Source organism: Wolffia australiana, chromosome 1 (genome assembly GCF_029677425.1).
Source record: "Wolffia australiana isolate 7733 chromosome 1, ASM2967742v1".
In the NCBI taxonomy this organism is placed as follows: domain Eukaryota; kingdom Viridiplantae; phylum Streptophyta; class Magnoliopsida; order Alismatales; family Araceae; genus Wolffia; species Wolffia australiana.
Genome location: NC_135835.1, coordinates 24,701,942 through 24,774,030, shown reverse-complemented (window position 1 = coordinate 24,774,030; position 72,089 = coordinate 24,701,942). Strand labels below are relative to the sequence as shown.

At 39.1% G+C, this 72,089-nt stretch overlaps 2 protein-coding genes and 1 pseudogene across 2 annotated transcripts; all 3 read left to right on the top strand.

Annotated features, from left to right (window-relative positions):
- The first annotated feature begins 30,870 nt into the window (after nt 1–30,870).
- Nucleotides 30,871–38,852, top strand: LOC144712153 (type II inositol polyphosphate 5-phosphatase 15-like). The gene is made up of 11 exons (XM_078586345.1): nt 30,871–31,888; nt 32,950–33,202; nt 33,445–34,246; nt 34,951–35,075; nt 35,143–35,227; nt 35,848–36,013; nt 36,097–36,137; nt 36,229–36,481; nt 36,556–36,679; nt 37,377–37,728; nt 38,173–38,852. The coding sequence occupies exons 1-11, from the start codon at nt 30,934–30,936 to the stop codon at nt 38,488–38,490; spliced, it is 3,474 nt and encodes a 1,157-aa protein (XP_078442471.1). The 5' UTR covers nt 30,871–30,933; the 3' UTR covers nt 38,491–38,852.
- LOC144714027 (5S ribosomal RNA) lies at nt 33,244–33,366 on the top strand (annotated as a pseudogene).
- Nucleotides 38,853–52,210: 13,358 nt separating the features above from the next.
- On the top strand, nt 52,211–55,158 carry LOC144712142 (wall-associated receptor kinase 2-like). Its single transcript, XM_078586334.1, has 3 exons — nt 52,211–53,077; nt 53,196–53,363; nt 53,444–55,158. Exons 1-3 carry the CDS (start codon nt 52,228–52,230, stop codon nt 54,661–54,663), a joined length of 2,238 nt encoding a protein of 745 aa, XP_078442460.1. The 5' UTR covers nt 52,211–52,227; the 3' UTR covers nt 54,664–55,158.
- Nucleotides 55,159–72,089: the final 16,931 nt, after the last annotated feature.

The following is a 72,089-nucleotide window of genomic DNA, read 5'->3' as shown; positions in this document are numbered from 1 at the left end:
GTGAAAATTTATTAACAACTTGTATTTTGTTTAATAACTTGAATTTTAAACACAAAACCTTTATGATTTAATACTATTCTTCATCTTCATCTTCCTCTTCATCTTAACCTTAATGGAAATCCCTGCTATTCCCATGCGTTAACCTATAGATAAATTAATTTTTTTTCAGATAACTTTGTATTGAATATAACGTATGCCTCCTTAAGTTGACCCTAATGCATGTATGGGAGTTTGGATGTGCATGGACTCTAGGAAGATGAATAAGTAAAAGGATGAATTTACACTACTCTTTGTATTTCATTATTTTAAAATAAAATAGCCTTGTTTGTTGACAACACCACATGTTGGGAAAGAAAGATTCTCATTACTGGATGGATTTGGTAGGTACGATCAAATGTGGTTGTAAAGTTTCTTAAAGAGAAAAAAACACCATTTATTAGAACAAAAATAAAGTTTCTTAGGCTATTTTTCAAAAGAATGTTTAAGGTAAATAAATGATTTATAAAAATAGGAATAAATGCTAATACTACTTTCATACACCAAATGTTTTTTTTGACAAGGGTTCTGAGATTATCCAAAGTTCGAGAGGAGCAGGAGTAAAATATGTGACATTGAGAAATAAATAAAGAAATCAATAAATAATTTAATAAGTAGGCAGAAAAAAAGATAGTAAAAACGAAGTCACAAAAGGCTAAAGCCACTACTAAAATGGGCATGGAGTTATGACTTTGATCATTCATTGTATGAAGCATATGAGATCTGGTTTGGTGGGAAAGTGGGAAGGAAGTGAATTCTGACTTAGGTCATTTTTCTTTCTTCGTCTGCTTTAATTCACAGCCTCCTCTGCTTGTGAGTTTGCAGTTTTCTATGGCACAATGCCCCACTTTAGGCACACATCTATGAATAATTAAATTATTTATTTGATAACATTCGATGTTATTTTACCTCTGATGTGTTATTATTCTTCATCTTCATTGACTTGGTAACATGAAGATGCATCTGAATTGGCTTTACTCTAGGTAAGGCTATGTAAAGTACTAGCACTATAGTTCCGGATCATCCAGGACGTGGACGAAAGATGGGACGGGATGAATTTGTCCCGTCCTACGTCTGATGTTAGCTCAGGGACGAAGGACGGGACGGTTTTTCATCCACTGACAAAAAACCGTCCCGTCCAATAACCTCAGGATGATTTTTTGTCCCGTCCAGTCCTCTTGGGATGAATTTTCTTCCCACAATTCGTCCCGGACGAAAAAACACATTATATCTTTTTAATATATTATAATAGATTATAATATATTATAATATATTATTGAAGATTATGCTTTAAGGGTATTTTTAACACAATGCTTTGATGTGTGTTTTGATGAATGTTCAAAATGATACATGTCTCAATATGGGTTGTGATCAAAGCATAATAGGAGCCTTAGTCAAGTAGTTGACTGATTGTATGTGAAACTAAAATAAGACCCTTAGATATATTAAAAGGTTACTTAGTTTGGCCATACACTGAACAAGTCAAACCGTGTATTTAGGACTTGTAATTTTATTAAATGAAGATAAACATAGTCTTTACCACTGTTCAGGTATTTGTGTGAATTTATCCTCGTTTGATTTGTTGAATAATATGTTCAAATTGTGTATTTAAAGCTGAATTTATTGATAATTTAATGAAGATAATATTATCCAATGGTGATATTTTTATTTAAATGTTGTGTTAAACATATCTAAAAGTTTAATATTATTTTAGATCTCAAGTCCTTGGCATAACGGCTAGTTTTTGCTCTTAACTCTTGAAAGGTATTTTGAATTGATGGCAAAATTTTAAATATAAAAAATCAAAATTAAAATGATTATTATTACTTAATCATAATCAATGAATATGACTTTTGGACTTATGACAGATTACATTATGCCCCTGTCGGATTTCCAAGTCCATATATGCAGTTTTGAGCCCTAATTTCAAACCCCCTTCTCCTTGCCCTTTGAAAATCGCAGTCCAAAAGCTTGAGAGATCTTTCAAGTCCTGGAGATAAGTTTACAATTTTTAACATATTTTTTATACTGATTTTGAGCTTTTGTTCAACATATGAATTGTTTCTGACATCCATGAAAAACCAAAGCAATTCGAATCACATCATTGGGTTGAGTTTGGAAAGAGTTACAGGGGTTTGAAGTTGGACACAGAGGAATCGAGCGGTAAACAAAGGACGTTGAAAGATTGATCTCTAGAGATTTCTCTGATTCATTTTTGAATACTTTGTATGAGATAATATTTGTGCAAAATTGTGTTACAAAACTGTTCCAGGTAGAATCATTGCATTTGGTGTAGGATTGAAATTTAAAGCATCAAAGGTTAAGCGTAAATTGAGAATTTTATCCAAAGAAAAAATGTGGAGGAGAAAAGGACTGAAGAAAGGATGACCACAAACAAGGAGGTATTATTGGAGGGAAGTCATAGTTAGATTTATGAATCTTTAACTATGAATTAATAAAATTTTGACATGAATGTTTTCTTGTTGAAATACTTCAAATTGATCATTGTCTTGAATACTATTTTGAGTAGCCATCAATACTAAGTGCTGTTGAAGATAACACATTATCCAGAAATATACTGTTATTGCTAGACCTTTGTTATCACTCAGGTTAAGACTTTGGGGGCCATAAGAAGAAGGCTTTGGGGGCTAAGTTGAAGTAGATTAAGCAAGGTCATTCCGCGGAAGCCTTTGAGGGTTGAGGACGACAAAGCTTCATTGACCTTTTCTTTTTCTTAGTATCCTTGTTCAGCCCTATTTCCAAGAGATTTGCTTTGGGGGCATTCACCCAAACTTGGTTAGGGCACATCATCACCTCGGGACGGATACCCCCGAACAACATTAAGGATTAGCCTAAGCTGTCTAAAAAAAATAATTGTGTCTTCCATTTCCTCTACCTCATTTCTTAAGTAGAAACATCCTAGGCTAATAAAAATAAAAATAAAATATAAATAGAGAACCTAATTCACCCCCCCTCTTAGGTTGTTCCTTGGCCACCTAAACAAACAATTATAATATAATATAAATTGTCCTAGCGAGACCACATGGCAACATCTCAACCGTCAGATGTGAATCCGAAAGTTTTCCATCCAGATTCTTCCGTCCATCGTCCGAAGACCTATGGACGGACATTTTTTTGTCCCACGGGACAAAAACTGTCCCGTCTGGTGGTCCCTGGATGAATTTTCATCCTGGAATTTGTCTTTTCCCCTGGACGGGACAATTTTTTTGTCCAGGGACGAAAAAACCATCCCGTCCGCGTGTCAGACTTCACTAAACTATGACTAGCACTAAACTAAAGAATTAGGTCATTGGCACAGTTACGATAAGTTGGTAATTAAAGTAGCTAGCTTGAATGTTTGGGTCTAGAAGCAAATAGAAGTTATTGGCATCACCTTGAGCGATGAAAATAAAGCAAAAGATAGCACAGTTCCATAAAGTCTTCTCTACAACATGAGTATCACATATGAAATGGGTTCAACATCTAATAATTCAAACAATTAGCAGATAAATGGAAAGTTTTAGGTTCTGAAACCTATTTTTTTCTTTGAAATGCTCAACCTCCCGGGCATGTTTACATCACTGGCATACCCACCTGCTTAACATTCTTTTGAATAATCGAATCAAGAAGAATGGTCATTCACCTTGTGAACTAATCCAGACTGAAATTAGAGAGGAATAGCTAATCAATGAAAGACCATGAAAAATTTTAATTTCAATAGAAGTAAAAATGGTTAGACGCTAAAGTAGGTGAAGTGGCTGGATGTTTTGAGATGCTACAATTAGGTATGATTCCAAGAGTCAAAGGAGAATAAATATTTTGCAGAGGAGTAAAAACCAAATTTCCTAATGGAATGTTTACTGATCCTTTTTGGATCAATCAATTTGGTAGGGAAGTTGTAACATGGGAAAGCCATACAACACTACTTATTTAAATAGCCTGATGACCTACCACTTGTAGGAATAGGATATTTAGCATGCATTCACTTACATTTGGATTTTAGGATGAAACAATATCATTTGATTTGGTAGACTTAGAGACAAATCCGCCACTACGTAATTTATTCCTTTAGCAACATAAGTTTATTTTTTATTCATGATTTTCATTGATCAAATGCCAACTGCAGATCTAAATAGTTATTCACTACTACAAGGGCGGCTTTTCAGCACTCAAAGGCTGGAGTAATAATCCTATCAATTCAGGTCCCTAATAATTCTGATCAATAACTTGGAGATATGGCTTAATAAATGGGTTTCCTTAATCCCCATAAAATAAGATTGTGTCATGGGCTAGGTTTGTTTATTGAAGAGCCTATTATTTATTATAGAAATTTAATATTTTCCAACTACGAAATGACTTTATGTTGTAATTTGTTGATTGAAGTTTGATAAATCAGAACCTTTGGAACCTGGCCTGGCCATCTCTCCATTAGAGCTCCTCCACAATAGATAGGGAGCTATTTTATGTATGAGGAAATTATACTTTAGTAAAGTTGTTCAGGTAGCTTAGTTGTTTAGAGCGAATGACTGGAAATCCTTGTGTTATTGGTTCAAATATACTTTTAATAATGAACCATAAACCAGAGCGAGTTGTGTTGGTTGTTTTTAAATGAAAATCAAATGAAGGTAATCATTATGCATATTACTTGAAAGGTCTACTCCAAAAATCCCTAACCTATCTATTCAGTGAAATTCAATAGAGCCAAACCCACTTTTCTTGCAGTTATACTTTGCATGATCAAGAATGGCCCATCACATTGACAAAAACCTATGATATTGTGTCCTCCACATATGTGATGAAATAGAGACAAATATCTTCCCTAGATTATGCAAATAAGTTTGTAAACATTTAAAAGTATTTAAATCACTAAAGTCTGCCAATTCCAAGGTCATTAGACATGAAGTTAAGCTTGAGAGGTGTATTTTATTTTATTTAAGTTAAAATCTATAATCTGAATACTTTTATGGAATGCTTTTTAGTGGAATGTTAACAAAACCACAGAAATGCTATTACTTATGCCATCTGATGGAAATATACGTGGCCAGCAAACCAATCACACATTCCACATCTCATTCCATATTTGTTAATAGAAAATATACATTATACTACATGTGTGATGCTTATAATGAAGTCCATGAATACATGATCAAACTTAGTGAATTATGGCGAGATCGTAATGTGGAGACCACTGGTCTTAAAGCATGTGTTCTAAATATTCCTATTCAAAGTATACACGATAAGGATCGTAAAGTGTCCACTTAGAATAACACTATCTACCCTCACTCATATGATGAGTATGACCATTCCCGTTGCCATTAGTGTGGAGACACTCAGGATAGATAGTGGGTGCTCTTTACTGGAAAGAGTTCACAGAATTAATCTTTATGAATCCTTTAATGGTATTGTACCGAAATGTCAATCAGGTTAATTCATGTCACAATTGTGCAAGTGGTCCTTAAGCCTGAGACACCGAAGACGTCTTCTAGTCAGACAATTTTACTTTGACTATGACCAATGTGTCCCTACTCATGGGATTCTAAATAGTCTTAGTTCAGGGTGCATCAAGAAATTCATGAAGATAATTGAGTGGTCAAGATGGAATCGTCCACCCTCGGTATAAGAGGTGACAGCTCAAGGAAGACGAATCGATGAAGTCCTTGGCCAAAGCATTGAAATATCGGGAGAAAAGTTCTTCGATGATTTCCAAATGCATCAATTCTAACTTGAATGATCGATTAGGGTTTGACAGTTGACCATACCTTAAGTTATCATCGGAGCATTAAGTGGATGAGAGACTATGCTTACACAATAACCAATGATGAAAATGTTCCATGAGTGAGTCAATACATATTCATTTCTATCTTCTAGAATGTGAGGTGTAGCTTGGCAGCCCACGTGTTAGAGACTCGACCTATCAATAGGGTTAAATTGATCCGACATTAATTAATTTATATGATGATATAGCCAATTAATTTAGAAAGCCAATAAAGGTTACAAGGTCGCTGGAGTCATTAACTAGACTGATACACGGGCATAGAGGATCGCACACAAATGTCTTTCGGATGTCAAAAGATATACTTAAGTTTTTTAGGTTTTGTGAAAATAACTCACTTAGTATAAATAGGAGAAGGCCCTAAAAGAAATTCACCTAAGCCAGAATTGTTCTGGGGCATTCCCCCACTCCTCCTTTCTCCTTATACTTCCTCTCCACTCCTAATGGGATTTTGACAGCATAACAAGGGTGATAGAGATTAAACGAGGCTTACCAACGAGAAGGATGAGATCTGATGTGTGAGGACTGCGTGGATACATCTAGAGGCTTCACACATGAGGAGCTCCACGCCACTCACTTCAAGATCCAAGAAATCACGGATGTAATCCATATACAGGTTCTTTGATCGATGATTTTAATAATGTTGTTCAATTCTGTTAAAGTCTTCCGCTGGGGAATTTTTTGATTTCTTCATCCAGATCTAGGCCTACAAAACCCAACACCATCCATAAAGATATTTGATTAAAAATTCTAGGAAAGAATACTTACTCCCTCAACAGATTTCAAATCAGCTTGCATTACTCAATCTACTTAGTGTGAGCCAGGAACCAATAAATGGGAGATCAAAAATGAATTGTTAAGGTAGAGATCTATATCTGAAGGAATCAATGTGGTGTTAGACATAGTACTATAGGAATGTATTAGAAGCTTGTCGAGAAACCTTACACTTTGGGAAGGAATTATGAAACTGAATTTTAACGTAATCCTCATCCCATGGATATAAGAAAACTAAATGAAAGACTGAATTGGAGCCTTCTAGAGTTGAGATGACCCAAAAGTAAATCACCCACTTGAATCCAAAAATCACTTACGTTACTAGATAGATGCCAATTTTTATCACTAGTGTGCTTCTTCATTCCTTTAGCTATTTTTTTCATTTATTAGTGTTTTAAAATTAATCTTAATGATGGGAAGTATTTAACTTATATGCTAGAGAAAACATATTTTGTCAGATGAGAGATAAATGGTTATACTAACTAATCTGGTCCATTTACATAGGCATTAGATGGATGGTGCATTCAAGATGAGGAATCAAACCTTGTTGGACATGGTCTGATGCATGAATAATACATCAATATGTCTTCTGCTCATTTAGGATATGAGCTTGAAAAAAGTTCCATTCATCTTGTTAACACCCCATAGAAGATTGCTAGGCCCCTACAATTGCTTGGAACGAATCTTAACTATTTTCTTAAAGATAAAATTTATCCACAAATATTCATTTCTCAAATTGGTTACTTTATAGAGTAGTGAGGGTTATTTTGAGGGTTTCCTCACTACCTTGGAAGTCAATCAGGTACTTAAGGATACAGGAAAGTCAAGTCCTCGATGAACTTCTCCATAAGATGTAGTGAATTTGTTCTTTCTCCCACTCCCTCCCTTTACTACCCAACACCAACATGTTCCCCAATTGATTTGAGGTCATGAGATACATGCACAAATTATATCTTCCCTCTCTTGCCATGTGCCGGGTTGTTTCTTTCATGCCATGGCATAAAGTGTGAGTCATCATTGTATATTATATAGCATTCTCTGGTTAATGCTGAAGTTTGTTTAATTGAAATAGCTTTATGCTTTTAGCTTCATCATCTTGTTGATTTATGAGTATTTTTTCCTGGATTGATTGAAGTTTCATGGGTTAACCTGTCTGGACCATTGGGATAGGGCAATGTTAAGCTTCTTTTGTGAAAAAACATAATAAAGCTCCTAATTTCACTTCTTTACACTAATTAGAATAGAATATGTATAAAGATAAGCAAGTGTCAGCATACCATTTTTTAGTCGGGGTAGATCAATTTGTTCATTTTTTCATGAATGTTTTCTAATATAATAGTGATAAAATAATATTTTCCATGCACCTTCTGTGATTGCATCTGCCCACTCCCACTTAGATCATGTCAAAATGCATATGCACTAAGCTACCTAATAGAGATAAGAGGAATCTTAAAACTACATCCAGTCACCATTTTTTGTCATATGCACAATTAAGTATGGCCAGGAGAGTTTTGACAACTAAATATTCATGTTTGTTAGAAATAAATCCGAATTAAGGAAATGATAGATGATAACTAGGGAAACTAAATTCTCAAGATAAACTGGGTTTTCTCATGGTAGTGTTGCTATTATTATCTTCCCCCTTACTGCATAAAATTTCATAGGTGAAACTTTACACCCATATGAATAAACTTATATTTCAAGGTTGACATGCAAAATATTTTATACCACAATCAAGATGTAGTAGACCCTTAAAGATATTTGATGTTCACCCTGATTTAACATTTCATAATGATGCAAATACAATCAACATGGTTATACCCATCTCTATCACCTTTCATTGAGAATAGCAAAAAATTACGTAAACATCATGAAAATGGTAAGAAAGATGAGGTAGAAGAAAAAAAGATCATGAAAATAATCATCCAGATAATCAACCATTAAATAATAATAATGAAAGTGATGTTATAAATCAAAAGGAATGGGAAATATAATAAATTTAATGAATATTCTGGTCCCCAAAGGTATGAACCTCTCACTAAAATTAGTTCATCCATAGGGCAGGACATGAACATTAAAACCAATCAACATATGATGAAATTTCTGACTAGCTTTTATTGTCTTTTTCAAGAAAATACATATAAATTAGATCCATGTTTGCCATACATTTCATTTCCATAATGTTACTTATGAAGTAAAGAAAATTAGATACTCACATTTAATACAGCTAAATTTGGTTCATATCTTTATTAAGAAATCTCAGCTCTTCGACATAAATTCAAATTCAAATTCAAAAGATGTTAGGTTGAAAAATTGAATGCTTGTTGAAGAGCTTCAAAATAAATTTTTTCCAAAGCTTTGATGAGTCTCAAAGTGAATAATTAGAAAAATTCAATGATATAACCAGAAAAGGTCCACAACAAGGGGTAGAAGATGGCGTCACTGTTAGAAAAAAATATGTAGTTCTGAGAGATGAAAATGATTGAAGTTTCCAATTGATGTGCCTTAAGGTGTAAATAGTTTGAAAATTATTTAATTTTTATAAACTCCTCAAAATGATTCTTATTATTTTAAATTTTGATGCAAGGGTAGATGTGATGCCGAACGTCGTCGAAGACATTGTCCGACAGGTAATTCCCTAAGGGAAAGGAACAATGTGATGCGATGAATCCTAGGCGGATCTATTGGCGGGCCCTGACTCGAGGGTATTTGCCGAACTCCAAGCCCAGGGACGGACGCTCCGCGAGGATGACGCTGACCTTTTGACCCTTGTCAGAGAGACAACGACTACGACATCGAGCAGAATAATTCTGTCGGCGCTCACAAATAACAGACGGGCTCAACCCATACCTAAGAACTCGCTCATGTTGTAGTTTTCAAGAGATAGAGTCTCACCTAATCCAACTCGAGATCGGGAGAGTGCAACCGAAGATATATTGTAAAGGTAATGTAACTGACAAGCAAATGGGAAAGACGTACCTTGTTGGCGGTGTTACCCATCATCAATTCTCCAATTGGTGCAATGGGCGATGGGGGCAGGTGCGACAGAGACGTGCCGTAGAAGGCTAGATGTTGCTTGACTGGCGGGGGGCGGCGCAGGAGTCGACGTCATGAGGTAGACGAGGACGAGGAGGAGAGACGTGCAGCAGCGTGGTGGCTCGAGCGATCGACCGAGCTTGGGGGGCGCGACATTAAGATGGATTGGCGTGGTGGAGTCTGACGGTGGATGCCAGCAGTGGCAGGCATCAAAAGGTGAAGCGCAAGTCAGTGTAGTGGCAAACAACTGGATCGTGATGGACGGCGGCTCGAGCATCTAGTGTCTGGCACGGGGCACGGCACGGGTGCAGGTGCAAGCAACGACGGCGATGGAGGATCCGCCGGTGTGGCGTGGATCGGGGGTGCAACATGGGCACGGGCGCAAGCAGTTGCGGCACACACGGTGCGAATGGTGCTGGCATAGTGGTGTCGACGCATGGGCGCAGAGTCAACTGGCGGCGTGATGCAGGGGCTCGAGCAGCTGATAAGGAGTTTTACTCGCCGAGTCAGCACGACACTTGGACGCCATGACAGCGAAACGGGACCTAGAGGACCGGAGTCACCACAACGTGGACCAATAGGAATCTTAATAAAAGAGTAGCTAGTAAAAACGAGACACGTACCCCATATACTCGTTAGAGATTTAGATTTAGGATTCAATATAAGTTCAAACTTAGAATAGGATTACATATAGATAGGATACACATAGATAGGATATCACATAGACAGGATGCACAACGATCCAACGGCTCAGGTTTGTTATAAACTAGCCGTTATAACAAGTTATAACGGCTACGATTATAACAAACTAACTATATACGTATAACTATATTCCATATAAATACGAACCAACGCTTAAGTGTAAACTTGCGGATCATAACAACGATTATCCATTATCTCTTGTCTGGTTCTCATCTTCTTCCTTCTTTCTTTCTTCTTTCTTTTCTTCCTTCTCTATTCCTCTTCACGGTCAAGATCCATGGACCGTTTCAACATGGTATCAGAGCAAGAAACGATCAGGGCTAGAGAAGCACAAGTGGGAGCGCTCGCCACTGCCTCGCCCTCTGTTATCACCGTAGGACAAGTCCCGGTGAACATACCTCCTAGAGCCACCGTTTTGATCAGGCTCAACGACAGCAATTACCAGATTTGGAAAAGCTCGGTCGTTCCCATCATGAACGGGTATGAATTAACGTCCTTTGTTCAAGAAGATCCGCCGGCATTATCAGTGTTTGACTCAGATGGAAGAATTATTGAAAACCCCGAGTACAAGCTATGGTGGAAAAACGACCAAAAGGCACTAGGATTTTTACATTCCACATTATCTGAATCTGTCATCCCATGCATTAGCAAGGCAAAAACTGCTAAAGAGGCATGGAATCTCCTTGAGAGTATATTCTCTAGCAGAATCAAGGCAAGAATCATGGATTTACATTGTCAATTCCATACGATTTCCAAAGGTACCATGTCCATTGATGAATATGTGAAGCACTTTACATTTGTCACCGAAATCTTTAGATTCTGTTGGAGCCACAATCGATGAGGATACAAAAAATTATACTTTCTTGAGGGGATTGGGAACAGAGTATAGTCAATTAGTGATGTGTTTCAATGCTAATCTTAATCATTTAAGCTTTGAAGATGTTGTTACCAATCTCAAAGGCCACGAGGTGTATCTGGCGTATCAGGAAAAAGCAAATGCAACTGTCTTCCATCCTATGGCCAATGCTGCTCAGAGCCAACAAGGATCAGCCTCGACTCAAGCTCCTAGAAAAGATAAATACAGCTCAATAAATTTTGGACAAAATCGAGGACGGGGAAGAGGCAGGAACAATAAGTTCCAACCCAGATGCCACATTTGCACTCTACTTGGTCATAGAGCACGTGATTGTCAAGAATTTACCAGACTACAAAATCTTGATCCAACAAGACACAACCCACTAAGAGCATATACATTGAACGCAGCCGAAAGCAATGTGTGGTACCCAGACAGTGGCGCTACGCATCATGTAACAGCAGATCCAAGCCTCGTCCCAGCTGCAAAAAACTATCAAGGGAACGAGCAACTCCAAATGGGTAATGGTACAGGTTTGAAAATCCTATCCATTGGCTCCTCAAAAATTTCAACGTATAATAAAAGTCTTCATCTTAAAGATATACTGCATGTTCCTGAAATTAAGAAGAATCTTCTATCAGTACAGAAACTAACCTTGGACAATGATGTATGTGTCGAATTTCATCCTTCTTATTGTCTTGTGAAGGACGTGAAAACCAGATGCATCTTGCTCAAGGGAACAATTAAAGACGGCCTGTACTGTTTGATGCCATCAGCAATCCAACAAGCAGCACTGGTTGGAGAGAAAGCATCTTCCAACACGTGGCATACTGGTCTAGGACACCCCTAGCTCAAAATCGTGCAGTCTGTAATTGAAAATTTTGGACTTCCATCTTTTCATAATTCGAAAAATCATGTCTGTGATTCCTGTAGAGTTTCTAAATCTCATCGATTACCTTTTAAAGTCTCCGAGAATTCTTCTATCCATCCACTTGAAATAGAACATTCTGATTTATGGGGGCCAGCACCCTTGGTTTCAAATTTGGGTTTTTCATACTATGTGGTGTTCATCGATGATTTCAGTAGATATACTTGGTTATACCTCTTAAAAAGGAAAAATGAAGTTCTTGAGAAATTTATTGATTTCAAAAAAAGGGTTGAGAATCTGTTTTCGACTAAAATTAAAATTCTACAGTCAGATTGGGGGGGAGAATTTCAATCTCTCAACTCATATCTAATAGAACAAGGAATTGTTCATCGTGTATCTTGTCCACATACCCCTGAACAAAATGGGACTGCTGAAAGGAAGCATAGGCATATTATTGAAACAGCACTGGCCATGCTACGTCATGCCTCTATTCCAAAAATTTTTTGGGATGAAGCAGTGGCCACTGCTGCTTATCTGATTAATAGGCTTCCTGCACCAGTTTTAAACAATAAATCTCCATTTGAAAAATTATACAATCAAATACCTGATTACATGTTTTTAAAGAATTTTGGCTGCCAATGTTTTCCATTCTTACGTCCATATGCTAGTCATAAACTAGATGACAAATATGAGAAATGCGTGCTACTTGGGTACAGTGCAATGCATCTCGGCTACAGGTGTTTGTCACTCAAAACAGGTAAAATTTACATTTCCAGGCATGTTGTGTTTGATGAAAATATCTTTCCTTATGCAACTAACATGAATAATGAGTTAGGAATACTAGGAAAAGCTCCATCCAATTTGCTAAATATTCCTCGTATTGAACCTACACATATATCTTCATCAGCTTCTGATAAAGATTCTGATCAGGATACTGAAATAACTATTGAATCATTATGCAATCATAATTATACCAATAGACAGCCTACTCCCATTCCTGTGACTCCTCTAGTGGATCTAGATAAAATATCTAGTACATTGGATCACACTCCTATACCTGGGGAGCAAGTAAGAGTACGGTTGTTGAGTGATGTGTATCAACAAAGTGATACAAATTGTGATCAACCAAATCTGAATTTAGCTGCCATCAGACATCCGATTCCAACATGCCTCTCTGTGTGTTTAAATAATATTGAACCTTCCAATTTCAGTACAGCATCCAAAGATAAAAATTGGATGCAAGCTATGAAAAGGGAATATGATGCACTCTTACAAAACAATACTTGGGATCTAGTACCAAGGAATAATAATCAACATATAATCGGATGCAGATGGATTAATAAATTAAAGTACAAACCTGATGGCAGTATAGATAGATACAAGGCACGGTTAGTAGCTAAAGGATTCAGTCAACAAGAAGGTTTTGATTTTACAGAAATCTTTAGCCCAGTTATTAAACATACAACAATTAGATTGTTGCTATCAATAGCTATTTGCAAAAGATGGCAGATACATCAACTTGATGTATCTAACGCATTTTTGCATGGTGATTTAAAGGAAACCATTTTTATGGAACAACCTCAAGGATTTAGGAATCCTTCCCATCCTGATGCTATTTGTCTGTTAAAGAAATCAATTTATGGGTTAAAACAATCTCCACGGGCATGGTTTCATAAACTGTCATCTGCACTTCAAGAACTTGGATTCATCGGATCCAAAACTGATTTGTCTCTATTTTTTAAAACAGAATTAAATCCTATTTTTGTCTTGATTTATGTTGATGATATTCTAATCATGTCACCAGAAAGTTTTGAAATCAAATATGTAGTTGATAAAATCAACGATCAATTTGCAATTCGTGATTTAGGTACTTCAAGTTATTTTCTTGGAATTGAGCTTTTACCTCATCAACATGGCTTTATCTTATCACAGTCTAGATATCTGTTATCTATTCTACAAAAATCACAGATGGAAAATTCTAAACCGGTATCAACTCCTGTTGCCTTATCATCAAGTAAGAAAATTGAAGATATCAAAATTGACGGGTTAAGTGATACTAACTACAGACAAATAGTTGGGGGTCTTCAATATTTAACATTAACCAGACCTGATATATCTTATGCCGTGAACCGAGCATGTCAAAAAATGCATTCTCCCAATCCTAGTGGTTGGAATGCCCTTAAACACATTTTACGCTATCTGAAAGGTAGTATTTTACATGGTTTACTGATCTATAGAGATTCTAACACAAATATTAGAGCATTCAGTGATTCGGACTGGGCAGGAGACCAAGAAGACAGAAGATCTATGGGAGCATATCTCGTATATGTTGGAAAAAATCTGGTATCTTGGAGTTCAAAAATACAGCCGACGGTAGCAAGGTCGAGCACCGAAGCTGAATACAAGGCAGTCGCAAATGCAACTGCAGAGATTATGTGGATACAGTCACTTCTAAATGAAATTCGAGTTTCCACAGAATCTATTCTGACATTTTGTTGTGATAATGTCGGAGCAACATATCTGGCAGCCAATCCAGTGTTTCATGCTCGAATGAAACACATAGAAATTGACTACCACTTTGTAAGAGAACAAGTTGCTGCAAAAGCACTCAAAATCCAGTTTGTCGATAGTCATAATCAATTGGCTGATTCGCTAACAAAGCCACTGGCAAAAAGTCGTTTTTGTTTTCTCAGGGACAAGCTCAACGTCGTCCGTAACACCGATAATCTTGATGACGATTTTAGATTATGGATTTTTATGAATTTAAAAATTAGTAAAAAGTCAAGAGAAATTACTGTTATGATAAGAGTTACAAGGGCATTTTTGTAAAATAACAAAATGCCCTTGAACGAGAGCAAAGAAAAGAGGTAAAATAAAAGGAAGACAGAAGAACGAAAGAGGTGTGGTGTACGAAGGAAAAACAGGCAGAAGGTTGAACGAGAGCAAGAAAAGTCAAGAAATTGATAAAGCTTTGGTGAAGAAATTGTGGTTCAAGGCAACGGAGAGCTGGAAAAGTCTGGCTGCAGTGCGACTCAAAAGATCACGACAACCGAGCTTAAAATCAGGCTTGTGATCTAATTCTGTTTTTCATTGTTTTTGAAATCGTTCTATCACAGATCGAATTCAAGAAACGTAATATTCTTATTGACGTTTTTGAAATCATTCTACCAGAGGTTGATTTCAAGAAACATAACATTCTGAGTCACATTTTTGAAATCTTTCTATCACAGATAGATTTCAAGAAACGTGACATTCTTATTGACGTTTTTGAAATCGTTCTATCACAGATCGAATTCAAGAAACTTAATATTCTTATTGACGTTTTTGAAATAGTTCTATTACCAATCATTTTTAAAATCCCTGAATCTCAAACTGAAATAGAAAATCGTGACCGTTGCTTTCACGTTTAAAAATCACTGTATTGTCAAATTGAACTTTAAGATCATTACTGCTGAATCTGTGGTTTTAAAATCCCTGAATCTCACACTGAAATAGAAATTCGTGAATGTTGCTTTCACGTTTAAAAATCACTGTATTGTCAAATTGAACTTTAAGATCATTACTGCTGAATCTGTGGTTTTAAAATCCCTGAATATCAAACCGAAATAGAAAATCGTGACTGTTGATTTATGGTCTAAAATTTCTATATTTTCAAATTGAATTGTAATTTTATAACTGTTGAATTTACATTTTTTTTAAAAGCTCCTGATTCTCAAATCGAAATTTAAAATCATAACTATTAAATTCACGTTCTAAAATCTCTGAATTTCGAAGTGAATTTTAAATTTGTAACTGTTGAATCTACGTTCTTAACAATCTCTGTATCACAAATTGAAAATTTTTAAAAGGGGGTCTGGAACATTAAAGGATTCGAAATTTTCTCTAAAGCTGAAAGTCTTGAAAATTTTCCATTCTGAAACCTTCTCATTGTGAAGCTGAAATCATTGAAATTTCGGTGTGCTGAAACAAAATTTTAGAAAACTATATTTCTGGAAAATTGATCAGTTAAATATTTCAATTACTGTGATTCATATAATACTGAAATTGAAATTTTGATAGTCTTAGACTAAATCCAACTTGGGGTTACCATAATCCGAATTCTGTGATTACTTTTTGGTACATGATTTAAATTCGAAAGAATAAAATTTTTTTTGGTACTTGTGATTGTGGAGTGTTGAATTTCATGAAAATATTGACATTCAAATAAATTTCTGAGACCATCAGATTGAATTCTGCATTCTTAAATCTGCAAGTGAAAAGCATCGATTTTGATTAAAAACTGCATAATAAGGAGTAACATATGTTCATACTCAAGTGGAAATTGTTATGTTGAAACTGGAATATTTTAGCTAACGTTTCAGGAAAGTCGAAGACAAGTTTTTCAATATTTTCACAAGGTTTTTCAGCACTTGTGAGACTAGAGGAACTACTTCGAGTAAAGGCAGTTTTTGAAAGCTGAGAAGGACTTGGGTGGTCCATTGGAGAAGAAGTGAAAGCAAGAATACCTTTAAAAAGGCTGAGGGGGCTCAAGGTTATTCTTGTTTTTAATTTCTAGATAGGAGGTATCCGTGTATCCCTATTACCAGGCTGTTTTAGCTTGAGGGGTTATAAAACTTGGTTAGGGACATATTGAAACTCCGGCTTGATACCCCGGGACAGGATTAAGGGATTAGCCCTAACCTGTATGAAAATTCTGGGTGTCCACTTCTTTCTCTCTATAATTCGGGAATAGGTAGAGATATTAGGAAAATAATAATACAAGAAAGAAAGGAAATAAGGGAGTGGTCTAATTCACCCCCCCCCTCTTAGACCATTCAGAGGATATTAATCCAACACTTGAGGGGGGGTGATAAGGAGTTTTACTCGTTGAGTCAGCACGGCACTTGGACGCCACGACAGCGAAACGGGACCCAGAGGACCGGAGTCACCACAACGTGGACCAATAGGAATCTTAATAAAAGAGTAGCTAGTAAAAACGAGACACGTACCCCATATACTCGTTAGAGATTTAGATTTAGGATTCAATATAAGTTCAAACTTAGAATAGGATTACATATAGATAGGATACACATAGATAGGATATCACATAGACAGGATGCACAACGATCCAACGGCTCAGGTTTGTTATAAACTAGCCGTTATAACAAGTTATAACGGCTACGATTATAACAAACTAACTATATACGTATAACTATATTCCATATAAATACGAACCAACGCTTAAGTGTAAACTTGCGGATCAGAACAACGATTATCCATTATCTCTTGTCTGGTTCTCATCTTCTTCCTTCTTTCTTTCTTCTTTCTTTTCTTCCTTCTCTATTCCTCGTCACGGTCAAGATCCATGGACCGTTTCAACAGCAGCAGCTACAAGTGATGTGAAGCGTGGCGACGGCGGCGCACTCTCGCTCGGCGACAATAGGATTCTGGCGCAGTGGCAATGATGTAGAGCACGGCAAATGGTTCTGCTCTACGGGTGGGGACTGCACCACTCGTGTGGCTGGCGGTGGCTAGACAGCAGACAGAGGCAGCACCGACACACGGCGCGGCAGGTGCAACCCGCAGTGGTTGGGCGACTCTGGGCGGGTACGTAGACAAACAGAGTGTGGCAACACGGTCAACACTGCATGCTACAGCACAGGCAGTCGCTCAGGGTGTCCGGGTAAGCAAGAACGCGCGACGTGGCATTAGCGCGCTGGGCGGTGGTCAAACGACGGTGCACCCATCGGATGCAAGATGGCAGCGCACGCAAATCCTGACAAGGCAGTCTAGTGCACGAGGAAGATGGTTGGTGCACCCGCACTAGTGGCGAACCGGCGGGGTGCGGCGGCGTTTCCCTTCTTCTTCCTCCCTCTTTTCTCTTCCTTCTCCTTCCTCCTTCCTCTTCTTCCTCTCCTTCATTCTTCCTCTCGTGAGACCAAGGAGTGAACAAAACTTTAAAAAATAATAATAATAAACCTGGTCTGGACATTAGGGCTCCATCATTCCCCCTATATAGGGGCACGATGGAGCTTACTAAGGGCACATGACCCCTTGGTAAGGGCCCAAGTGCCTTTACCAAGGGGGGGTTCTTATACATAGGGACCCCCCCTTTTTAACACAAAATAAACACGACTGACACGATTCGACGACACAAACAAAGTTTTATTTAAGAGCACAATTGAGTAAGTTAATGTTTATTGACTCGTTCCCCTTGTTTATTGACTCGTTCCCCTTGTTTATTGACTCGTTCCCCGTTTTGGACACACAAAACGGCATGACACACGACGTGCACAGACATGGACATGACGAACATGAACACACAAATAATGTAAAACAATGAACAGGACGAGCACGTGCCAGCGAAAATTCAAAACATTCGATGGCGCGGACGTGCTTCACTTTGGGGTATTTGAACCCCAATGTTTTCACCTTTGACTTGGCGTGCCGGTCAGGCTGGATGCGAACTGGCGGGGCCGTCGATGACAACAATGATGGCTGCTCGAAGAATGTCTCCGACGGAGTGGGATGGTACACTCCATCAAGAGGTTAATGCAGTTGAGGCTGATTTGTAATGTTGAAAACTCACAAACAAAGTTTTATTTAAGAGCACAATTGAGTAAGTTAATGTTTATTGACTCGTTCCCCTTGTTTCTGATTGACGCTTTATTGTGTCATCACTATTATAGCTCTGACCATATGAAATTTAATTGTTCCATACATTAGCAGATGATGCCCAAATGAAATACCTACTTGTCAAAATTCTAGAAATTCTGGGTTAATGTCTTTTGATAACATATAATTCAAGTATACACCAAAAGGGAAAATGATATTTGGAAATCATAATTCAAAATAATTGGGATGAAAGTAAAATCATTTTATGGAATATCCTAAATAAACATATGTCACTTAGAGAGGAAATAAAAATCCTAAATTTTTATGTAATATCCTAAATAAAAGTTATGGTCTATAGTGAACATTAGATTCAATAAATATTACTGGAAAAAAATTGAAATAAAGGATGATAACAACCAAAAAACATAGATCTGAAATTTTATCAAAATATCCTCACATCACAAGGCACCTACATTGATACAACATTGATAGATAATGTCTCTTATCCAGACTATTGAACCCTGTGTTTTACACATAATTTTGGAGTATAATCATTGCGGTCCAAAAAATAGTCACCCCAAAACTACTTAGAGTGTGGAAATTTATATTTGAAGAAATAATTCACAAAATTCAAATTCCAGCCTCATTGAACAAAAAATTTCATGATATGTCAGTAATAAACTTGTAAAAAAATTAAATCATAGATAAAGTATCATACTTCCTAAATCCATTTCAGGGAAAAAAATGGATTCATGAAAGGAAAATTGATTCAGGAGAGTGTGTCTCGCGTAGGAAATTTCTCAATTCGTAAACCAAAAAACACCATGACTAAACATGATCGTAGAATTTAACATGGAGTAAGATTGTGATAAAAATACAATTGCATTTAATGCTTTTTGTCCTTGAGAAATCTGGCTTTAATGCAACTTGCATATTCATGATACAACCATCTATAGATCGTAGTTTTTCTATGTGATAGTTGATTGGAACTCTACCGAAGCATTGAGAGGTCTCAAACAAGGATGCCCGTAGCAGGATAATCCCTCAGTTGGGACATTTACAAGATCACCTTAAATAAGTAGCAGGATAAACCTTGTTGTCAAATATTACCTTAAGAGTGGAGCACTTAGCATATCACATTACCTGTTTTCAAATGATACAATCATATTCCTAAATGAATTTTTTAGAAACATAAGTAACTTACATGAATTATATGAAGATACCTAAGTTTAAATAATAATTTGGAATAAAATTTAAATTTGCATGGCTGAGTAAATAGCCCCACAAGAAATCTGAAATTAAACAATTTACATGCGTCCTAGTTGGTTCCTTTCCGTTTAAAAAATTGAGATGGCTCATCTTCATGAATCAAGTTACGTCTTAGTTGTTAATGAACTCCAGGTGAAAACTAAAACAAATGAATAGGAATTTGGATAATTTCTAATGGCCATGTAATGATATATAAAATAACATCAAGGGACCTCCTGGAAAATAGCTGTTTTAATGAGGAAAATGATCTAAGAATTAGACACAATGAAAATCATTTGCATGAATTTTAAAATTCCAAAGAAACACAAAGGAAGAAACTGATTAGAGACAAATTGGGTGACTAGAACCACAAATTTTACAATTGGATTTTCGAACAAAGAATCCACGATCTCAATAATTGCGGTAAAAGATGGGGAAACTGTACGACATTAAGTCATACAAGGGAACACCAATGCATGCTCCACTCACTGGGAAAGAGAGAATATTGGTGGCTAAAAAATAGTAATAATACCTTAGAAATTATACAATATCTAATAACACAATTTCATAAATTAAAGAAAAAAAATCAATTTTCAAGTACTCAAGTTAAGGTTACAACCAGCATCCCCATCCATGGTGAGTGAACCACTAATTTGGCATGCCAATTCAGGAAAAAATGGGTAAACATTATTTACTCATTCCCATTTGTTACGCTAGTTTCATTCTAAAAAAGAGTTTTCTCACGTGGGACTTTGTGAGACATTTCAATTTTAGATGAAATTTTCAACACATCAGATTTAAAGGTGCCCCTAAAGAATCCATGATCTCCAGATTGAAGATGACGACCGCCTATTTTTTAATGTTAGCGGGCTTCTAAAGAAATGGTACATTTCATAGATCTCACATTTTTATTAGCTCCTGTGTATCTTCAAAAAATCAAAAAATATTTTATTAATCAAAATTACAATTCCAAAAAGATGATATTGTAAATGTATTTCTGAATTCTTTACACCCAGTTATCTCATAGCATATCCCAAACACTTAAACACAACATGTATCTCTATTTTGCTGATCTTTCTCAAACGAAGAAAGTCCTGCACTCATCTCACTATTTTGCTGATCTTGCCATTTGACACCCTTTACCATGCATATCTGTATATCTCAGTTTAAGCATTAAATATAATAAGTATGATGTGAAAAAAGTTACCATTTACAGATCAAATGGAATAGAACAATATCAGGGAGAAGAAATGAGACACTTTGGGGGTTATCTTGGCAATTAAGGAAGTCGCATCGGATTGGTTGTCAAATTACTGGTCACAATATACTCCTTTAGTGGACTGATATCAAGAATGCCTTACAACAGATGAGGGAATCAAGATGTGAAGTGGTAAAGTGAGATGTACAAGACAATAATTATAAAGGGATAGCAAGGTTGGAACACCATTCAATTTAAATAAAAAATAAAAAAGATCAACTAAGAATAATTCCGGTGAGCCTATAAATAAAAATATAACATTCAAAATGTCAATCTAGATAAATATAGAACTGGATGAAGTTATCCAGCATCAAAAAACTCAAATTTTAAATCTAAAAAATCAAACTATCAAGACCAAGCTCAAGGTATCAAGCAAATAAAATATTTCCAGAAGCTCAAGCTGATCAAGTTGTTGAAGCTCAGAAAATGGTGGGCCATACCTCTCAAATGGCCACTAGTACAAAATTTGTTAGTTCAGCCGGTAAGGGAATATGTTATGGCTAAAGATTGTGAAAGAGTATGTATTAGTGACTGTACAACAAAACAACCATTCTGTTCCTCCATTTTTGACAAAAAGTGTTCCCTAGTCCTTCCATTTAAATTCTTTTATAGGACTATAATCTTAAGGGCCACAGGAAAGACCATCTCTATGACCGTACATGACCATATGATATACATATAATGACTACCCCTATCATGTAAACAAAAAACAATCCAATTGTACTATTTTCTTTTCGCAAAACATACCTGCATCATCCATCTATATTATCACTAAGATGATTTTACCCAGATTAATGTGAGTCAAATTAGTTATGAGACCATTATATCCATTCATTATTAATGTTAGAAAAATAAAACACACACTTACAACTTAATCTCTAAGTAGGGCCACATTCACATGAAGGGAGCTGGATCTGACTCTCATTCCAACAAAAGGCATCCCATGACATATTATATATCTAAAAAAGATCATGTAAATATCTCTTAACATAATATACTTCATGATATGCCATACATACATGCATTCTCCCTAGTAGAGTTTCTTCAAACCATTCATGTGTTCGAGCTCTAGATGTATCCACGCAATCGATGCAAAAATGAATCTCACCTTGATCTTTTCCAATCATAATTAAATATCTAGTTCATCATTGATAATCACAAATAACATGCTAATTTTCATAATATTTTTACGTACTTTATATCTTTATTCTCATTGAAATTATCCTAAATCCATATTATTGAAGCCTAAAATGATTTATTTCACTTTTGGAATGACCTTCCACCTTTTCTTTATTTTATAGTATTTTAAATAATTTTAGGTCACTAATTTAATGAAAAAAGTAATTTAAAAGTTGAGAAAATATTTATTTAGATATATTTAAATTTTTAGGGGTTTGTTATAGTGTTAATATGTTCTGATCTGTTTTGATTTCCTAATATTTTCATGGAATTATCTGGAGTTAAATTCATAAAGAATATAATTTTATGACTCATAAAATATAAGATTAAATTTATTCAACTATTTTAATGATTTAATTGCATTTTGAATTAATCGACGGGGAGATCCAGAAGCAGATGTCATAGATTACTCCAAACTGAGATAATGATTCTAATGATTTAGAAGGAGCTTTGGGCTGAAATTTTGAGGGTAGTTCCAGATGTCCCTTTTTTCCCATCCACCATCTTGTCCATATAAATAGAACCTCTCGTCATGGTAAAAAAGCACCCTTGGATTTTGCTCCTAATTACGCTTATCGGAGTGATTTTCTCAATCAAAACTCGTTTGGGTCTGTTATTGTACTCTAAGAGCTAAGAGTTGAAGGAGTGATTTTCAGCTCAAGACATGCGGAGAAAAAACACCACTCGGCCTATTGGGAACATGTTGACAAGGTTAGTGTGATCTTCATCTTTTTCTAACTCACATTTTTATCCTTTTTCCTAGGTAGCCTAGTTTTCCACCCTCATGCACACCACCTTCAACTCTATCGTTCATCAGCGTGTATCTGTCATCACCTCTATTGCAAACAACATGCTATCTGTTTGATCCGCTCCACTCCACTCACGTCCATCTCTGTCTATCATCACCTGATACTCTCAAAGTGCTACCTAAGTAATTTTATATTAGAATGAATTATTACTTTTCTACTAAAAAGTCATATTAAAATTCTCATTATTATTCTATAAAATAAGAATAAATTAGGTTAAATATGATTAATATATTTTGTCCTTCGTATAATTATTTTGAATTATTTTTATTTTGCGTTCTTCAAATGAATTTTAATTCTTAAAATAAATATGAAATTCAAAAAATAGAAATAAAAAGTAAAATTATCTTATTCAGTACTTTCTACCTTTCAATTTGACCCTTACTCTCTCTATGCACGCACATAAGGAAATCATAAATATCTATTCTACTATAATAGTAATACATGTGCGCTTCTGGCCTCTGATTGGCTGACAAAAGAGTGAGAGAGAAAAGAGAGAGTGAGAGAGAAGAGAGAGAGAGAGAGAGAGAGAGAGAGAGAGAGAGAGAGAGAGAGAGAGAGAGAGAGAGAGAGAGAGAGAGAGAGAGAGCGAGCGAGAGAGAGAGAGAGAGAGAGAGAGAGAGAGAGAGAGAGAGAGAGAGAGAGAGAGAGAGAGAGAGAGAGAGAGAGAGAGAGAGAGAGAGAGAGAGAGAGAGAGCCCCCTCCCCACTGCCGCCCCGCCCTCCTCCCCCGGCCTCCCGCGCCCCCCCTCGCCCCCTTCCCGCCGCCGCTCGAACCGGGCGGAGGTCGACCCACTTGAGCCGGCGGAGCCGCCCCAGGGAAGCGGGGAGGGGGGGGCAGTCGTAATAGAGAGAGGGCAGTGGGAAGTGGGCGCGGGAGGAGGGCGGGCTGGCAGCGGGGAGGGCGCGGGGGAGGGGGAGGAGTAGGCGGTGGGAAGGGGGCACGGGCGGCGGGGAAGGGGGGTGGCGGTGGCGGGAAGGGGTGCGGGTGGCCGGGCGAGGGGGGGCGCGGCGGCGGGAAGGGGGCGCGGGCGGCGGGGAAGGGGGGTGGCGGCGGTGGGGAGGGGGCGTGGGCAGTCGAGGGAGGGGCGGGCCAGCGGCTGGGAGGGGGCGCGGGCAGTCAGGGGAGGGCCGGGGCGATGCGGTATGTGTAAAATTGGTGTACCCGTCTAGACGCTGATTGGCTGACAAGAGAGTGAGAGAGAGTGAGAGATTCCCCTCCCTGCCGCAGCCCTGCCCTCCTCCCGCGTCCCGCACAAAGGCACAAAATTTGCACCACACTGCGCATAAATGCACGAAAAATTGTCTAAAGTGAGCATTGTGAGCGGGCCCCACTAGTTGTTATATAAACCAGAAATCTTACATGAAAATATTTAGGCGTAATGTATGGTTCATCAATCATTTACCATCAAGTCTCAATAGAAGAAAGGGATTCTAAGTAGGGAAGAGGACAAGGGCTGCCTAGATCTGTCTGGCATGATAACCTAAAATGGATGGCCTGCCAAGAAAAGTTTAGTTGGAAACATAGAAGATAATTAACCCTTCTAACGATGTTATTTTTCTGTTTGAAGATTAAAAATTGATTATGATTTAACATTTCTTGATTTAGCTGTTTGATAAGTCCCAAAATTTCATTCCCCGAGTCCTATTAGCAAGTGGCGGCCCAGAGCTACATAAAGGATGTAGAGACCCACAAAATCCTCTACCAGGCTCTTATTTTTTTGTTCAGAGCCTTTACTATATTTTTACTAAACCTTTTCGGAAGTGGAGATCTTCTTTTGTCTTTCAGAACCTTCTTGGGCAACAAAATATCTTCCGACAGATTTAAAAGACACCAAAATCTACTAAGTATCTCCACGAAGACATGTTAGGCCTCTAATAGTTTCTTTTATTTTCTAATGTTTTAAGTCATATATTCGAGGATATTATCATTATGCACAAACCTGAACCTTAAGTGGCATATAAAGCATCATTGTTACCTTGAAGGATCATTATTGAAGTATTCCATTTTATTGAAAAAAATATTTCTATCCTTTGAGTCTTCCCCCTCTCAGAGAGTGAGTGCTTGTAGACTGAAGCACAATCCTTTGATGGACTCAGAGGTTGACATTAGTCATATGGATTCAGGACTTGGCTGCTCCAAGTAGCACAGATTTTGTGGATTTGAGCCGTGTTTCTACATTGTTCCTGTACCCATGATAGAATATTGGCACTGATTGTTCATGTCACATCCTATTTCTCAACATATCTTGATTTGTCGTCCAGTGACTATCAATTGCATATATTTATAGAGATGACATAGACGAGACATTTATTTAATATATCCCAAAGAGAGATAGAGAAAAGGAGATATAAGGAGAGGGAGATGAAGGGGAAGACTTTGGGAGTGATGGATAGAGGAAGATAGAGAGAGACGGAGAAATAGAAAGAGAGAGATACAGATATAGGGAGAGAAACAAAGATAGAGACATAGACACAGAGAGAGATTGAGAGAGGGAGACACAGATAGATATAGAGATAGAAATAGAGTGAGGAGAGAGAGAGAGGGAAGAGGAAGGGAGAGACAGAAATACGGAGACAGAGACAGAGATAGAGAGACAGAGAAAGAGAGAATGAGAGAGGGAGAGACAAAGATGTAGATAGAGACAGGGTTTAGGGAGGGAGGGATGTGGATAGAGACAGAGAGAGGGAGCGAGACGGAGATATATTAGAGAGGGAGAGACAGAGACAGAGACAGAAACAAGGAAAGGGAGAGATACAGACTGAGACGGTGAAAGGGAGAGAGAGAGAGGGAGAAAATGGGGGGAAGAGACTCAAAAGAGAGACAGATAGAGGGAGAGGGGGAGTGACTAGGAGATAGAGACAGAAGGGGGAGGCGGATAGAGAATTAGAGGGGGAGGAAGAGATGTAGACAGATAGAGGGAGACAGAGAAAGAATGATAGAGGGAGAGAGAGGGAAGAGAGAAAGAGAGGGAGAGAGAGGGAGAGAGAGAGAGACTGAGAGTGGGAGGGGGAGAGGGAGAGAGACGGAGAGGGGGAGAGGGAAAGAAAGAGAGAGGGAGAGGGGGAGAGAATGAGAGAGGGAGAGAGAGAGAGGGAAAGACACAAAAAGAGAGGGGGAGAAGGAGAGAGAGAATGAGAGAGGGAAAGACACAAAAAGAGAGGGGAGAAGGAGAGAGAGAATGAGAGAGGGAGAGAGAGGGAAAGACACAAAAAGAGAGAGGAGAAGGGGAGAGGGAGAGAGAGAGGGAAAGACACAGAAAAGAGAGGAAGAGAACGAGAGAGGGAGAGAGAATGAGAGAGGGAGAGAGAGAAAGGGAGAGGGGGGGAGAGAGAGGAGAGGGATGGAGGGAGAGAGAGAAAGGGAGAGGGGGAGAGAGAGAGGGAAGGGGTGGGGGGGGGGGGAGAAAGGGGGAGGGGGAGAGAGAGAGGAGAGGGATGGAGGGAGAGAGAGAAAGGGAGAGGGGGAGAGAGAGAGGAGAGGGATGGCGGGAGAGAGAGAAAGGGAGAGGGAGAGAGAGAGAGGAGAGGGATGGAGGGAGAGAGAGAAAGGGAGAGGGGGAGAGAGAGAGGAGAGGGATGGAGGGAGAGAGAGAAAGGGAGAGGGAGAGAGAGAGAGAGAGAGAGAGACAGACAGACAGACAGACAGACAGAACTGGTGTGACCCGTCCATTAACTTGACCCTCTCTCGTAAGCGGACAAGTTTCCTACACTTTTCCGATTGACAAGCAAGTGACGTGGCCCACTAGCTTTGTCCCACGAAGAGATATCTAGAATCCTTGATGACCCATTTGTCAACGCCTCGCATGTGCGACCAAGCGCACCCCGCACGCGCTAACAACCCCACGGAGAGAAAACCAAGCCAGACTAATAAATATAATTCAAACTTTTAGAGAGAGAGAGTCGGCTATTAGTGTATGAGAGAGGAACTTAACTCTCTCTTGCCTTGACCTGCCCGTCAGGTATGTCTCCATTTACCCTACAATAATCGAGAGTAGATGGACTTACAGAAAGTGATTAAGAGAGAGAGAGAGTCAGAGAGAGAGAGGAGGGAGAGAGGCAGAGAGAGAGGAGAGAGAGAGAGTTAAGAGAGAGAGAGAGTCAGAGAGAGAGAGGAGGGAGAGAGGCAGAGAGAGAGGAGAGAGAGAGAGTTAAGAGAGAGAGAGAGTCAGAGAGAGAGAGGAGGGAGAGAGGCAGAGAGAGAGGAGAGAGAGAGAGTGGCAGAGAGCGAGATGTAGTGAGAGAGAGAGAGGCAGAGAGAAAGAGAGAGGAGAGACAGAGAGGCAGAGACAGAGGTGGTAGAGAGAGAGAGGGAGAGACAGAGTGGTAGAGAGAGAGAAATGTAGGGAGAGAGAGAGGCAGAGAGAGAGATGTAGGGCGAGAGAGAGGAGATAGAGAGAGAGGGAGAGACAGAGTGGCAGAGAGAATAGAGATGTAGGGAGACAGAGAGAGGCAGAGAGAAAGAGAGAGGTGGTAGAGAGAGAAGGAAAGAGAGTGGCAGAGAGAGATGTAGGGAGGCAGTGAGGCAGAGAGAAAGAGAGAGAAGAGACAGAGAGGCAGAGAGAAAGAGAGAGGAGAGACAGAGGCAGAGAGAAAGAGAGAGGAGAGATAGAGGCAGAGAGAAAGAGAGAGGAGAGACAGAGGCAGAGAGAAAGAGAGAGGAGAGAGAGAGGGAGAGAGAAAGAGAGAGGAGAGACAGAGAGGCAGAGAGAAAGAGAGAGGCAGAGAGAGAGGAAGAGAGAGAGGCAGAGAGAGAGGAAGAGAGAGAGGCAGAGAGAGAGAGAAGAGACAGAGAGGCAGAGAGAGAGGAAGAGAGAGAGAGAGGAAGAGAGGCAGAGAGAGAGAGATAGGGAGGGAGAGAGAGAAACAGAGACAGATAGACATACAGAGAGAGAGAGAGGAGAGGTAGGGAGAGACAAATAGGTAGAGAGAGATGGAGGGAGAGAGAGTGGCAGAGAGAGAGAGACAAATAGGCAGAGAGAGAGAGAGGGAGAGAGAGAGGGAGGGAGAGACAATGAGGCAGAGAGGAGAGAGAAGGAGGGTGAGACATATAGGCAGGGAGAGAGAGAGGAGAGACATAGAGGTAGAGAGAGAAAGAGGGAGGGATAGACAGAAAGGCAGAGGGAGAGGGGCTGAGAGACAGAGAGAGAGATAGAGAGATAGAGAGATGGAGTGAGGGATATATATATATTTATATATTAAGAGAGATACAGAGAGAGAGAGATGGAGGGATGGATAGAAAGAGGCAGAGAGAGATGCATAGAAAGATAGAGGGAGGGAGAGATAGAGAGGCAGAGAGAGAGGGGGAGAGAGAGAGATAGAGAGAGAGAGAGGCAGAGAGGAAGGGAGAGAGAGATAGATAAAGGGAGAGAGGCAGAGAGAGAGAGAGAGAGGCGGATAGAGAAAGAATGTGTGTGTACTTTGACTCCCTTGCCTTAAAAAATACTACTCTCCACTAAGTTTTCCTTAAAAAATACTATTCTCCTCTACTCTCATTTGCAGACTTTTTCTTTAAAGAAGTATTCTAGCAGTATTCTCTAGAGGGCACATGAGAAGTATAAGGTACAATTTAAACCCATCCAATCAGTAATAAGATCAATGAAGAATCAAGATTTTCATGAATGTTACTGAAGCTTAAGTTGGGTGCTTCCGTCGTTGGCTGTTCTCTGCAGTTATATTACACAATTAAGAAAATTCTGATACTATGTATTTTGAAGAAGGATAATAGTTTTAACAAATTCTTATCAGATTTGGGAGATGGGAACTGGATCTAATGTTAAATGATAGTAATGTTTTGATGAGAATTCTAAATAACATTTTCAAAATCTGTCTTTTTATTTGAGTTTGCGTTTCGATTTCTTTTGGCGACTGTGTAAGACTGCAATTTCTGATTAATGCAAGCATAATAATAGCTCAATATTAGATTGAGACCAACCTGATTATTCCACCTTCGTTGCTCTCTATGGACTCGTTCAGATAAACTATTCATCACTAAAAATAGTATTTTCCCTAAAATTTGAAAATTTATTACATTATAGTCCCAGGTCGTAACTTAAGAAAACTGGAAATAATTTGATTTTTTCACGTGTGAAAAACTTGAAAATTTAATCACTTCTTCAAAATTAAAATATATTAATGCACAGACAAATTCCGGTTGAAAACAGAAACGGACTCGACCGCGATAAATACGGAAAGAAACAGAAAGAGACAGACATCGAGTTTGTTACTCGTCTTCCTCTTCGTCATTCGCTGCGATCTTCGATCGCCGAAGAGAGAGGAGGATTCAAGATGGAGGAGGAAGAAGACGGTGGAGATCTCCGCTCAAGCAGCAGCCATGGCGGTAGCGGCAGTTCAATTGCTTCAATTGACAGCCTACGAATCAGAGCTGCATTGCTCGATCTCTGTCTTTTTCTGTTTCTTTCCATATTTATAGCGGTCGAGTCTGTTTCTGTTTTCAACCGGAATTTGTTTGTGCATTAATCTCTTTCAATTCTCAAGAAGTAGCCCCTTTAGTTTCAAGAATGCAACAAATTTTCAAGTTTTTCTTTTGTTTAGCTTGTTTTGTGTGGTATTTTCCTGTGTTAATTGTCTGGATCATTTTGAAAACTCGTCAGTCGAAAAATTAGGTCTAGGTCTATGCTAGTTTCACTCCGGAAGTTCATTTTTTATCGGTTTTTCATTCTTCCGTGATGTCAGAAAGATGTAATCTGACAGTCCAGTGCTGTTTTTCACATTCTTGCAAGCGTAAGGGTTTTTTTGGTTTTTTATTCTTAACAATTTCTGTTATTTTCAAAATTTGGAGATCGCTTAATTTTAAAAAAAGTAACCGCAGAGTTTCAAGAAAGGAACGAGTTTTCAACTTTTTATGAGTTCACAAAATCTTAGAGAGAAATATTCCATCAAAATATATGTAATTTTCTTAAGTCCGACCTAGGACTAGAATGCATCAAATTTTGGAAATTTGAAGACAACACTATTCTTAGTGATAAATATTTTATCTAGACGAGTCGAAATAAATCAAAAAGGTGAAATAATCAGGTTGGTTGAAATTCTCAGTCTGATCTTGTGCTATTATCCTTCTTGCATTATTCAGAAATTGAAATGTCTTAAATTTGAAACTCAATATTTTACACAATAAACAAAATAATTCGAAACACAAAACACAATTCAAAAGATACATTTTGAAGACGTCTTCATCAAAATATTATCATCAGTCAAAATATTCACATCTCCCAAATTCTGATAAGATTTGTCTGTAAATCTTTTTAGCAATAAAAAATGTTAAAGTTTTGTTTACAAGAGATTAACTTTTGGGAATTTTTTGGAGCCCAACTCAATGAGATAATTGGTTTCTCGTTTGACTTTATACGCACCATACAATTTTAAAAGTGGAAAATAAAAGATTGTGCTGACATCATGTATTATGGACAAAAGACCCAAAATGACAACAGGAATATACTTTTGCCAGTATATTTTAAGAAGGCCGAAAAGGTAAATTTTCACATTTGAATCTATAAATAGTCAAATAATAATCAAACAACCAATAGAATGGCGACGTGTCACCCTCTGATTGGTCGAAAACCAAAAATAGCCATGGCCGATTCAGCCGCTCATCCATCCCTACGCCGTCAGGATTTTAGAGATTAACCGAGATTATTTAATTTAAATAAATTCCGTTTGAAAAGACAGAGAAGACTCTCGGCCACTATATATAACGAAAGAAACAGAAAGAGAGAGAGAGTTTGTTACCATTCGTCGTCCTCTTCGCCATTCGCGGCGATCTTCGATCGCCGGAGGCGGATTCGAGATGGAAGAGGAAGAAGAAGGCAGAGATCTTCGCTCGAGCAGCAGCCATGGCGGAGGCGGAAGCAGCAGCGGTCGCTTCAGCCGCTCGTCCATCCCGACGGGATCTCACAGGAACAAGATCATCTCCTACAGCCAGCCGCTCTCCCGAGACGGCGACATCGTCGGCGAATCCTGGCGCAGGAGCTCCAGGAGGAACAGCCGGGAAGAAGATAGAATCCCTAGAAGTCGATCCAGCAGCGACAACGAGTACAGCACTGCGGACGAGGACGATCGCGCCATCGCAAATCCCTTTCATCGTCCGGCAAATCTTCAGAATCTTCTTATTTCGCCCCAATCCAATCACCAGCAGTTCGGAGGAAGTCGGTGTCTCGGTCGGATTGCGTCGGCCGGAGAGAAAACTGCCGGATCGCCGTTGCCGGAGTTCGTGGGAGCTGGAGGAGGCCAGGGGATCTTCAAGCTGCCGCTGCGGGCGCCGGTTCATCCCGGACGGCCTCCGTCGCTTGATCTGAGACCGCATCCTTTGAGGGAAACGCAGGCTGGATCCTTCCTTAGGACCATTGCTTGCACGGCAAGCCAGCTGTGGGCCGGGCAGGAATCTGGCGTCCGGTACTGGAATTTCTCTGAAATTTACGATGGAGTGGACCCGGACGGAAGGATTTCCGTGAGGGGCGACGAGGAATCTGCCCCTTTCCGCGCGTCTGTTCTTACGTCTCCTACATTGTGCGTGGTTGTTGATTCCGCCGCGAATTTGGTGTGGACGGGGCACAGGGATGGTAGAATTCGATCGTGGAAGTTGGAACAGGCTACAGATCAGAAGTTAATTGCGTCGATTGACTCGTTTTTTCCCCCGACGACGAGTTCCAACTTTAGAGCTCAACATATTTCTTCTCTTAAAGAAGGGCTCGCGTGGCAAGCGCACCGAGCTCCAGTTTTATCCTTGATCGTCACATCATACGGTACCCAGAATTCTACACATCGTCGTATTTTTTTTAGTTTAATTTTTTGGTATTTGCTTCTGTTAATTGTCTCGATCATTTTCAAGACTCGTGATTCGAACAGTTTTGGGGGTATGTGTATGATAGTTGTACCCCGACATGCCACCATTTTTGCCTTGGAAGTTCTTTTTTAATACGGTTTTCATTCTTCCGTGACTTCAGAAAGATGTACTCTGACTGTCTAGAGTTATTTTCTTCATTCCTGGAAACATACGGGATTTTGTTCTAGGCGATTTCTGTTATTTTTATCTGGCCTTACTTTTTAATCTTATTCATTGATTTCTGTTTTTTGCAGCTTTTCTGTACATATTTGAAATGGTTTAATATTCTTCTTCTTCTGAACTAATTAGTTGAATGAAACTGAAGCAAGATCTAAGTAGCCATTGAACCAAGATTAGATTGTCTTTCTTTTGTTCAGAGGAGAGACATTTTTGTGTGATGTATTTTGGACTTTTGGACTGAAGATGAAAGTTGTTCCGCCATCTGAAAACTGTGGAAATACTGCACATCTTTTCATAAGCTGTCTGAAATAATACTTTCTAAAGTCTATTGAGACGGTACTTTGAAGTCACAGGCTATCGTATTTCCATTATGTTTATCTCATCTTCAATCGTGCTTCAACAATGTAAAAATATACATCAGTAATAGCTTATTTCCTCGTCCCTACTGTGTATCTGGAAGACCAAAAGCAAATTCTATCTTTTGGTATGAATTACTGATATCTTTTTGCTGCTATTTTGTGGCCCACAACTTTTTTTTAAATGGAGGGCTAGGTGAAGAGGGATTATTGAACCATTCGTTTTAGATTCCAAGTTCTTTAGAATGAATGTGAGAAGAGGCAAGAAAACTGCTTGGTCTCATATAGATTTTGCTTTTTACTGCCTAATTTTGGAATCAGCAATAAGGGAAATACTTTCAGCACAACTCTCAAATCTTATCCGTCACTTGTAGCCTTTATTTTCTTTCAAATGGGAACGACCTCTTCATCTGATCCAGTGGCCCTCCATTTTTACAAAATTCAGGGGACATCTGGTCAGGCTCTGAAGGGGGGATCATCAAGGTATGGCCTTCTGAAGCCCTCGAAAAATCTCTCTCCTTCCCCCCAGAGGAAAGACACATGGCCGCCTTGTTACTTGAGAGGTCATATATTGACCTCAGGGCCAACGTCACCGTCGGAGGCAGCTGCGCATTGCCTGTCACTGACACAAGACACTTGCTCTGCGACAACCTCCGTTCCAAAGTCTGGAGTGGCAGCCACCTCACCTTTGCCCTCTGGTTTTCTGCCTTTCCTCTTCAATTTCATTTTAAAATCATCATGTTGTATTAGTATCAGCACACTAGTGTACCGGATCCCATTAGAACTCCGAAGTTAAGCGTGCTTGGGCGAGAGCAGTACCAGGATGGGTGACCACCTGGGAAGTCCTCGTTGGTGACCACAGCATGGGCATGTGATCACAGTTCAAAATTTCAAAAAAAAAAATCATCATGTACTGATACACATATTAATGTTTGGGCAGGGACTCACGGACAAAGGAACTTCTGAAAGTGTTTGGCATTGACGGCCAGGTGGACACCAGGCTGGAAATGCTCTCTGCCACAGATCCGTACGGAGAAGAGGTGAAATTGGCTGCAACAGGGAAGAAGGAGAAGTCTCAGGGCTCAGTTGGCTTCTTCCAGCGCTCAAGAAATGCGCTTATGGGAGCGGCAGATGCTGTCCGGCGTGCCGCCGTAAAAAGCGCCTTCGGTGACGACCAGCGGAGGGCGGAGGCTATTGCCTTGACAGCAGATGGTGCTGTCTGGATGGGCTGCGCCAACGGCTATCTCCTCCAGTGGGATGGGAATGGGAATCGGGTCCAGGACTTTCACTACAGCTCTTATCCCGTCCTCAGTCTCTGCACCTTCGGGGCACGGCTATGGGCTGGGTATGCCAACGGGTCTGTCCAGGTGCTGGATCTGGAGGGCAATCTAATTGGGTCATGGGTGGCCCACAGTAGCCCAGTAATAAAGATGGCTGTGGGGAATGGGTTTGTGTTCTCACTGGCCAACCATGGCGGGGTGCGAGGGTGGAATCTGATGTCTCCCACATCGGTGGACAAGATGGTTCTGGAGGAACTTACAGACCGGCGGCTGCTCTACACGAAGGAGGAGAGTATGAAGATTTTGGCGGGTACCTGGAATGTGGGCCAGGAGAGGGCGTCACATGATTCTCTTATCGCCTGGCTTGGAGGTGCAGCTTCCGAGGTTAGTCTGGTAGTCGTTGGATTGCAGGAGGTTGAGATGGGGGCTGGCTTCCTAGCCATGGCCGCTGCAAAGGAAACTGTAAGTTCATCCCTGCTAACATAATCTTTCTTTTTTAGGGAAATCTATTATTATTTCTTGTTATTTATCTACGGAATATCATAAATTCAGATCTTTTTCCCAATGTTTTACGGTTCTAGAAGATAGATCTTGTCTCTGACATGCGTTACCTGGAAAAATTGTTCCGACTATACTGTTTTGGATAGCATATATTATTGACTGCATTGATAATTATCTGCTTAATGAAATCAGCAGTCAGAGTTATTTTCCAAGCGAGGTTCCCCATAATTAGTGGGATAAACATGTTTGTAGGCTTGTTTTAATGGAAGTATTTACTCTTCTTTTTTCATATTTCATGCCAAAAATGAGAATTTATCATATTTTTCATTTTCTAAAGATAAATTTGTACATCTAGAATCTTTCAGATTTAGTGGACCAAACCCTCTTGGATTCGGGTTCTTTCCTGATAAATATGAGTCATCTCGTCATTCTCTGTAACCATAAGTGGGTGACAACATTTGGGGCAAGGACAAGTTAGTCATCTTTAAACCAACCTTTTGTCTTCCCCGTCTGGAATATTTTGGCCAAATTATGCAATTCCGGATTTGATATTACACGATTTACATTGGTGGCTATATTATGTTTATGAATTTATTGGTCTTTCAAAGATCTTGGGTTTCCATTCTTAATTATTTGTCTCTGGCCTGCGGTTTGGTTGGTTTTAGGTAGGATTGGAAGGGAGCGCTAATGGACAGTGGTGGTTGGACAACATTGGGAAGACATTGGATGAAGGGGCAAGTTTTGAGCGTGTGGGGTCACGTCAACTAGCTGGGCTTCTAGTGGCCGTGTGGTAAATAAAGATGCTCCTCTAATTACTGATGAAGAGAACATGACCTTCTTCTTCTTCTTGTTCACAGGGCCAGGCGGAGCCTTCGAACCAACATAGGTGATGTTGATGCCGCTGCTGTCCCCTGTGGCTTCGGCCGTGCAATCGGAAACAAGGTCAGCAAATTTTCAACTTGTATTGTTTTGTTGGATTTTTTACTTATTGTGTTTTGATAGCTTCTTTCCTTTTATATTACGCAATGATCTAGAGCGCATTTTTCAGAGAAGAGAAAAATATTGTTTCTGTCTGATGTTGTGAAGCCTGATTTGAACCAATGTTTTAAATGAATGTTTTTTAATGAAACATTAAATGAATGTTTATCCATTAATGTTTGATAATAATGGTTTTATGATGGTAGGAGATGATCTGGGAGTTGATTTTTTAAAAGAACAAAATATATTGTATTTGAATGGATATATATCGTGTTGAGTGATTAAACCTTTATTTATTAGAAATGTTACAGGTTCTGATTTTTAGAAAGATGGAAAGTATTGTTCCTGGCTGAAGACAGGTGGCCTGGTCATAATGAAATATTTTTGGTTGGAATTTTTGACTTGTCGATGAATAATGTTTCTTGCACAGGAGCTGATTTCTAGAAAATTGTGTTGTCAGGCTGAGGATGTCAGGATTGATATAAAAGGGATAATTTTTTCTTGAATTTTTACTCATTCTAGATTGATATAAAACTGTATTTTAGTATGGGAAATGATCTAGGATCTTATTTTCTCGTCATCAGGGGGCTGTAGGATTGAGAATAAGAATCTATGACAGGATAGTTTGTTTCATCAACTGTCACTTTGCGGCCCATTTGGAGGCAGTCAACAGGCGGAATGCCGACTTTGACCACGTTTATCGCACAATGAGCTTCACCAGGCCCTCTCAGGGCCCCGGAACTGCCAACGGTAGCGACAAACCCGCATGTGCTAAGCAGTTTATGTGGTGCCTGCAAATTGAACTGGGATTTTCTTTTCCCCTTTTGTTACAGTGGGCGCGTCATCAGCCGTTCAACAACTCCGTGGCCAAAACGTGATTACACAACGAGCTTTCTTTTTTCTTCAAAATTTTGATTAATAGTTGGAATATCAACCATAGGAATATGTATGTTAATATTTTTCAGGCGGAAGACGGGAGGCCGGAGCTGGCAGAGGCAGACATGCTCATCTTTTTGGGGGACTTCAACTATCGGTTGCATGGCATCTCCTACGACGAGGCCCGGGACTTTGTCTCGCAGAGGTGCTTTGACTGGCTGAGGGAGAAAGATCAGTTAAGGGCGGAAATGAGACAAGGGAAGGTTTTCCAGGGCATGCGAGAAGGGCCCATCAAGTTTCCTCCTACCTACAAGTTCGAAAGGCACCAAGCTGGCTTATCCGGTGCTTATACAATACTAGTTATTTTTCCTTTTTCCTCCGGTGCATTTTTCTTATGGTTTTAATTTTGTTCTCAGGCTATGATTCGAGCGAGAAGAAGAGGATCCCCGCTTGGTGCGACAGAATACTCTTTCGTGACAGCCGCTCTGTTTCAGCCTCTGTCTGCTCTTTGGAATGCCCCATCGTCTCTTCCATTTCTCTGTGAGTTTTTTTTTCCTCAAGCCCCCATCTCTCTCTTTGTTCTTCGTTTTTCTTTCTGTGATTGCATATTTACCGGTCTAGGACGATCTTTTATCTTTCCATTTTCCTCCACTTAGGTTTTTAACTGTTAATCTCTCTAGCTCAGTATTTTTCCATCTGGAGAAAGTCTGTAGTGTGTCTCATCTTTCTCTCTTTGGCTGCCTACGCATCTACATCGGAATTATTTAGTTTGCTCAATTTTCCTACGGTCCTTCATATTCCCCCATCACCCTTTCTTTCTCTTTTTTTCTCTAACTGCTTATTCTCCTATCTTGCGCAACCTGCATGTCTTTCCCAATTCCTCATGTTGAAGATATTGGGTTCTACCTTGAACAATCAAAAGCTACCTCTCTCTCTATATATGTATGAACACTTACTAGTTTTCTCACCACCCAGATATCTATCTCTCCTTCTACATCTCCATTCATTCATTTTTCTTTGCACTCACTTCCCTCTTTCTCCATCCATGTAATTCCTTCATCTATTCCTAATTCTCCCCTCCATCCATGCATTTCTCTCTTTTCCCACATATGTACTCAAAGTTAACCCATTGAGCTAGGGGTCTTCTTCAACCGCTCTCTCTCTCTCTCTACCTCCTTATCTTTCTCCCGTTCTCTCTCTCTACCTGCCTGACAGTCATATCTTATGGCAATGCCAGATATGACGCGTGCATGGACGTCACAGACAGTGACCACAAGCCTGTGAGGTGCATCCTCAACGTGGACATCGCACGTGTAGATGAGGTGATCCGGCGGCGAGAACTCGGAGAGATACTCACATCAGATGAGATAATTGCATCACAGCTGCGCGAGTTGCGAGTCGTTCCCGACATTATCGCCAGTGCGGACGTCATCATCCTCCAAAACCAGGACCCCACCATTCTCAGGCTGACCAACGTCAGTGACACACGAAAGGCTATCTTTGGCATATCCTGCGAGCGACTGTCAACTGTCAATGAAGATGGATCCTCCATCCGTGACCGATCTTTTGGATTCCCCTGCTGGCTCGAGGTATTCCTTCTCTTCACCCTAAGATCAGATCACTGATCTGGTAAGCTGATTGATTGACCGATCCACCAATGGTCCAGTCCACAATCTTAACTTGTCAACCATTTGATGATCTTGATCAAGTCATGTTGATCAGTGGAGTTAATCTACCAAGAGTTGGTCTGATCTGTGATTTGATCTTGCACTCCACGAAGAAGCTATTTCATCCTTTCACACGTATTAGCACGTGGTAGCTTTCCATTGGATGAATGTGTATTTCATCTTAATCTGTCAATGGAATCGATCAGATCAAAATACTTGATCTGATCAACAACCTAGGACTGAACAGCTGCCTGGATCAGATCGGTCCACAGCACGATCAAGATCCAGACCAAATGATTAACTCCACTGATCAACGGTGAATCCCATCAGTTTAACTCACCTCTGATTTGATTTGTGATTTTCCAGGTGGAGCCTGCGGGCGGGATTATTGGGCCGGGCCAGACTGTTGAGGTATCCCTGCAGCACGAGGACCTGCCCACATTGGGGGAGTACGTTGACGGGGAGGCAGACAGTTGGTGGGGGGAGGAGATGAGGGACAAGGAGGCAGTGCTGCTAGTGCACGTCAATGGGGAGTACTCCATAGAAGAGCGCACGCATCGTGTCACCGTGCGCCACGAGTCGTCCAGCGGCGGGGGCGGCTCGAGCCTCCTCCAACGTGCTGACTATCGCCCGTTCAGCTCCGCCGACCTTCTCGACGACTTTCCCTTCATGCATGGGTCGTGAGACTCGTGCCGCAGACTGTACATACACATAAAAAGGAGACGACGACTGACACAGCAGGAGAAGAAAGAGCGAGACCAATATAGTGGTTCTTTGTTATCATGGTCGGAGCACTCTAGAAACAGGTATAATCTTTTGAGCCCAAACAATTGTTTTTTAGAGAAGTCGTTGGCCTGTCAGGATTAGTGTGTTCAATTGTTTCCGATTTTAGAGGATGAGTAGCTGATAGGCTTTGATGCTTTGATTTTATGATAAGCTAGCTCTCAGTCTATGAATCAGAAAATATGGGTTTGGACCGGAAATAATCGTTTGTTACAAGTAATTTCTAATTTGTTATTTGCTGTCAAGGGCAAACTTTTCATTTTTTTATGGATTGTATGGGATTGAGAGCATTAATAACATTCCATGCTCTTGGGCTGGTAAGAAAAAAGAGAACATTTCTCTTCCCTCTTCATCTACTTAGATAATTTAAGATTTATTTAACAATGGGGAATATTTCTCTTCTCTATTTAAACCCTTTCCTTGTTATCTTCCCTTGGGATTTTGCTTTTCTGTTTTCTTTGCTCAATCTATTGGCGGACCCTCTTCACTGATGGTTAACATAAGACGGTGTCCTTTGGCACGCCATTTGGTATCAGAGCCAGGTTGTGATAATAATTTGAGGTCGGTACGACGGCATAAAACAACTGAAAGAACTAGGGTTCCATTGAGGGAAGGCTTCTGTGAGTGACCAAAGTCATACAGTTGGGTCAAGGCATGGGTTATTTAAAAGGAGTTTATAATTTAAGATAATACATTGGCAGAGTTATGGATTTGTTATTAACATGGATACCTTAGATTCCTCTTGTAGTTAAGTGGCTGGAATCCTATCATTAAAGTAGGGGATTGGATTATCAGTGTGCTCTTTCTTATTTTGAGTCTGATAGAATTCTTCAGGACATGACAAGTCTCAACCAACAAAAAAGTAAAGATAGTTATTGTGCTCTTTGATGACTTTGTCAAACTTTGGAGAAAATACCTTTGAGTTGGACCTAGAAAAGAGTAATCTCAACGTGGGAAATAATCGATTTAAGGCATAAAACTAGTTCCACTCTAGTGGTTGTCAAGTCTTATCCAGGAATGCATAATTTTACATTACAAAGGCTATGGATGACCTAAGATAAATAGATGCATTAAAACTTTTAACTACAAGATTAACTTCGCTCTACTTATAACTTGGATTAAAGCTATTATATTATATCCCACATATGATAATATCTGAGGATGAGAAAATGAAATGATGCATCAATTTATATAGGCTTATGTTATTCCATAATATTGACCAATATTTTATTTTCTTAGATCCTCACTCTCAAATTGCCTCTTGTAATTGTCTTAACCATTTTCCGTTTGAATAAGAGAAAATATAAAAATTACTTAGAAATGATGCATATTGTTTTAAACATTGAATTTTAATCTAAAAGCTTCACCATCACTTCTAGGTGGGCCTGCTCTGATGATTATCCTTCTAAATACATCGTTACTTTCCCCTCTTGTGGTCTTTATTAATAGATTTACACTTCTAAAGTTTTATAATTTGCGAATAAATGGAATTTTCAAAAAATTTTAAAAATTCGAATTTATTTTCAAATTAAATAAATATATTCTATCAAATTTCTCAATGATCTATGCTTCAAAACATCTATCTAATTCTATTTATAATAACTTAAACATACTTTGAATTATTATTTTTAGCATTCTGACAAATAATCCGTTTAAGCCTTTGAATATTTCATACATTTCAACATGATCTAAGTCATAAATTATTCTACACTGTCCTCTAAATTCCATAAATTCAATCTCATTCCAATGCTATTCTGTCGCTTCTGCTCATTTGCACACCTTCCGAATTTATTTATATTTATATTTAATGTCATGCACTTTCTCTGAAACTTCAAGTCAATCAACTCCTTTCTCTGCCGTATGTTAATATAATCCTGTCTCTGCCTTTCATTATCTCATTCCCTGTTTATATTCCAACTTCAAAGGCATGCTTTAACCCAAGATGTCCAAACTTATTATCCAATACAAAAATAAACATTTATTTAATTTTTAGTAATTTAATTTATGTATAAGTATCATCTTAACTAAAGTAAAAACTATAAAATTTTCAATACTTTTACCATTTTTTATCTTTGATCTGATTTATCATGATTATTTGATTTATCTTCAAATTTGAAACCTTGAAATTATGATATCAATTGAAGGATTTTAAAAAATTACCTTAATTAATATTTTCCCCAAAACAAGCTCATGATAGCTCCTGTTCCTTCTTTTTATTGATTTTGACAGCCAATTACCAGTATGTTATCTAAAAGTGATGAGACTAGTCTATCATAGTAACCAAGTTCAAAATTTATCATAAACGATATGAAGGGATTATATTTTCTTAGGTCTATCAAGGTTTGCAACATGTGATTCACATGATTTAGTGCTAATTTCGATTTTTGGATGACATTTAAAGGGATCTTGAAATTGATATCTGCCCAGTTTTCTAAAATTAGTTAATTTTTTCTGCAAAAAATGATTTAAGATTTGATTTTCCCAAATAAATACATGAAGTTTTTCCTTGGATCAAGGCTGGCTAAAGACCACATGATCATGGCATAGGACCAGTTTGTGATGCACAATTTAATGGAGGTAAAACACATTAAATATGTGATCAAAATATAGGTTTCTCTACCATACGACACGTTTTGTGCGTCACACACATATTGAACCATGTAGTTCAGTCTGCACTAAAGAGTTTTGATATCCATTCTGAAGCACACATAGTGGAGATAAAGAGAAAAGGGAAAAAGAGGGATGCCATGGATGATAGTGATTCCAAGTGGAGGATAGCCTAGATAATGAAGACTCATCATGTCCACAAACTGTTTTTTGGGTAAGGTGGTGATAAAATTCAGGACATTGGTTCAGGCCATTCTTCAAACTACAAAGTGATGCATGTATTATGTAGACTTTTCTAGGGTGCAAAAATTGAAGCCAAAGTTACCTATAGTTGACTGCTCGACATGGTTGAATAGTACTCAAGATGTGCTTGAGGAAGGTATTTAAGCGAGACATATTCAATCTAGGTGTCACCTTCTTCACATCAGGAGGGAAACGACTCAAGGAGCTTGCCTTCCAACACACATCCCTGTCAGAATCCATTATTCCATGCATCTGTAAATCAAAATTGGAAAATAAGTGTGGGTAAAACAGGAAAATACCTTCTGCACCGACAAATCTGCAATATGATGATAACCAATGAGTATGCTAAACTTTTAAAATTGGTCGTGGAGGCTTTGGAGTCTACTGGATGACAAGTGGGAGAAGCTGCCATCATTTTCAGTTTTCTAAGAGAGCTTGGAACTAAATATGGAAAATTTGTGGTTAGGATAATGTTAACCACATGAAACTCAAGATATTGTGACCAACCTTAAGGCACACGATGCTTTCCTTAACTTCAAACAAAGTACTGGTTCCAGCATCTTTCCACCAATGGTCAACAATAATCAATTCCCAAGGCAGCAACCTTGAGCTTATGCTCAACAAAGAGAATACTATCAACCAAGAGACTTCAATCAAAGCCGTGGACATGGAAGAGGAAGGATCTAAAGATTTCAGCTAAAATGCTAGCTCTGATCACAATTGGGTCATAAATATAGGGAATTCATGAATCCATCAGGAACCCTGAGACAATTAGAACTGCCCACCAGGCGCCATCTCCACAAGCTTCTACAGTCAACAGCCCATAAAACAAAGCGTGATATCCAGACAGTGGACCAACACACCAGGTCATTACAAATCAATACATGATTTTCCATCCGACCGACTATCATGGAAATGATTACCTTCAGATGGGTAATGGTGCAGGTTTTAAAATTCTATATATTGGCTCTACTAACATCCCCGCTCTTGATAAAATGCTCTACCAGTGACTAAAAAATTATTGTCCATTCACTCTGACCCCTATTTCTAAGAAACCATACTTTTAAGAAATCCCTATCATATTTTGTCCATTCATAGTTCACTCTGACCTGTGTCAACCTTCTCTTTTCATATCATAGTTTGAATTTAGTTATTATGTCATATTTCATGACTTTATGAAGTACATATGGCTCTATCCTTCCAGGAAAAAGAGTGAAGGATTACCCAAGTTTATTGAATTTCAAATACAAGTTGAGAACCAATTTTCTACAAAAATAAAACCTTTCCAATCAAACTGGGATGGAGAGCATAAATCTCTCCACTCCTTCCTAAAAACCCAAGCCATTGTTCATCGTGTTTCATGTCCACATACCCCTAGACAAAATGGAACCACCGAGAAACAATATGGACACATTATAGCTTTTATTCGTGGAGAAAATGTGCCTAGAAAACTGTATGACTAGGTTGTAGCTATAGCTACATATCTCATCAATAGAGAGCCAATGCCCATAGTTAAAAACACGTCATCTTATGAAATTCTGTACAATAGCTGGCATGATTATTTTATTTAAGAACATTTGGATGTCTTTGTTATAAATATTTGAAATAGTGTACACATCATTTGTCGGAAGCAATATCCGAAAAATGTGCCTTCATGGGATACATGCCCATGCACATAGAATAAAGATGTCTCTCACTACACACAGGTAAAATTTACATTTAACATCATGTTGTTTTTGAGTAACATATGTTTCCCTTCTCATATCTACAAATATTCCAAAAATCACTTACTTTATTTGATAATTAGACACCAAATGCCAAAATGCTTTTCAGTCTCAACACCAGTCAAGCCTACTTCCTTTACAACAACATCAAAAGATCAAAACTGGATGCAGGTAATCGTGGGCGAATTGGAGGCCTTAAAAGAATACATGGACCTTAGTGCGAATTCAAATCAATGTGGATTTGGCTGTAAGTGTGTTTACGAATTGTAATCGAAGCCAAATGGGGAAATTGATAGATACAAGTAGTGTTCGCCCATCCCGAAACCGACATCGGATTATGGTATCTGGAGGGATGCCAAATTTGATATCGGAAATCACATTTCCGATATCTGTTTTTACCGATATCAGGACATCATATAACGATATCGAATATCGGTTGCTACAGTACAGATATCCGATATCGTCTTCTGTTTCTATGTCGTCATCCACCTCTGTCTCTCGGAAATCATGATGATATCGGATATCAGAGTTGGATATCGGATGTCTTCTTCTTCTTCTGCTAATTCTCTTCTTTCTTTAATTCCCTTCTTGCCACGTGGTTTATGCGGGGCAATGTGGCCAAATCTCAACCGTCGGAAATCATATATACCCCTCATAAGTTTGATTTTTCTTCAAAATGGCATTACAGATTCCGAGCACAACATATCCGGATATCGGTTTTCGATAACTGGATACCGGTTCCGATATCTGGATATCGAAAGCCGATATCTGGTATTCGATACCTGCCTTGTCCTTAACTGTTCGATATCCATCCCGATATCTGTTTTACACATGAATTTTGATATCCATTCAATATCCGATATCCGGTATCATAAACTGCCCTGATTTTTTATGGATATCAGATATCAGTTGTCTAATACCGGAAATGAGATAGATATCAGACAGCCGTTTACTATATACAATGGCAGATTGGTAGCATAAGGTTTTAACCAATAGGAAGGATTCAATTTTACTAATGCATTTAGTATTCCTTAGGGATACTAAATGTTTTAGTAAAATTGAAAATGAAAAGCAGTGTTTACTTATTTCCTTAGCGATTAGCTGGAAGATTGATCAATTAGATACACCCATAATTTTATTGCATGGGGACTTTGAAGAAACCGTGTACATGTAACAATCTCCTGGCTTTAAGGGTTATGTTCATCCTGATTATGCATGTCACTTACAGGAATACATTTACAGTCTAAAACAATAAGTTCAAGCCTGGTTTCTTGAACTGTCCTCTTGTGTTATGAATCTAGGTTTCGCAAGATCAAAAAATGACAATTCTTTGTTTTTTAAATACCATAATAGAAAGAAAATCTTTACCTTGATTTCTGTAGATAACATATGAATATTGTACCCTCAACATAGTGATATTCATGACTTACTAAACCTCTTAAATTACCAATGTGCTATTGATGACCTTGTTCGGACAAAATACTTCTTGGCCATTGAATAGATTCCTCATCCTGATGGATATATTTTGTTTCAATCTAATTATCTCCTGTCTTTACTTTAACGTTCTCTTATAGAACATATAAAGCCATTATCTCCTGTCATTACTTCAATGTTGGTGCTCTTCAATATCAAACTTTCACACCACCAGATATAGGATTTTCAGTAAAGGGAGTGCCAGAAGATGCATCTACCCAATGCTGATCGTTGCCTAGCCCTGTAAACAAAGAATTGTACACTTACTTTGAAACGTCAAAGACACCCTTCTTCATGGTCTACTCATTTATAAAAAATCTGACTCAACCATCAATGCTTTAAAAAACTAAGAGTTGTCCGCTAGTGATGTAGATTGAGCAGGTGACCAGGCAGAACGAAGGTAGGTCCACTAGTGCATACTTGATACATATTTTCTGCAATCTGGTTTCACGGAGCTCCAAAAAGCAATCAACCATGTCGATCAAGTACCAAATCTGAATACAAAGCATTTGCTTAATGCAACAAATGATGTTATGTGGGTGCAATCAATACTCAAGGAGCTTTTGATCTTAAAAAATACGTCCAATTGTATAGTGTGATAACATTGAGGCTAGTTATTTGGCTGGAAATCCAATATTTTACGGTCGGTTGAAACATATCAAGATCAATTACCATTGATTCTGAAAAAAATTTGCTGCCAATACACTCTGGATCCAGTTCATCAGGTTCAAGATCAAGTCGCCAACATCCTCACCAAGCCACTCTCCAAATATGATTTTATTTGTCGTGAGAGCAAACTCAATGTCATTGGCACCACTGATGAGTGTGAAGGGGGATGGTTGTTGAGGAGTTTTACTCAACATGCCTGCATGATGACGAGCAATAGGACTTACCATAAGATTATAGTAAAGATAGGACACATATTCTATACTCTCTGAAGAGGTTTACTAGTCTTATACATAGATGGGAAAACATAGATGGTTAGGATGCACCATAGATAGGAAATAGACACAATCAAGTAACATCTCGATAGGACCGTTAGATTGATTATGGAAATATTAGATTTAGGAAACTTAATATTTTTATCATTACTATTACACATAATACCAACCTATGTGATGATCTATGGCTATGAAAACAGTAAACACTGTTTTCTCGTTCTTCTCTTTCATCTCTTCTGCCTTGATCTTCTTGGTGCAATCTGAAATTCTCAACATTGAGCTCTAAACTCGATGTGTCAGGGACACCATTTGCTATATCCTCTAGAAGGAATAAACTAGCTCGTATCCATTGCAATAATGTGTCTATCAGCTACCATGGAATAAGCGGTTATGCACAGTCAAACAGGTGCTTCTCCTTGTGCTTGTATTCATATAATTGTACTTGTATTTCTATAAGTCATGTTTAAATGTCCTACTATAGGGCATGCCTTAATATATGAGATTATCATTATACTATTAATATATGAGATAAAAAGTTTATATGTCCTACTTTAGGACATCCATATCTTAGGAGGAACTAAGAACTAGTGTATGATGTAAGGTAGGGCAGAGGAACCATGTAGTTTCTTAAGGGTATATTCTAGAATTACGGGCAAATCTATTTTTGTAAACTGAGGAATGTTATACTTAGAATAAACTCAATGGTTCATCAGAAAGGTGGCTGATAAAGGGATTTTTAGTAGTAAAATTATATACATTTCAGAGTTAATATATGCATTATTTTATTAATTTTATCTTTATTTTACTTTAAAATTTCCCTCTATGCATTATTTTATGAAAATTCGATACATTACCATTTTTCTCATTAAAATCCTATTTAGTGTTTGAATGACATTTTTATTTTGTTCAAAAAAATTGCTTAGGAATCATTATGGCCTTTTAAAGAAAGAAAAAGAATAAATAATTCAGATATGGGATTTTATATGAAGTCAGTCAGACCAGGGCCAGTCGGTAACACCCAAGCCAACCACCAGCCATTGAGCACAGATCGCTCGAGCCGGCCAGCAGCCGGCGCGCACTCCTGCACAACAGCCCAAAGTTCACATCAGTGCATAGCGAAACCCACATTAGGCCATCAGAAGCTCAAAGGAGTTCAGTTCGCACAGAGAGGGAAGTTGTTTCATTTCAATCTATACCTCTATGCAAAACTTTTATAGAATATCCATTTTTACAATTTTCCAATGTGAGATTAGTAATGGCCTGTTGTTTCAGACCCGTGTTGGGACGGGCCTAAACATAATAGAAAAGATCGCGGCCCAACAGGCCACGATCTTAGAAAATGGAAGGAAGATTGGGCTTTGACCCCACTCAGCCCAAAGCCCATGTATTTTTGGGCTGATTTTTATAGGTTATCTTAATCACGACTGTCCGATCTTCTTAAGGAAGATTGGACGGTCTACATTATTTAGTCTTTCTTCTTTCTTTTTTAGGCTTCCGTATTGGTTGTCGCGGCTGACGCATACAAGAGACCACCCAAATGAATGAATCGCAATAAGGAATGATGATGAGGCTGATGACAGGGCGAGCTGATGTGGACAAAGGGGTACACTAATAAGAGATGGGTCCATGTCTGTGATTTAATCGCAGCCGTTCAACTATTTCAAAGGTGTATTGAATGGATAGGGGGTAATACAGTCTTTCTTAAATCCCTGTTGTCATCCTCATTGGGCGGGGGTGAAGGCCGCGATGAGGGGACCATGGGCCAATCTGATGACCCCTAGAGGGCTATTGGATCGAGCTTGATCCCTTCAGGGGTCAAGAGAAATCCTCTCAATCCCTTAAGGGGAGATTGGGGGCTCAATTTTTCTGCATTTTTCATCCATTAATATTTGCAGGCGCAGGTCCCTTTTTGGAGATCGGATTGCTTGGTAGAGTCATGACAGGTCTGACTTAACATCAGGAACTTGGGGGAGGCTTCAGGGAGAAGGAAGAGAGCACTGATTCTGCGCCAGCAAGGGAAAAGGGAGAGGGGGAAAATGCGCACCGACATTAGGCATTGGTGATTGGCGCTGCCATCCCAAATTCTTTCATTTAGGGTGGAGTCCAATAATCTTGACTTTATCCTTGTCGAAATTTAGGGGGTTCACAATATAAACTTGATTCAAGTCTTTTAATCGAATTTTTTTTTTAGTTTAATCAATGATTCATCACGGCTATTCCGTTTTGGCATTCCATTGAACACCTTGTGTGTTCGATAAATCAGCTTTGATTCATATAAGTTTGTTTTAAAATCCTGACAAAAATTTAAATATGGACATTTACATATCCATTTACTGTATTTCAACTCTCTTGGGCATTCTATTGAACACCTCTCAGGTGTCGACAGAATCACCTATATGCTTCACTCGATTCTCTATTATAGAATCATAATAAATAAATAATAATATAAAGTTCTGATTTCTATCTCCTTTCAGGTATTTGGTGAAACACCTCTCCGGTGCTAGACTAAATCAACCTTTTAATTCTCAAAATCAACCCTAAAAATATACATAAAAATCTAAATACCTATTTAGAACTATATAGTAGCTTTTAAACTCATATAAATCGAATTCCACTCTTATAACTAACTTAGTAATAATAATATTCATCCTTAAAATTCTTATTAGTATTTTTAGTTTCTCCTAACTTTCTTCTATGCTCTTATTATCATCCTTTTACTTAAGCTTTTCCATGCAAAACCAGAAAATTAACCCTTCTAACTCTCTAGTTAGTTATACTACCTTACAGAGTCATCTAGCATATCTAATTAAGTTCTCTTACTAAGTAAATAATCTCTAGACTTACACCAATCTTCTCTACTTAATCATTAGAACTACTATTTTTTATAACTCGTCCTACATCTCTCATTTCTTTCTTATTTCTAGTATCTATAAAAATAATATAAATAGTATCTAATATTCTACCACTTACTAGCTACTTATCTTTTACCGCATTCACAGTCTTCATGAGTAGTTTATTATCATTTAAACTCAATTATTAAATACATCTCGAAAGGCTAGTCTCTGTAGAGACAACCTCACTCCCAGTATACGATTGAGTGAGTTTTCTATTTTTATCAAATTTACTCGATTGTAGACAAATTAAAATTGCAGTGACACTAAAAATTATTACCCAATTGGCCTCCACCAATGGCTGACGCTATTATCAACATTGATCATCAGTCAAATGGAATTTGAATTCTATAACTTTTCTTCTGGTGTGAAAACTCAGATTTCTGGCTAAGTATCATGGTATTTTCCACCCAAGTATTGCTGTAGATTCCTGTGAAATTTCATTTTTATTAAGAACAGAGTGAGTCCAAAGGACTTTTGTAGCTATAGTCACTAGAGATTTATACTCTGGCTTTGTGCTTGATCTTGGAACTGTAAGTATTTTTTTAACACTAAAATTCTGAATTGGTTGTTAATGATGATAAAACGTTCATCTAGATATGTCTTTTGGATAACTTGCTGAATCATCATCACAAAAAGTATTGATAATAAGATTTGAACTTTTATGTATAGAAAGAGAGTAAAAAATACCTCCTTTTAATAACCAGAGTGGATTCTTCAGGGCTACCCAATCTTCTGGTTTTTGGACCAGCTTCTTCTGATGTGCCTGATTCACGGCCCAATCTATGTCGGGGCCCGTGAGAGTAACATAGTTGCCAGTAACATGTAATTAACTATTACCCAAACCCAATCATAACAAGAAACAGTGAATAGATAGTAATATATTATTATCCATTTCTCTATTTTGATCTAGAAAGAAAATGACTAACCAATCTATGTCAGGGTTCGTGAGAGTAACATAGTTTCCAACAACATATACTTAACTAATATGCACTCCATGAATAGGTTAATATGATAATATTTACAAGTTTACTTTCATGAAATTGGATATATATGTGTTTTATTAAGCCTACATAAATGAAATTCATTTATACAACAATTTCTAAAAAATTATAAAATTTAAAGTATATTTATCAATTTTCCTGACATCATTTTCTTAACTATATTTAATTGTTGAGTTATAATATGATTGTTATTAATTTTTTGGACATTAAATTCATGAGGAAATGATTTTTCTATGTCAAAATATATATTTAATTTTATGTGAATTATGCATTTATTTTCAGCTTCTATTACTCGGATGAGGAGGTATCGCCATCTGATACATCAATTAAAGAATACTACATTCTTCCTATGAATGATTGGTATCAACCAAATCATTACGTCTTGTTAATGATTTATGTCAGCCCATCACTACAATGGTACCATCAAAATGGAATTAATTGCTGACCTTTTAATTATTTATGCTCCAACGATGACAGAGTACATAAGCAATAAATGTGTTGCGAAGACAAGGGAGAAACAAATGAATATAATCATTATATCAATCTTTAATATTTTTTAACAGAAAATGCATTCCAGTGTTGCGGGCTGATGCACCGCCAAGTTATAGAATAATAATATATGGTTACAATATCTTTTGTCTTTTTGATGTTGGAACAAAGGGGGAAGGGATTGAGGATAATGAACTAATTATGGCCAATCATCTCATTTATTGAGAAATAAAGACAAACCCTAAGAGTGATGTTACGGTAGTGATAAGGACAATGAGAGATAAATATTTGTATTGAATCAACATCTAGGAATTGAACTAATTCTGGGCTTGATTTATGATGATCGGGAAGGATGGTTAATATAAAGTTTTGGCGAAAGCTTTGTCTTTCTCTCTTCGATCCATTTGTATTATTGCACGTTTAAATTGAGCCTCAAATTTTTAAAAAATTAATCATGGAGCTTGCATCCTCCAAGAGAAAAAGGTCAACGAAGAAGTGGGAAGCCTGGTCTACATCAGTAATGTGCCTTCATATTGTCATAACATAGGAATCTAATGTAAGTCTCTTGCATTACATTAATCCAACTTCAACATATTCAATTAGGTAGATACATATCCATTTCATCTTTCCCATCTCAATCTAGAATCATACGTAATCATTAGACATCTAATATCATCTATACCCTGCCCCAATTTGATATATTTTCATCGTGCCTCTGCCCCCAATTTGATATAAACTAACCACCTAGTGAGTATCACTATCTCATCTCAACGTCTTCATCTCATCACTACTTCCTATCTCCAATTATTTACAGAGTATTAATTCCCCAGTTTCTTTTCCCTATGAAAATGACCCAAACATGTCCTCTATCTAGTGTATTTATGCAAGTATCATTTTATAGAATGTATTGATTTAACTCAAATTCCATGATGATGCATTAGACCCTGAATTTAAGTTAATCAAGAGAAAAAAACTTTTAATTTGAATAAACAAGGAAATCCTCTTCTATTAATTCATGAGTTAACATGCGAGGAAGCAAATGGCAGAAAAGAGATTCAAGCCGGAGGTATTCATCTTATCACCAATCAGAACTCAGAAATGAGAAGCTTTATTATTGTAGACAGAAGTGAAGGTGCAGAACTGTAGGTGTAGCTATAGTCAATGAAAAAAGTGACGGGGTTTAGTGGCCAGAACAGTTCGGGGGAAGGAGAATACCTGAAATAGAAAACATTATCAATTTGATTTCTTGTGTCATTCATGCCTCCTATCACCATTACGTCGTTAGTTCCTAAACATATGCCATTGATTAGTTACTACGAAATAACATTTTGATGCTTAATTTAACGCCCTGTTATTTTTACCCAAGCTATAAACCAAGAGTTTGTATGCGTAATAATACCGAGTTGAAAATCCCAGGGAAAAAAGATATTGTTATCTTTTAGCCATGATGCAGAAAAACCGGACAGTTATTTGATACAACTTCATTTATAACAAATATTTATCATGGACGATGTAAATCATTGATTTAGTATAAGTTTACCTTTCATTTTGAAGGCTTAATCCCATCTTCATTGGCATCATAAAATCTATCTGAGTTTCTAGGAGAAATGATTATAAAGGAGTAAAATTTTCTGCTGATTATTAATGAAGCAGAGGAAAATGGTCAGTCCTTTTCTTATCTATCTGGAGCAACAAGAGAAGGCCGATTGAGACTTACGAATTATATATAGTACTCCAGATTTAAACATTCACCTTTAAATTTTCTAAGCGAGATCAATTCACCAGAAAAAATCTCTTAAAGTGAACAATTATGCTGTGAATGTCTCACGCTATACTCTCTTACAAGAAGTCAGCACGACGAATAGATTACACTAACCATCAAAATATATTTAAATTAACAATATTCAATGCTGACCGTCAACTGACCTTTTCTCTTGGTTTGAAAATACATTGTGCCCTGCCGAATGGACGAAATTTAAATGCATGTTCACCCATCCTAGGACGGTATTTTCCACGCTGACTTTTTCTTGACTCGCAGGCGCACACAGAACTTTCTTTTCGCCGCCAAACGCAAATCGCCGCCAGACGTAATCATAAATGTTCAGACTGATTCTTCTTGAAGAAGTCAGCCTTATCGTAGATAACTCCTTGTCCACACTCGTTACTCCTCCCTCAGAGTAAAGTCAACGATTCAATACCCATTTAAAGATGCGATACTCTCGCATAATTTTGCCAGGAGATGAGAGGAAGAAACGCAGAACTAGCGATGGAGTCGCTTTGGCCTTTGCTTCTTATTCTCATACCGATTTCTTCTGTAATTGCTGAATTCAATGGAGTTTTGCCGGGCTGCCCAGACCGATGCGGCGATATCACTGTCCCTTACCCCTTTGGCTTCGCGCCCGACTGTTACAGGCCAGGCTTCAAGTTAACCTGCAACGAGTCCTCTTCCCCTCCAAAGCTCTTCCTCGCATCCAGCAACCTACAAGTATCAAGCATAGGAGACTCTCTGCTCGTTGCACAAGTACCAATATCACGGAGCTGCTACAATCCAACCGTGACAGGGCCCAACGCGATGGTCACCGTGATCGACGTGTCCCGAACGCCGTTCACTCTATCCTCCGAAAGGAACAAGCTAACTGGTATCGGCTGCGATACTGTGGCTCTCAGCTTCCAAGGAACGGACATTTACGCACAGTCCAGGGGGTGCTTATCCTTGTGCACAGACCCATCTTTTATCGTGAATGGGACTTGCGAAGGTGCTGGGTGCTGCCAGACTTCTATTCCACAAGGACTGCAGCAGCTGAGCACCTCCGTCATGGGTCTGAGAAACCACACGGCTACGTTCAACTTCAGCCCCTGCAGCTTTGCGTTTATCGCGGACATAGAGAACTTCACCTTTCGACTTACAGATCTTCAGACTTATAGGGAGAAGAGTACGGTTGCGGCGGTGCTTAACTGGGCCGTCGGCAAGCAGTCGTGCGCTACCGCTGCGCAGTCGGTGGACTATGCCTGCGGATCTAACAGCGTCTGCGTCAACGCCACTGAAGGCCCCGGCTATGGCTGCCGCTGCAGCGTTGGCTACCAGGGAAACCCCTATCTCGATAGCGGATGCCAAGGTACGCGCAATTACTCTTGATGGGCTTGTTACAGCTATGAACAGAAACCCTGCTTTTGAATTCCCCCCCTCTTCTTGATCTGAATGTTTTTTTTTCGTTTATGTTGTCCTCTCTCTAGATATCGACGAGTGCGCGGATCCTTCGACAAATCCCTGCTCCGATCTTTGCCACAATCTTCCCGGCACGTACGCCTGCTCTTGCCCCAAAGGCAGAACCGGCGACGGCAAGAAGGCAGGGAAGGGGTGCGTTGACGAGCGCAGAGTTCCCCTTCTGCAGATTATTCTAGGTCTGCTCTCAGATAACCATGGCATAATCAACGAGAAAATGGCTAATAATACGTGGGGTATTTCCATAATTAATGCGTAGGTGTCGGCCTTGGCACCGCCCTCTTGATCGCGACGAGCTCGTGGGCCTACTGGGCGTTTATGAAGAGGAGGATGCTACTGCTGAGAGAGGACTGGTTCAAACAAAACGGGGGATTGATGCTTCGCCAGCGTATCTCCTCCTTGAGCGGCGGTGGAAACGGACCCAAAATCTTCACGGTAAAGGAGCTGGAAAAGGCCACCGACGGCTACAGCGAGGAGCGAATTCTGGGCAAGGGCGGCCACGGAACAGTCTACAAGGGTATCCTTCCAGGAGATACGGTCGTCGCCATTAAGAGGTCCAAGGTCGTGGACGCTACCGAAGTGGAGCAGTTCATTAACGAAGTGGTGATCCTCTCACAGATAGACCACCCCAACGTGGTGAAAATCGTCGGCTGCTGTCTCGAGACGGAGGTTCCTCTCCTCGTCTACGAGTACGTTTCCAATGGCACTCTGTCTCGCCATCTGCACGAGCCCACTCGCAAGTCGTCTCTCTCCTGGGAAACCCGCCTGCGTATCGCGGCAGAGACAGCAGCCGCGCTCGCTCATCTCCACTCTGCAACGGCTCAGTCCATCATTCACCGAGACGTGAAGGCAGCGAACATCCTCCTTGATGAAGGTTTCACCGCCAAGGTGTCTGACTTCGGAGCCTCGAGGCTTATCCCACTGGGCAAGCACCAAGTCATGACTCTGATACAAGGGACAATGGGTTACCTCGACCCTGAGTATTTTCAAACGGGGTTGCTCATGGAGAGCAGCGATGTTTACAGCTTCGGCGTTGTTATGGCGGAGTTGCTCACTGGGCAGCGCCCGTTATGCGAACAAAGGCCGCCGGGTGAGCAGAACCTCGCAATTTACTTTCTCCGAGCATTACGAAATGGCCGGATCAGCGATGTTATTGAGCGACGCGTTCGGAACGAGGCCAAGTTGGAGGAACTTGAGGCGGTGGCAATGTTGGCGGGGAGGTGTTTACGCTTGAAGGGAGAGGATCGACCCCGCATGGAGGAAGTTGCTGCTGAGTTGATGAATCTTAGAGCGTCTGCACCGCATCCGGGGGCGCGACAGTCGGCCCAGAAATGGACTGCTCCTTTGGGCAAGTCTAAGGAAGGGGGTGATGTGGAGGAAGATAGCCTGCTCAACGATGCTCGTCCTCCGACCAACTACTCTGGAGACAGCAACAACTGTAACTGTTCCTCATACATGGCCATCTCCTTCCCTCGATAATATTTTAGGGCAACAGCTAGGCTCGTTATTGCGAAAGAATATAAGGTGTCATGAATTTACCTGATATATGCTGATAGTAAATCTCATCATACGGCCACCTAAAAGTCACAACATCCGGAACCTTTGGAATGCAAGCATAATCAGCTGTATGTCCTTCCCCGAAAATAACAATGTATACGAACATTGAAATCGCGATGAAATGTATATCTTCTGTGTTCGTTATTCTTGCTTTTCGGTCTACATTCGGCGTCTCTATTAATGGTCCCTTTCATTCTTCTCATACCATGGTACCGGAGCAGATACGAGTTCCAAATAACATGATGAGTTGGTAGAACTGTCTGGGCAACAGTTGGGTGTAGCTGGCGTAGAAGTGGGATTAAGTCAAGAATGTGTGCCTGGTGAGGATGCTCCCAGGACTCATGGTGCCTCAAAAACAGCTATCAATATGTTGTATCTGCTCGGGTACTTTGCTCACCATCATATTTATCGATGCTTCGACCCAATCTCTCTATGTCTCTCTCTCTATCAATATGTTGCATCTGATGAACAAGAGTTCCCTTTTTCAACATGGTCTTCTAAACCCTCCTCCCCCATGTCCTCATCCCCCATCCTCCAAGGACCCTCCCCATCCCCATTTGCCGAGCTGCCTTTTCTTCCTTGCCAGGCAACACCCTCTCCATCCTCACCAGCCTCCATCAAGCCTCGACTATCTTCAACATCCTCTTACCTTACCACCTCCCTATCTTCCTCTCCATCCTCTACACAGCCCAATGATTCTGAGCCCTCTTGGAATTATATAAAATCTGTATCCCTACACCATTGGCCATGTACCCCTTACCTTCCTGCCATGTCTTCTCCATCACTCCTCTTCAACCTTTCTCGGTACCCCATGTGCTTTAATATCCCCTCAGACACCAAGCAATGCGTGATGATTAAAATGCCATTCTTCACAATTACACTTGGAACCTAGTCCCAAGATAACCCTGAACCAAATTTGTCGGCGAGAAAATGGATTTCTCGGACTAAACTTAATATGGCCAACTGCTTTTGAATTTCCTTGAACTTAAAGATTTTAGCTTACACTCATACAAATCCATATGCTCCAGAATCATGCCATTTGAACTATAATTAAATATAATACAAGAGAGCCAATATTGTCACTCAAGATTTGTATCCTCATTAAGCTTGCCCGGAAGATCATTGTCCAAACACTTTGTTAATTTCTCATTATTAATATTTGAAATATTATATATTTCTATCATTTAAAACAATTCAAACTATGTAGAATGATGCCATTGGATGCAGAATTGAAAAATTTTAAGAGTAACAAAGGACAAAATTAAAAAATCATAGAGAAAAAGAAGTAGCCGACTTGCAGGGTAATTTAAAAACAGGAAAAACTCATCACATAATCAATTGATGTTTAATCTGTATTCTCTCGTGATTTTGTGGATAGCTGATCCATGGTTTTTTGTGTAGTATCTTAAAAGTTACATTCAAGAGAAGGAGAAAACATCATGAAGCTATCTGATGAAATCTCAAAAATGAAGAATCTTTATTTCACAAGTCTTCGACTAATGGTGAACTGGATCCTGAGAAAAATAGATCAACATCAACATATAAGGGAAGATACAGGGAACAAGAAGGGGACAAAATAAGCAGGAAACTCAAGGTACATTGAACCATCTTTTATGCATCATTGAATATTCTAGGTATTTTTCTTTGAAATTTATTAAATAAAATTTCTTATATAAGATCCTAGGAAAAAATAATTTATCCAAATTATTAATTTATTTGTGACTATTTGGAATAGGTAAATATATAACCTCATGTGGATCCTAGTGGACTTTGGGGGTCAACTAGGAGAAAAGTTTTGGGGGCCAAAGAAAAGAAGGTTGTCTCTGTCGAGTCCAAGGGGATCAAACAATGCCGCACTACTTTTGGTGTTGAGGATGACACAACTTTAAAAACATTTTAGTTTACCAGTATCCTTGTTATGCCATTACCAAGTGTTTTCTTGGGGGCGTTCACACAAACATGGGTAGCCGAAGCTGCATTAAAAACTTCGGGAGCATTTTACATTAACATGGGCAGGATACCCCAAACAGTACTATGGATTAGTTTAAGCTGTAAAAAACCAACTTTGACTTATCTTCTACTTCATTTCCTTCATAGGTTTAAATCATTTCACAAAGCTAACTAAACTAGAGTGAATATAGTTGGAATGACCTAATTAAAACCCCTTCGCTAAGGTCATTTCTTAGCCACTTAACCTAATAGTATTTATTAAATACTATCAAACATATAGTCTAATCTAAAAAATGGCTACTCTTTGTATTCTTCTTGACCGTAAGTGTAAACATAATTAGGATAAACAAAAAATTGTATATCTTGAATGACTTTTTGCAATACCATTATAAAATCATTTACACTTATCATCCCTTTGGTTTGTTTAATCTCATTATCCCACTCCTGCATGTCGGCTTTGAAGGTCCCTTAATGTTATAAAATAAGCTACCAACTTAAGGTCCCACAAGGTAAGCTAGTTTCTTCACACAGTTGATTTTATTAGCCCTCGACCATACTTGTTGTTGTCTTTAAAACGGTCCTCTATGATGGAAATATATGTGTTCACCAAACCAATTACACATTTCAGATCTCATTTGATGTTCGGTGATATAATATATTCTTTATAGTGCATGTGTTATGCTTATAATGAAGTCCATGAATTCATGATTATACTTAGTGAATTATGTTAAGACTGTAAGATGGAGATCACTAGTATTTAAGAATGTGTTGTAAATATTCATATTTAAAAGATAGTTGAGAAGAACAACAAACTATCAAAATAGAATAATATGATTTAATCTCACTCATTTGATGAGTATGGCTAGTCTGGTACACATTAGTGCAGAGACCCAGAGGATAGATAGTGAATGCTCTTTAGTGGAAAGATTTCATTAAATTGATCCATATGAATCCCTAAATAGTATTATGCCAAATCACCAATTAGGTATTCATGTCACAGTTGTGCAAATGGACCTTAGACCCAAGACGCGAAATACATCTTGTAGACAGCCAATTGTACTTTGACTATGCCCTCCAAGTTCTTATTCACAAAATTCTAAATAATCTTAGTATACGAAGACGATTAAGTAGTCAAGATGGGATCGTTTGGTCGTGGTATAAGGAGAGATCGTGCATAGAATATGAGGTGATGAAGTCCGTATCTAAGGCAATGGAATATCAAATAATATTTGTATAATGATTTACAAACTCGTCCGTACTATCTCTGATGACCACTCAGGGTTTACCAGTTACCCATAGCCTATGTTGTCCTTGGAGTGTCAAGCAGAGTATGTACATGATAAATGATGACTGACAGGTTCAATGAATGAGTTGATACAAACTCCTTTGTATCTTCTTGAGTACAATGTGTAGCTTAGCACTCCAAGGGCAAGACACTCGACTTATCAATTTGGCAGGCCAATAAAGGTATTTGGGGCCCTATGGTAATTAACTAGACTTAGATGGGCCTTGAGGGTCATAGACAAATGATCTTTTAGAGGTCAGAACATAGACTTAAAGTTTGGGGGTTTTTACAAAAAATATCGACTTGGTGTAAGAAGGGGAATGCCTTCAACAAAAATCATGCAAGAAATAAATTCGCAAGGCTTTTCCTATTCTTCTCAATTCTCTCCATGGATGTACTGCATTCCCAATGCGATCGGGATGTCGTAATGTCAACAATAGAGAACAAACACAGTTCGTTAAGGTGAAGGATGAGATTCAATGTGACATGGATCATGTGGATACATCTAGAGGCCGCACAATTAAGCAGCTTAACACATCTCACTAGAATAACAAGGAAAACACAGATGCAATTTGTGCCTCGGCTATTTCATTGGTTGTTATATTGATGTAATTATATTTATGGTTTAAGTCTTCCAGTATAAGGAACTGATATATTCCATCCAGATCAAGCCCACAGAGCCCAAACTCTATGGGCTCACTCTATAATCCTGTTTATGTTGATGACATTCTCATCCTCAGAATGCAATCTCAAGGCATCAAAATGATCATTACGAGTCTTAGTTGAGCCTTCACTCAGCTGAGATCCTTAATGTTTCTTGTATCAATTTGCCATGGTCCCCATAACACTTCTGTGATGGTGCCCATCATCACTTCTTTGGTATTAGTTTGCATCGACAATGTTCTGGTATTGTCCTGTCTAAAACTTAATACATTATTAATCTCTTACAAATGACCGATATGCACCCATGCAAACTCACTGGGACCCAATGTTGTTATCAATCGGCCCAAAATGTTAAATAAAACGCCAATCATCAATGTGATTGAGTTCAATCTTTTGGCCATGACTTTATTTATTCTGTGAAAAGGCCTACCAAAATATGGATGATCCCTAAACGAACCAATGGACTGCTCTCAGGCATCTTCTACCCTTCATCATAGGAACTTTGAATTTCAATTTTTTTTTTCATAATAACTGCTCATTACTGCTTTAAGTATTTAGTGACACTGACTAGGCTAGAGACTCCATGGATTGTTGCTCAATATATTTCTTGGCTTCGACTTATCAGCTGAACATCCAAGAAGCAACTAAGGGTGGTACTCTAAAGCACTCAATCATAAAATAAGGCAGTTACGAATGCCATGGCAGAACTATTATGGGAATAACCTCTCCTTAACGAACTTCATATTTTGTAAAAACTTGGTCTCATCCTCTGGTATCACAACTTGGGAGTAATATCTCTTACCAAAAGCCTTATTTTTCATGCATATACTAAACATATTGAGATTGATTATCATTTCATTCGATAATGTGTGTCAGACATATCTTACATTTCAATTTTTGATGCCCTAAAAACCAACAGTAAGCAAATGGTTGGTTTCCCTGGATTTTTACCACACTCACCATTGAACCAAACATGCGCTTGCCATGCTGTGTTAAAAAGGATAAGAGTCACTAATGCACCTGACAAGTGTTGATGGGAAATCTCACTATTATACAGAATTGCGGCACCACCATCTAAGTGCCACAAGTAAATGGCATTATTGTACAGCAAGAGGGCACTGCTGCCCAAGTGTCACAATATCGAGGACACAAACCATAATAATCAGCTATCAAGTGCATTAGTTTTCTTTATCTAATTTTCTCCTATTCATTCTATACTCTGCATCTCTATTCTTGTTCCACTGTATACTCTTGCCAATTCTTGTTCTCCATTTTTATGTTAGATTGTCATTGTCAGTTATTTACACGAAAAACTGACTTTCAGAACTAACTACACAAGTAAACATAACTCCATCTTATGAGTAAATCTGACGCATGAAAGCTATTTTCTTCGAAATTGGTTTGACCCACACTGATTTAAAAAAAGTTATATTCACAAACAACCCAACAGGTAGTCAGTTAGTTCTGAAGTTGTCTTTCACTCTTTCTCATGGTCTCTCTCATTCTCACTCTCTTTCTCCCCCTCTCCTTTGGGGATTTATAAATGACGACTTGTACATTTATTTTTACCTCTCTAAAGCAGCAGTTTCACTGATATATACAAGATATTTTGCGTATATGAGATGGTAAATGAAGAGTACTTGGTAACAAACAATTTTTTTACTGAAGCATAATGCAAAGTTACTATCATGGGTTCTCTTCTCGACTCAAAATAAATGGTTATATCGTGAAGACCCGTTCACATATCACTATGACAATATTTTTTCTTTATTTTTTTATACCTATACTGCATAGTTTTGAATATTTGATATTCAGATTTTACTGGTTTGCAGTAATGGATAAATTTGGGTGCATATGTCTAGCTCTTCATAATGAGCTGTGACCCATCACTCTGTGCTATTTGTTGCCACACTTGTTTTTCTCCATCTAAAGCACAATTCAACGGATTTCAAAGCCAGCGTTGGTGAGTTGGAGGATGTGATACGGTCATCTGCTGGCCTTTCTTATCCTTTTCGTGATCGCCGTTTCGTACCCAGATTCAATTAATCGACAACAAGTCATCTTTCTCGCCAATGCTCCTCCCTTGCGCCAACAGTAAACAAGTATCAACTACTGGAGACTTCGTCTCTCGCTTCCGCCCCTGTTTTAGGGCTGTAACGCCCATTTTTTCATCCATGACGTCGACGTGACCACGACGCCTTACATGTCAAGCGAACAAGAATCTAAACGCAGTGTGTTCGGTCTGTTGAACATTCCCTTGTTCCTCGCCAAATCTGAACAAGTAAGCGGACCCCTCTGGTAAGTGAAACTTGACGTTATTTTCATCTTGTACCAAAAGAAAGTCTAACGAAGTTAATGCCGATGCCCCTATGGTCTCGCGGCAATCCTTATCTAAGAGAAGAAGAAAAAATGAGGGTCCTCGTGAGACGAGAAAAAGCAGCGGAGTACGCGCTGTTTGACATCTATAGTGCAGGGACGCGGACGTGGACGGTTCGGGTCAAAATTCGTCCCGTACTACGTCCCATGTTAGTGTAGGGACGAAGGACAGGACGGTTTTTCGTCCGTGGACAAAAAACCGTCACGTCCAATAATACCAGGACGATTTTTTGTCCCGTCCAGTCCTCCCGGGACGAATTTTCGTCCCTAAATTCGTCCCGGACGAAAAATACATTATATATTTATAATATATTATAATATATTATAAATTGTGCTCGCGAGGCCACGTGGCAACATCTCAACCGTCCGATGTGAATCCGGCGGTTTTCCGTCCAGCTTCATCCGTCCGTCGTCCGGAGGCCTTCGGACGGACGATTTTTTCGTCCACACGGACGAAAACCGTCCCGTTCGGTGGTCCCAGGACGAATTTTCGTCCCAGAATTCGTCTTTGCCCCTGGAAGAGACGATTTTTTTGTCCGGGGACGAAAAAACCGTCCCGTCCGCATCCCGGATCTATATAAAGACGCACATCTTTAACTTCCCTGTCTCTTCTTCTTTCGGTTAGTTTTGCAAGCAATAACAGGGCCAACAGTTTCAGCCTAGCCATAGTGTCTAGAAAGATGTGGTCATTTCGTTGGAAGAATTCTCGAAAATGATGAGAGAGAGAGAAAGAGTGAGAGAGAGAGATGAGACTAATCTATTACTCATCACAAAATGTTACTCGTATGCTTAATTTACAGTGCGACTCGTACATGACCGATATATCGCTCCTGTCTTGATGTGATCCTGCATACCCCAGGTCATCCCATATAGATCCTGTCTACATGTATGTGATCCTAGCCATTAGATGATACCATACAGATATACGGGTAACCGTATAGTGATCATTATTCGTTTGTTGAATATGATATACTCATATCATATTGGTCAGTAAATAAAAAATACCATGCCTCGCTGATTGGTTGACTAAAACTGCTTCATAAACCCTTTCATGCTCGCTGGGGTTAACAATGTCGAGCTCTCAACGAAAGAATTCAATGTGCGTCTTTATATGTCACAGTCTAAAAGCATCGATAAGATGCCCTTCGCTATTAACTAAGCTGATCATCAGCAACATGAAAATTTATGTTTATAACTTTACTTCTGGCGTGAAAACTCAGATTTTTAGCTAATTAGCCCCGTAGTTGTAACCCAAGTATGGGTGTAGATCCCTCTGAAATTCCTTCTTATTAAGAACAGAGTGAGTCCAAAGGACTTCTGTAGCTGCATTGGTTAGAGATTTATACTCCTGCTCTGTGCTTGATCTTGGAACTGTAAGTAGTTTTTTTAAACACCAAGAAAATTTTCCCCCCCAATGATTTTAAAACATGCCGAATCAGTATCACCAAACGTATTGATAGTAAGATTGTAAGTATCGCCAAAATCAGAATAAAAAAAAACTTATAGAATATCTGTTTGAGTATTATCAAAAGTTTAACTAACCATGTTTGCCTTATATGAAATCCATGACATAAAATATTAATGACCTCCTATAAAAGGCAAGGCCGAGTTTAAGGGAATAAGATCATATTATATGCATGTTATTTATGGTGCATTTATCATGTTATGGACACTCCCAACTCAGTTCCTTCTTAGTTCTAGATTAATGTTCATGTTTTTCCTTGTGTTACTTATACACTCTTAGAACAACAATCTAAAATTATGGGGTTCAACAATGAATCATGCCTGTAGGCATAAGTGCCCCCACAAAATGCTTATGCATCAATGACCCATTCCCTTGTGGTGTTGGAAAGAACTTATGGTCATGATGAAGGACACTTATTTATCTCAAGGTATGGTGCTATCATCATGACAATAAATCTGTCTCAATGAAAAGTAGGCCTCACCTTTAAGCAAATTCTGTCTCACCATGTGTGGGTGCTCAATACTGAGAAATCTCAACTATCCTATTTCCCCCCTGAAAAATCAAAGGAAAAATTCTACTACTCCCATTTTTATGCAGAATGAAAAATGTGTATACCATAAAAATAATGATTAAAAAGGATAAATTTAAACGCAGATAGGAATTGATAAAAGACATAAATCATAGGTAAAATGGCATGAAAGAAAGAGTGATAGAGTCGATGGAGAAACGGAGGGGTAGCACAAGGGTAAATCTCTTGAAAGATAATGGGATGAGATGATAGATTATAAACTATAGGAGTGCAGAGAACACATGGATAAGAACATGACATATGTTGCGCATTTGCATTGATGTAGAAGCAGTCACATATTAGGAAAAAAAACACGTACACCCATGAAGGTGAGGGAAAATGATGGAGATTAAATAATGGTGACAAAGTTGCAAAGTGATAGGAATGTTTTCAAAAAATAAGCTGATGTCCAGAGAACAATCCACTACGATCAAATATCTTCTTTTATACTTTTAGTTATTTTTGTTCTCTGATTGGTGTTGATTTTCAGGAGTTTCATTAGTTATCCATTTTTAACAGGGTATAAAGAAAATTTTAAATATTTGATTTTTGCCTTAACGAATTGTACATTAAATGAAATACTTTCCAGATTTGAATAATTTATCTCACATTAAAATGTAGGATATTTAAGTCCAAAAGCTATTGAAACCTAGGAATGGTTTATCGAACAATTAATAAATTAACTTCCTAAAATTTTATTGGCAATTTCACAATAAAATGTAGCATATAATAAGATCATCTCAGACCATTTCAAAGTGAGCACAACTGATGAGAATTAGATGGAAGATAATAATGAATAGGAAAATAGAAAAGGAGAAAAGCCAAAAAAATCATGCCATAAACAAATGATATCAGAAACTAGGGGAAGAGAAAGATTATGAGTTATCACATTCTTAGTAATGAAAGAAGGGGGTTAAAGATGAATTACAATAAATCTTAGTATCATAAATGATGGGAAAATGGGATGCCCAATAGTGAGTTCATAATGGTAGGCGGTGTTTTGAAGTGAAGGTAGTGATGGAAATATATGTGGCCGGCAAGCCAATCACACATTCCGCATCTCGTTCCATATTCATTAATAGAACATATTCATTATAGTGCAGGTGTGATGCTCATAATGAAGTCCATGAATACATGATTGGACTTAGTAAATTATGATGAGATCGTAATACGGAGATCACTAGTCTTTAAGCATGTGTTCTAAACATTCCTATTCGAAGGATACACGAGAAGGCCATCGAAGTATCCGGATAGAATAACACTATCTAGCCTCACTCACATGATGAGTATGGCTGGTCCCATAGACATTAGTGTGGAGACACTAAGGATAGATAGTGGTTTCTCTCTAGTGGAAAGAGTTCACTGAATTTATCCGTACGAGCCAGTGAATGGTATTATACCAAACTGACACTAAGGGTCAACGAGTCTTTAATCATGGGATTCTAAATGGTCTTAGTTCGGGTACATCAAGAAGTTCACAAAGACGATTAAGTGGTCAAGATGGGATTGTGCACCCTCGGTATAAGAGGTGACGGCTAAAGGAAGACGATGCGATGAAGTCCTTGGCCAAGGTAGTGAAATATCAGAGAAGAGTTCTCTGATGATTTCCGAATGCATTAGTACTAACTTGGATGACTGATTAAGGTTTGATAGCTGACCATATCCTAAGCCGTGCACGGAGCGTTGACTGGATGAGCGACTATACATACACAGTGACCAATGACGAATAGGTTCCATGAAGTGAGTCGATACACACTCCTTCGTATCTTCTAGAACAGAAGGTCAAGCTTGGTGCCCCACATGTTGGAGATTCGTTCAGGGTTAAATCAATTTGACATTAATTAATCTATATGATGATATAGTTAATTAATTTGGAAGGGCAATAAAGGTTATTGGGCCATAGGAGTGGTTAACTAGACTGATGCATGTGCCTAGAGGATCACACGCAAATGGTCTTTTGGACGTCAGAAGATATACTTAAGTTTGAGGGTTTTTATGAAAATACCCACTTGGTATAAATAGGGGAAGGCCCTGAACAAAATTCACCCAGGCCAGAATTGTTCAGGGGCCTTTCCTCTTCTTTTCCCTTCTCCCAACACCCCCTCTCCATTCTTGATGCGATCAGAATGATGTAACAACGACGACGGAGAAAGAATGGGGCTCGTCAACGAGGAGGAGGAGATCCGATGTGCCAAGGATCTCATGGATACATCTAGAGGCTGCACATTTGAGTAGCTCAACTGGGCTCGCTCCACGATCTAAGAAATCATGGATGCGATCTGTATAAAGGTACTTCGTTTCATAGTTTTAACGATGACATTCGATTCGCAGAAGTCTTCCGCTGCAGGTCATTTCCATTTGATCATCTAGATCTAGGCCTCTAGAACCCAACAGGTAGTCATGTGCTTTTGATTTGAAGAGTACATAAATTCTTTTGGAAGATGCTTACTCCACCTAATGAAGATCCCAGGCACATGAATGCACCTAATGAATATTCCATTCAGATGAGTACCTAAATCTATAAAGATCCCATAAACATAACTCCATCTTATGAATAAATCTGACGCATGAAAGTTATTTTCTTCGAAATTGGTTTGACCCACACTGATTTAAAAAAAGTTATATTCACATTAGAAATAAACTCTCAAAAAAATATTTCTAACCTTAAGTTTTTTAAGAAAAAAATAAGAGATCCCTTGATATATGTATGTATTCTCATTATCCTCTTGATATAAATAACCCAAATAATAATCATTTTTCTTTTGAAAAAAGACTTCAAATGTTTCTTGGAGAGAGAGTTCAAGGGTGATCAAGATTCTTGGATAAAAACTATCACTTGACCCGTGCAGGAAGTGACATCAAGATTTGTGTCATATTTGAATGTTTCATTTGAACTTTATCACTATTATACCTAGTAAATCTTTCACTTGATGGCCTAGACTTCAGGCTTTCTAACACATCAAACAACACCCAAAAATTCCTCTTCTGGCAAAAGTTATAGTGTTTGTCATTTACTACCTGTTGCTGCCCATGTCTAAGGGTAGGGGAGCATCATGCTGCCAACCACAAATTGTGCGCCGACCATTGAAGCCCCCAGCAGATTTCATTACAGGAAGAATGGCCTAAGGTTCTATTTGTCATTATTATTTATTTCTTGCCCTAAGAAATCCCTAAAAATTCTTTAAAAATGTAATACATTATTTGAAATTACTGGAAAGAACATAAATATTTATTTTATTTTTCTAAAACAGTTTTCTACTAGTTTTCATTTATTTCATTGATTTTTCCATTTAAAAATTAGTTAAAACTACATAAAATATAAAATCACCTGAAAGAAATATTTTTAAATCTGCTTGAATTGAAACTTACTCTCTCATTTTCTTCTAATTGTGGATTCGACTCATACTTATAAAATCACCTGAAAGAAAAAAATTTAGGTCTATTTGAGTTGCAACTTACTCTCTCATTTCCTTTTCATTGTGGAGTCGACACATACTTACCTTATAGGATAGAAAATTTGAGAAATATCATTTCCTAAATCAGAGCCTTAAAATGACTTATTTAACCCAAATTCTGGTTTATATTTTGACTTCACCCATAGTGATTTCTTCAACTTATTGATCATGTTGTCTCATTAGTCTTTTCGAGTTACATTTCCTATGTGTATGTACATGAATATGTTCTCAAATTCAGGTCTCATTTATCTCATCATCTTCTTGTAGAAGATGGTCAGCCTCTAAGATAGTCGTCTTTGGAAGTAAGACTGTTTGTTCCTCGGGATAGTGGAAGTATTATCTCGGTGTTTCTTTTGCCTACCTCATAAATATACACAACCTAGTCTTTTATTACACCTTTTTAAGGGACATGCCTCTTTACAAGGCCAAAAGCCCCCATTTTTTTTGCGTACATGATGTTGCATTTATACTCCTTCCATATCTTGATGGTGTGGAAGTCACAGACTTTTTGGGTGCCGTGTTCACAATATGTACCACTATTTTGATATCCCCAATATAACACTAGTAAATTTCAGAAGCCAATCATTGATTTTGTCATATCCAATAAGGTGTGATTATTCCTCTCCATCAAGTCATTCATATATGGTGTGCGGGAACATGTTAGTCAAGGCAGCACACTAATACATGAGTGAAAATGAGTTTGCTAATTTTACAGGTTCATTATTTCCAATAATAGGAACAACTATAAGTTTTTTACAAGTAAATAAACATTTTATTCATCCCAAATCATTTGACAAAGGTGTGTTTTCATGAATGTAGATACTGACATATTGAGCGGTCATGCCATCACATCACACCAGATCACCTCAAATAAGTTTTTTCTTTTAAATTTCCTATATCAAATATTATTTTTGTGGTATTCATGATTCCTGTTTTAACATTCGGTTAAATTCTTTTTTTACGTAATAAACAACATGTTGTTTTCATTTTTATTTTCAAATGGTATTTTAGTAATTCTTATTTCAATTTCTCTCCCAATTTCTTCTTTCTAGAAAAGGTGTCCTCAATCTCATAAACATTATGAATGATCTCCCTTTATTCATATTTGCATACAGATTGGTGCAAAAAAGCTCCAATTCTCAATTTATATTTTCCAATCTGATTTTTGTTTTTCTCAATTCATCTTTCTAAATATGACTTCTGAAATTATAAATCTATATTTCTTTTGAAATATTTTTCCATAAATCTAATCTTTTCACATTCAGATTTATCATCCAGAAATCCAAATTCTCTCTTTAAATTATCTACCTTCAGTTCTACTCTTCAACTTTTGAACTTCTAACCCAAAATAAAATTTCTTAAATTTTAAAAATAGCAAGCATGAAAGGCTTTACAAAGGAGTTTTACTCAACCACTCAGCGAGGCATGGTATTTTTGTTTGTTAACAATAGGATATGAATATATCACATGCAATTAACAAATAATGATCATTATATGGTTACACGTATATCTGTATGGTATAATCTAATGGTAAGGATCACATACATTTAGACATGACCTACATGGGATGAGCTGTGACATGTAGGATCACATGATCTATATCGGCAAGGCATGGTATATTTGCTGTACTAACCGATTGGATACAAGTTTATCACATGTAAGCGTACACACTTACATGTGCACCTGTAGACTGTCATCTAGTGGCAAGGTTCACATAAATGAAGACAATATCTATATGGGATGGCTTGTGGCATCTAAGATCACATCAAGAGAGAACCGATCTATGCGTCATGTATAAGTATCAGTAGAATTAAAGGGTACATATAAAAGTTTGTAACGAGTAATAGATTAGTCCTATTTCTTTTATCCTATTTCTTCCTCTCTCTCCACTCTCGCTTTTATCATCTTTGAGATTTTTTTGAATGAAATGGTCCCATCTTTTAAGGTGCTTGGGCGAGGCTGAAGTGCTTGGCCCTGTTATTCCTTGCCAAAGATGACCAACATCATGTACTCCACTACTTCTTCTCGTCTCACAAAGACCCTCATTTTATCTTATTCTCTTAAATAGAGGTTGTCACAATACCAGAGGGCATCAGCATTTACTTCATTAGATTTTCTCTTGGTACCAGATGAAAATGCCTTTGTTACATAGCAAAAGGGTCCACATACTCATTCAGATTGGGCTAGGAATAAGGGAATGCTCAACAAACCACACACACTTCCGTGTTTTGATGTTTGTTTGCTTGAGATGTAAGGCATCGCGGTCATGTCGACATCATAGCTCGAGGGAAAAGGGCATTGCAGGTTCAAAACAGTATCGCCCACAAGAGACAGTGTTGTCATTCATTGATACTTCATTTTTGGCACAAGGGGGGAAGTTTGGCAAGAAAGATAACTAGTTGTCAATTAACGGAACCTGGGTATGGAGCGACAATCATGACAAGGATGATAAGGACTAGTGGATGACTGTATCATATACATTCAACCTTCCTGAAGGAGTTTAGCCCTGTCTCCAACACAAAGGGCAGATACAAAACTAGAGAAAGAAGTAAAGGTGAAGAGCAATAGAAGAAAATGGACAACCACACTTCAATGTATTTCACATAGATCATACATATAGGCATTTCAGTGTGAAATAAGTCACACGTAAAAGGGAGAATGATTCAAAGAAAGAAAAAAATAATCAGGAATCCATGATTCCCATTTCTTTCACGTACAACATGATTAACCCCAAAAATCTCCTCCTTAATCTTGCTTCTCCTCTTTGATGATGCAAAGTCCCAACTTTAGACACATTCCTACCAACTTCAGTCCTCCATAGCATTAGCAATTATGTCTGTTAGCTGCCTATTAGTCTCCATGTAAGTTCAACTTTCTTTTTTTCCAAACATGGTCGAGTGTCAATATGCTTTGTAAGACTGCGATGAACTGGATTTTTGCTCAAGTTTATGGCAGATTTTTTTTCCACCATTTACTTAATTGGTTTTGGTTCTTCAGCTGTCAATTCACCAATCAAATGGGCTAACAAAATACCCTGGCAGGCAGCAACAACGACATCAATGTGTGCAACCTCATAAGATGATAAGGCCTCTACCTTTTATTTCTGTGAGGTCCAGCTGATTGCTCTGGACCCAATAAAAAACACCAAGCCATTGGTACTCTTAGGATCTTATGTATCAGTTGCATGATCATTGTCTCCGTATCAAACCAGACCTTCACCAGATTGACCCTTCTCATAAAAATATAAAAAATTGAGTGTCCCTTTGACATATCTAAGGATTCTCTTGACTTCCTAAAAGTTTTGAGTGGTTGGATGCTCCATATACCTTCTAAGAATTCCATCATAGTACACAAGGTCTGGACTGGTGTGATCTAAATACCTCAAACTCCCAATGAGACTTTTGTAATGAGCATACTTTAAGGTGGAATCTGCAAGAGATGGTCGTGCAATCCAGTCCAAATGTTTTGGTCACTCTGCAAATTATTCGGTCCCATGGGAGGCCTAGTTCAATGTGTGGTGCAAATTTGTGCAAAGTTTCACATATCACACTTAAAAAATTTGGACAAATGATTGCGATAAGAGAGGGAAGAATGAATGAGCAGGAGACAGAAAAGAGAGGAAGAGAGAGAAGAGAGAGAAGAGAGAGAAGAGAGACAGAGAGTGAGAGAGAGAAGAGCACGAGAACAAGATAGAAGAGTGATAGAGAGAGAGAGGAGAGTGTGAGAGAGGAAGAAGATGAGAGAGAAGAGCATGAGAGAAAGATGGACAGAGAGAAACAAGAGTGGGAGAGAAGAGCATGAGAGAGAAAATGGAGAGAGAGGAACAAATGAACGAGAGAAGAGCACGAGAGAGAAAAAGGGAGAGAGAGGAACAAATGAACAAGAGAAGAGCACGAGAGAGATAAAGGGAGAGAGAGGAACAAATGAACAAGAGAAGAGTGCTAGAGAGAAAGACAAGAGCAATAGAGAGATGAATGAGAGGGAGAGAAGAGTGTGTTACAGAGCGAAGAGCGTGAGAGAGAGAGATAGAAGAATGATGGAGAGAGAGAAAGAAAGTTGGAAAGAGAGAAGAGCAAGAGAGAGAAACAGGATGAGAAAGAAAAGTGTGAGAGTGAAAGATGGACAGAGAGAAACAAGAGAGGGAGAGAAGAGACCGAGAGAGAAACAGGGAGAGAGAGGAACAATTGAACGAGAGAAGAGAACAAGAGAGAAAGAGAAAGAGAAGAGCGATAGAGAAGAAATGAGTGTGAGAGAAGAGTGTGAGAGTGAAAGAGGGAGAGAGTGAAGAACACGATAGAGACAGAAAAGCTGATGGCGAGGACGCCAACACATCACCTTCGAACGCGTCACCACGGTCAACTGGAGTCAACACGCCTGCTATGGACCCAACGACACGGTCAATCGGAGTGAACACGCCTGCTATGGACCCAACGGCGAAGTCAACCGAAATCAACCCGCCACGATCAACTGAAGTCAACACCAAAGTCAACACGCTGCAACCGTCAACAAGCACGTCTCCACCCGTGCACGTCCCTACGTGCATCATGACACGACGCCAGAGGCAGATCCACAACTGCCCTTTGGCGTGACACGGCGCACATCTTTAATTTCTCGTCTCTCATTTCTCGTCATTTTCTCTTTCCTCCAAGGCCTATATATAGGCCATTGTTTTAAAGAAACATTAGGCAGTCATAATTTCAAGAATTGAGTTTTGTTTAACTCTTCTTGGAGGGCTGCCCAGCCTCCCCTATCCCTCTTAACCCTAGCCGTCACCGCCGCCGCCGCCGCCCGCGTGTCGCCGGCCTATCACCTCTCTTCCATCCTCTTCGCTTCTCTCTCTCTCTCTCTCCCTCTCTCTCCCTCTCTCTCTCTCGCCTTCCCAGGGTAGCAAACCTAGGCCGCCCAGGGCATCCCACCCAGGCCGCCCAAGGCTGCACCCTAGGCCGCCCAGGGCATCCCGCCCTAGGCCGCCCAAGGCTGCACCCCAGGCCGCCCAGTGCACCCCGCCCTAGGCTGCCCAAGGCTGCACCCCAGGCCGCCCAGGGCACCCTGCCCCAGGCCGCCCAAGGCTGCACCCCAGGCCGCCCCGGGCATCCCGCCCCAGGCCGCCCAAGGCTGCACCCCAGGTCGCCTAGGGCAGCCCGCCCCGGGCCACCCAAGGCGCCACCCCAGGCCGCCTAGGGCCCCCGTGCATGCCGCATTTCTGTCACCCGCGCTTCCGGACGCCCTCCAAGCCTCTTACGGCGACGCATACCGTTTAGGTTTCGGGGTGCTGCCCCGAACCCCGCAAGGGGGCGACTCCCCCCTTGACCCCCCCCAACTAACCATGCAGTTGGATCTACGACACCCTATCGTAGCGCACATCAGTCGCCCCCCCAATGATGCTCACGCCCAAGCACTCTGACCTTTGAGCAACCAGGCCGAGTCTCAACCAGGGTCATTCAACGCCCAGAACCTCCAGATCCCATTGTCTAGTGGGCCTCTCAATGCCCAGATTCGTTCAACTTCGTCACGATCAGAATTTCCCATATCCTCTTCACGCACTACCGTGTCGAGGTACGCCTGAACTGTTTGGTGTCGAAGTGT

What these genes read in the sequence shown, in the direction of transcription:
- LOC144712153 (XM_078586345.1), top strand. Translation starts at nt 30,934, where the DNA reads ATGGAAGAGGAAGAAGAAGGCAGAGATCTTCGCTCGAGCAGCAGCCAT. An exon ending in CTTGATCGTCACATCATACG is followed by an intron (nt 31,889 to 32,949) that starts GTACCCAGAATT and finishes TACAAAATTCAG; the next exon opens with GGGACATCTGGTCAGGCTCT. An exon ending in GCACCAAGCTGGCTTATCCG is followed by an intron (nt 36,482 to 36,555) that starts GTGCTTATACAA and finishes TTTTGTTCTCAG; the next exon opens with GCTATGATTCGAGCGAGAAG.
- LOC144712142 (XM_078586334.1), top strand. Translation starts at nt 52,228, where the DNA reads ATGGAGTCGCTTTGGCCTTTGCTTCTTATTCTCATACCGATTTCTTCT. An exon ending in TCTCGATAGCGGATGCCAAG is followed by an intron (nt 53,078 to 53,195) that starts GTACGCGCAATT and finishes TCCTCTCTCTAG; the next exon opens with ATATCGACGAGTGCGCGGAT. An exon ending in CCTTCTGCAGATTATTCTAG is followed by an intron (nt 53,364 to 53,443) that starts GTCTGCTCTCAG and finishes ATTAATGCGTAG; the next exon opens with GTGTCGGCCTTGGCACCGCC.